General features: G+C 36.9%; 2 protein-coding genes across 9 annotated transcripts in view; both read left to right on the forward strand.

Annotated features, from left to right (window-relative positions):
• The window catches only part of ADGRG7 (adhesion G protein-coupled receptor G7), a 71,019-nt gene extending 51,990 nt beyond the window's left edge, over positions 1-19,029 (forward strand). For all 4 annotated transcript variants that reach the window (XM_002917089.4, XM_034657326.1, XM_034657332.1 and 1 more), the window contains 4 exons: positions 652-742; positions 4,102-4,257; positions 6,312-6,468; positions 15,192-19,029. In XM_002917089.4, the coding sequence (XP_002917135.1) occupies positions 652-742; positions 4,102-4,257; positions 6,312-6,468; positions 15,192-15,452 (665 nt within the window). In that variant the 3' untranslated portion in view covers positions 15,453-19,029. The remainder of the gene's footprint in view (positions 1-651; positions 743-4,101; positions 4,258-6,311; positions 6,469-15,191) is intronic.
• Positions 19,030-27,966: 8,937 nt separating this feature from the next.
• Positions 27,967-60,152, forward strand: TFG (trafficking from ER to golgi regulator). Of its 5 annotated transcripts, none has more exons than XM_034657605.1 (8): positions 27,969-28,215; positions 32,846-33,072; positions 35,816-35,899; positions 41,970-42,116; positions 46,235-46,402; positions 49,849-49,977; positions 55,832-55,930; positions 59,334-60,152. In XM_034657605.1, exons 2-8 carry the CDS (start codon positions 32,889-32,891, stop codon positions 59,711-59,713), a joined length of 1,191 nt encoding a protein of 396 aa, XP_034513496.1. In that variant the 5' UTR covers positions 27,969-28,215; positions 32,846-32,888; the 3' UTR covers positions 59,714-60,152. The 5 variants fall into 5 exon arrangements, with proteins under 5 accessions (XP_034513503.1, XP_034513496.1, XP_034513476.1 ...); XM_034657585.1 differs by having other exon boundaries at positions 27,970-28,215; positions 49,849-49,989; positions 59,331-60,152; XM_034657592.1 differs by having other exon boundaries at positions 27,970-28,215; positions 49,849-49,989.
• Positions 60,153-60,948: the final 796 nt, after the last annotated feature.

The following is a 60,948-nucleotide window of genomic DNA, read 5'->3' on the forward strand; positions in this document are numbered from 1 at the left end:
TTTTGTTGAAATAACTTAATTTTAGCAACCTAACAGTACAAGACCTTGAGGTAGGGGAGATGGAAGTCCATCCAGCGGTCACTAGGAGGGCGCCTTCTGCCTCGTTGCTCACACTTCTGGGAAGGAGGCAGATGTGATCAGACAGCCTCACTAGTCACATCCTAAGCTAACCTCAAGATGTTAATTTTCTTTGCCATCTCTATTAGTTTCATTAGAAGTTTAGACCACAAAGGATTAACTTCCTAGCTACTTTAAAAGAAATGTATCAAGAACATCAAAAGTGACTCTAAGAAAAATAATTTGAAAATTTACTGGGTTCCAGAAAAGAATTGTGTGAGCCATAACTAAATTTAAATTTATTCAAGGGGAAGAGGAATTAGGCCATTTAAGAATGGAATTGTGGTAAGAGTTACAAAGAAATCAGAAATGTATAAGATTAGTAGGTAGAGCCAACAATAAAAGAAAGAGGCAAGCAGTTACCAAAAATTATGTCCTCCATTGACCCACATCTGTAGATCATTTGGTATTGTCTACAGTGGAAGAACAGCACAGTCTTGAAAAGGGTCAGAGGTATAATTCATTCATATTCTTTTATAATTAATTCCAGTCTTTGGTAAATTATTAATTCATTGCCTCTCTTTTATCATATAGGAGTCCCAGCTGTAGTGGTGGTTGTGACAGTGGGAATTATTTTTTCTCAGAGTGGTTCACAATGGGAGTTAGACTACCGACAAGAAGAAATGTGAGTTTATATTTTTTTAAAAATGTCCATTTATTTGTTATAAGAGTGGAACTGTTCAGTGATATTGAGTCCAAGTGTTACTGTATATATGCATCTTCATTTATAAGTATCATAATGTATTGTAAGTGGGTATTTCAAATTCTCAAACAATACATTGTATTTTAAATGTAGTGGCATGAAAGCTTCCTGATAAATCCTTTTGTAAAGCAAGTTATTACCTTCTAAATTGATAATATAAACTTTGTTAGATTTGTTTTCTTTTATTAAGCCTAAAAATCATAGGACACAGTATGTGTGCTCCTTAGTAACCCTTTATCTTGGTTTTCTTATCTAGGAAATAGGAATAACAATGATAGTAATACCCACTCTGAGGTCACGGTGAGGGGTCAAGAAAGTGTGAAGATGTTTTATAGTTTGAAGAGCACTATCCATTCTTATGACCAGTTTTATGTTGATATGATTAGAATGAATATTTTATGATGATTTATCACACATGAAAAATTCTCCTGGAGATTACAGTGTGAATAGTTGTTACTAATGGAAATATCTGACTGTATGGTGTTTGTGTTCTCTGTGAGGTGGGAGAGAAGAAATCTGAGCTGAGGGGCACCTGGGTGGCTCAGTCAGTTAAGCGGCTGCCTTTGGCTCAGGTTATGATCTCAGGGTCCTGGGATCAAGCCCCTGTAGGGCTTCCCGCTCAGCCAGGAGCCTGCTTCTCCTTCTCCCTCTGCTCCTCCCCTCTGCTCGGGCTCTCTCTCTCTTTCTCAAATGAATAAATAAAAAATCTTAAAAAAAAAAAAGAGAAAACTGAGCTGAACTCTTTATGTGTATTTCTTTATTTTTAAAGATTTTATTTATTTGTTTATCAGAGAGAGAGCGAGCGAGCATGCACAAGCTGGGGGAGGGGCAGGCAGAGGGAGAAGCAGGCCTCCAGCTGAGCAAGGAACCCCATGTGGGGCTCAATCCCAGGACCCTGGGATCATGACCTGAGCCGAAGGCAGGCACTTAACCAACTGAGCCACCCAGGTGCCCCTTTACCTGTATTTCTGCTACCAAATGGCAATTGCTCCATAATTTATCCTCCCCCCTCCTTTTATAATTCAACCATGCTCACTCCCAGATTCCACCTTAAGTCCCAAAGCAACTAAAACAAAACAAAACTCTTGGAAATGTGCCAGTATAGCCAAGGGAAGGCTGTGGTGTTAGGGTGCACACCTATGTCGAAGGCTGACCATGCCCAACTGTAGAGTAGGAGGCTATCTGCCTGGCTTGATTTTAGGAGCCGAATACTCCAGGTACTATTTTTTCTGTTTAATTAGGGTTAAATATCTTTTAATGAATTTTAAAAATTTAATTCCACGATTACAGATCAGGAGTAAGATGCAGCTATGTCACAGGAGAGGCAATTCCTTTCAAACCGCATCACTGGTTTCCTACCCTAACCTTGGGACAGGGCTAGAGCTGCTCCTATAAAAGCCTTCAGGAGAAAGAAGCCTACCATCTTAAATATATTCACACTAAGCTATGAATAATTGAGAGCAGATTCTTTCCTGAGTACACTGTTAAATGTTAGGGAAAACATGAGGCAATGATAATAAGAGAAGCTGGGAAGAGAAGAAGGATGTTTAACATTAATATCTGCCTTATCTTGGACCCATAACCCCCACCTTTCACCCTATACACGTGCTTCAAGGGCCGCATTTCTTTGGGATGTATGTAGAAAGAGGAGGGAGTATTTTTGGTTTTCTTGAGTTATTCCCCCAGCAATTCCACCACTATATCCCATGCTCTCCCCCAACTGCTTCCAGCTCTGCCAGTCATACCTGAAACCCCTAACCCACTTCCTCTGAGATACTGCTTTCTCTGCAAGGACCCAGTTAAGGGGTGACTGCAGGGCAGGACACACTCTTCTTTAATGCCCCATCCCCTGATTGTTAGTGCCACCATCACATGGCCTGTTTCAGACTTTTCTGAAGGGTTGAGGTAACATGGGAAATTATAACACCTGAGGGGGAAATTCTTTGCAAGTATATGATAACACTGTCTTCGTGGTCTGTTTCACGGGACAAAATCACTGTGGAGTTAAATACTTCATCTGAGGTCCACTTGTGATGCTCTCTAGATGGGCAGAAGACATGAGTAGGCATTTTTCCAAAGAAGACATCCAGATGGAGCATAGACACATGAAAAGATGCTCAACATCACTCATCAGGGAAATGCAAATCAAAACCACAATGAGTATCACCTCACACCTGTCAGAATGGATAAACCAAAAACACAAGAAACAACAAGTGTTGGCAAGGATGCAGAGAAAAAAGAACCCTCTTGCATTGTTGGTGGGAATGCAAACTGGAGCAGCCACTGTGGAAAACAGTATGGAGGCCTTTGGGGTTTTCTATATATAGTATCATGTCACAAAGAAGAAATTTTTTTTATTGTTGTTGTTCACTGCTAATATCTGATATCTAGAACTAGATATCACATAGCATGTATCCTGTAAATACTTATTAAATAAATGAATTCATTCTTGCCACAATGCCAGGAAGTGATTACCATACCTCACAGATGAGAAAAAAAAAATGCACCAAAACCATTTGCAACAATAACAGCAACAAAAACCTCAAAACAGATGCAGTGAGGTTAAAAAACTATCAAAATATTTTTAAACATTAAACTTCTAAAAATGCCCATCAATAAATGACTATGTAAATAAACCTGTAACTGAATAATGGAGTAGTATACAGCTATAAAAAATATGACAGTCTTTATAATCTCATCTGGAGTGATCTCCAAGATATGTTGTTAAGTAAGTTATAGAAGTATCATGTTATTATTTGTTTAAAAATCAGAATAAATGTATTTGCTGGCATATGTATAACCTAAATCTGGAAGAATACACAAGAAACATTGATTAGCACTGGAGATAGAAACTAGGTGACTAAGGATAGTTGTAAGAGGGATAGTTGTAGGGACAGTTGTCTCTCTATGATGACTTGTACCTTTAAAATTTTGAGCCACCTAGATGTGCTCCATGTTAAAAAATGTACTAAAACAATAACTTGCCTAAAGTCAGACATCTAGTAAGTGATAGTGTGACATTTAAATTTAGGACTGCCTGATTTAAAAGCTATTTTTTTCCACTAGCCCATACATCAAGAAATACGGCAGAACTAATGTATTTCATTTTTTTCCCTAGCAGTTGAATTCTTGAAAGTCATTTCAAATATATAGAATGCAAAGGGATATTGGCTTTTGGCAGTTCTCTCAGTAAAGTGAATGTCAGTAATGTTAATAGCATAGAGAACCAGTATGTATAACTTTTTTAATCTATTAAAATCATTTTTTTTTCTTCCCCATAGCTGCTGGCTGGCAGTTTCAGGCAACAATGGTCTTATATCAAGTCCATTGTTGTGGTCATTCATGATACCTATCACCATTATCCTCATCAACAATATTGTTATATTTATTATCATTGTAGTCAAAGTGATATGGAAGACTAACCAGAATCTGACAAGGTAAGATTACCCCTTCATGAGATGCTTCCAGGCATGACTCATGTAGTACATAATACAGCACCACAATACATCGACAGATCCTAAAACAGCTTTCGGACTTCTGGAACAATGGCATAGATATATGATTTGCAGGCAAGATTTTCTTTTAAACTTTGTCTCAGAAAGTAAATCTTCCAACAATATGAAACTGCATTACATAACACACTTTCATGCTGTGTAAGCCCCACTAAAAACTAAACCCAAAGACTTCAAAAAAAGAAATTTTCTCCCCCAATCCCAAATATTCAAGAAATCAGATTTGAATCATTAAAGAAATGAGAAGATTGTGAGGAGATGCTGGTAACCGTATTATTTCATTTTACAAACTAGTAGCTGCAGGCTATATTTTACATGTGTTTCTTGAATCTGATAGTGACTTTAAGTTTTTGAAATTAGTTTAAAACATATAAAAATTGGGAGATTTCACTTAAAAGTTATATGTTCTCTTGAAAAATTGGAACATCTGGCAACATTGCGTCCACATTTCCTGCAGGTGGGACATGTGCACTCTGGTTCATCAGTTCCCACGTGTGCTGCTTCTCTCCTTTCTATAACCTTCCTGGCCTCAATAAGCATTTTCATTGTTGTCCCTGGTAAACAAAAAAGCTTTCAGTTGGAGAGGTAAAGAACAGAAATTATTAAAAGGATATATTCTCCTTAGCCACACCTCAAACATCACAACTGGTTAGAACGCAGTGCTAATGAGGCCATGAATCTAGTGAATCTAGATTTAATTTTTCAAGACTGTGTTTACCCCCAGTACATTTATTATAAGCACACCCATGAGCTCTGTTGGTCACCAAATGGATCCATTTGGTATGAAGATATGTGTGAAAACAACCGTCATTAGTGCGAATTTCATCTTAAATATGTGCTTTACTGATTGAGAGTAAGTTTCATCTTTCCTGTATGGATGATAATCCATACTGAGGGGAAATGTGCAGGAGAAGGCTATCATTACTAATCATTCAAACCTTTATTAGCAATGAAGAAACATCTTGGTAAAATCTTCTTAGCCTAATTGCAGAATAGGTTATATATCCTTTATACGAAACAGTATCATTTTGGTCACAGACAGCAACAAATTTGTATTTCTAGATTTTGACTGACAGCTCATGGTTCTTAAATTGGCTTAGTCACCGTGAAAAGCAGGTTACAATGTAGTTGTTTAACGAATTATCTTTCATGTATCAGCTAGCTTTTGCTGCATAACAAACCACCCCAAAACTTTGGCTTAGCGTGACAAATATTTATTATCATATGTCCTAAGTTTGAGTGTTGGTCAGGTGCTTGCTCTGGCCTTCGCTGACTTGAATATGGATGGATGGTCTGAGATGACTTATTTTTGTGCCTGGTGGCGGGTGGGTGGTGGTTTTGAGTGGGAGCTGCTCAGTTGGGAAGGCTAATCTCTGTTCTGTGTAGTTCTCTCATCATCAATTAGGCCAGTCCAGGCTTCTCAATATAGTGGTGTCAGGGCTCCAAAGAACAATAAAAAAAAAAGGCCAGCTCTACTGAGCAAAATGCTTTCAAGCTTCTGCTTTTGGGACAGTTGCCAGTATCCCCCTGGTAAGTCATATGGCTGAGTTCAGATTCCTAGATTTCTACATCTTACTAACCTTTCATTACCATATAAACCTACATCATGGGAAAGTACTGGATGCCCAGAAAAGGAATTTCTCACTGGCTGATCCACAAGATAATCACCAAGATAAAATTCCCTTCCAAAGAAAACATTGATTTTGTGTATGTGTGGTACTTGCCTGCAGTAGTATATGAAGGACTGTTTATGCCTGAGCTTTTCACAGATATCACTGTACTCCTTAATGAAGCTTGCTACATCAGATTTTATCCAGATGTAGGTCTAACATGGTTTTCCACCTAATGCATAATATTGTTAAACAGTATATATGGGCACCTGAATATGTATTCTCAATTGGAGGGTAACAGTGATATTAATAAGTAAAATGATATTAAGAAATAAAACCATGTTCTCTTTCTTGCTTTCTCTTACCTAGCACAAAAAAGGTTTCCTTCCTAAAGAAGATTCTTAGTACATTATCTATTACAGTTGTTTTTGGAGTTACCTGGATTCTGGCATACTTTATGCTAATTGGTAATGACAACGTCAGGCTTATCTTCAACTACATGTTCTGCCTTTTCAACACTACTCAGGTATGGTGTGGATTAGTCTGAAAGGAGCAGATCATGCAGTGGTGGGGATGATATCACCTTAGACTAAACTAAAGGTGACCTTGAAGGTCATTGCTTAGTTACCTTTAGGAGACACTATTTTCAGTACATTTCAAAGGAAGAGGAAAGAAAGCTCTTTATGACTTACCTACTATGTTCTTTCTTGGGCACAGTTCATAGAATATAATTGCAGTACAGTTAGACCATGTTAGTCCCCCTTCCCTTAGAAGAAGAGATTTTGTCCAGGGATTAGCTTAGAAAACACCTCCTGATTCCTTTTCTCCCATGTAATAAGTTCATGGCAGCTCCTCACCATGGTTGATATGGTTGATATAGACAATGTTACAGTTACTATTGGAGCCTAGACCCCCGTGGGATTAGCTGAATTTTTTTCTTTCTCTCTCTTTTTAAAATTTTATAAGGTTATGTAGCTTATCTTAAAAAACCTTTATTAAGGAATAATTGGGAATAATTGACAGATGCAATTGTATATATTTAAAGTGTATAACATGATGATTTGATATACATATATATTATGGAATAATTACCAAGATCAAAATAATAAACACATCCATCACCTCACATAGTTGTTGAAGATTTTGGCATCTATGTTTGTCAGGGATATTGGTCTGAAATTTTCTCTTCTGTAGTGTTCTTGTCTGGCTTGGTGTCAGGGTAATGCTGACCTTATAAAATGAGTTTGGAAGTGTTCTGTCCTCTTCAGTTTTTTTGAGAATTGGTATTATTTTTTAGATGTTTGGTGGTATTCACCTGTGAAGTAATCTGATCCTGGGCTTCTCTTTATCAGGAGGTTTTTGATTACCTATTCAATCTCCTTGCTTTTTATTGGTCTGTTTAGTTTTTCTGTTACTTCATTATTCAGTGTTGATAAGTTGTGTGTGAATTTTTTATTTCATTTCTTTTAAATTTATTGATAATAGTTTTATGGCCATGAATTGGTATATCTTGAGGAAACATTTATCCTTGAAAAGAATGTGCATTCTGCAATTGTTGTGTGTAGTGTTCTAAAAATATCAGTAGGGTCAAAGTGATTGTTGGTAATGTATAGATTTTCTATCTTCACCAATATTTTTGTCTGGTTCTCTCAATTGCTGAAAGAGGAATATTAAAATCTCCAACTGTGATTGTGAATATGTCTATTTTCCATTTAATTCTGTCAATTTTTGCTTCACGCATTTTGAAGTTCTGCAATTAGATGCATATACATTTGCGATTGTGATGTATTCTGGGTAAATTAACCATTTATCCTTTGGAACTGTCCCTCTTTAACTCTGATAGTACTTTTTGGCATGAAGTCTATTTTATCTGATCTCCAGCCTTCTTGTGTATATTGGTTGAATGGTATATATTTTTTAATACATTTACTTTCAACCTAGCCGTGCTTTTACACTTAATGTATCTTGTACATAGCAAATAGGCAGGTCTTATCCTTTTATTCATTCTGACAATCTCTGTCTTTAGAGTGTTTAGTCTGTTTAGAGCTGATGTAATTTAACATGGGTGAATTTATATCTACCATTTTACTATTTGTTTTCTGTGGCCATTCTAGTTTTTTATTCCTCTGTTTACTTTCATTTTTGAAGGGTATTATCACTGAATATGGAATAATGGGTTGATAGATTTTCCCCCCTTTTGGTATTATGAAAGAGTCATTTCACAAACTTGCTCCAGTTTCTAATGAGATATCCTCAGTGTTTCCATATTCTTTTTCCTCTGTATGTAATGCATTATTTCCTTTGGTTGCTTTCAGGATTTTCTCTTTATCTTTGATTTTCAGCATTTTCACTAAGATACACGCAGATATTATTTTATTTGCATTTATTCTGCTTGGGATTGCTGAGCTCCCAGAATCTGTTTATTTATATCTTTCACCAAATTTGAGGAATTTTTTATCTTTATTTTTTCAAATAGTTTTTCTATCCTGTTCTTTTATTTTTCTCTTTTTTGGGGTCTTCAATTATATGCATGTTGGACCATTTGCTGTTGTTCCACAGGTCCCTGAGCTGTTTATTCTTTCTCATTTCTTCTTACTATTCATCAGATTGGATTATCTTAGTGATCCATCTTCAGGGACATTGATTTTGCCTTTAATCATTTCCAGTCTGCTGTTAACTCTATCTAATGATTTTTATTCCAGATATCATACTTTTTTAGTTTCAGAGTTTTTATCTTAGTATTTTTCATAGATTTTATTTTGCTGATATTTCCTAATTTTTGGCTCATTATGAGTACATTTTATTTTACCACCCTCCACATATCATAATAACACTTTAAAATCCTTGTCTGCTAACTCTAACGCCTGGGTCTTTTAATCAATCCCCATTGGTTGCCTTTTTGTTTAGTGCGAGCCATGTTTTTCTGTTTCTTTATATGTCTAGTAATTTTGGTTATTTCCTGGGCATTATAAATAATATGCTCTAGCAACTCTTCATTCTGTTTTATTCCTACCAAGAATGGAGTTAGCATATAATTAACTTAGCTGGACTAAAACTGAAAACTATCTCCCCTAGGGAGGACAACAATGGAAATCTTTGTTTAGTCTTTTTAGACAGGCTTTTTAGAGTGCACTCCATGCATTTACAGTTCAGAGGTCAATTAGAGATTTGGGCAGAATTAATAAACAGAATCTGGAGCTCCCCTTCTCTGTTTCTTCCTGGATATTCTGAATATTACTTCTTATTTTTCAGATTCTGTAGTTGTCCCAAACCCCATCTTCCAGTTCTTCAAACTAGTAAGACTGCCTATTTTAATTCCGGGTTTAGTCACCCTGTGTGGGGTGATCAGACTGTGCCTTCTGGCTAAAAGATATTAAAACAAAACAAAACAGGAATCCTACCTAGTTACAGTTCCCTTTCTCCCAAATGTAGATTCTCCTTCCATTTTCAGACTGCTTTTACTTGTCCTTCATGTGTTCAGGTAGGTTTTAAAAAATATTTTGTCCAGAGATCATAGTTGTTATCTGCAAGAGGGTTGATTTGAAGAGCAGAAACTTATGGAGTTGTTTTTGTAACATAACTATACATAAGACTGAAGGTGCTTTTATTCCTTGAGTCTTATCTCAAGGATATTTAATTATAAATCTTTAAAAAATATTCCACTCATATTTTGTTTTAAAATAGGAAATGAAGATTTATATTCTTTTTCTTTTCTGTAACCCATTCTTTAATATATTGGGAGTATCTACTCTAAGAAGCAGAACATTTAGACTATGGATTATGGTCACCTTCTAATTTTTGTCATGGCAAAAATAGTGATTTGAATGAACAAAAATGTTAGATTAAAAATGAAGATAATTCCGTTTGGCCTTAGAGGATTTTTGTTTGCGTATTTGCATGGAGAATGTCAAATTCTGAGATAAAACAAGTATGCATTATTGAAAGACTTATCTTGAAATCAGAATTTCTCTCTGTGCTTCTTACCTCTGTGCCTCCTTTCATAGAGAACAATGGCTTTTACTCTGATGAAAAATACTAAAAAGACCTTTCTGTCTATATATGGAGTTTCACTGTTTGTCTTTATACAATTTAATGCTGTATTATCATGTTCCTAGAAATTTATGGATATTGTGTATTTCTGGTGCATTATATCTTTCATCATTATAGCAAGTCACTTTCAGTCCCATTTTGTCTTGAAATCTGATTTTCCATATATTAATGCAGCAACTTCTAATTTGCTTTTCTTTGATCTTATTTATTTATACTAGTTTTTTTAATCTTTAAGCTTTCTGTGTCACTTTGATTCTGACTTACCTCTTTTTAGATCCCATATTTTCAGATTTGTATTTTTTAAAAAAATCATTTTCTCATTGTTTTTCCATTTTTTTAAAAAAGTTAAACTTTTAGCTATTCAACTGAATGTTAACCATCAAAACTAATATATTTGATTTTGTTCTGTCATCTTATTTTATTTTTCATGTCAATCCATTTCTTCCTAAGTTTTATATATACTGTGCTACAAAAATTATGCATGTTTTTACTTAACCTTCTCTAATTATCAGGACACTTTCATTCTGTTAATTATTATCTTTGTTTATTAAACATTACTACAACTTAGTAAGATACAATTTTCAATTTCCAGAATAAAACAACAATATATTGATTCCTCCCTTTTTAAGTTAAAAACATTAACACAGTGTAGCTGCTTCCTGTCTCTCGGTTTTATTGGTACAACTTAAAATTTACTCTGCAATTATTGCTGTTAAATTAGAGTGTCTACATTATTTTCTTTCAAGAGATATTTGTAATACTTGGATTATATTTGATAATTATCTCAATGGCATTTTCTTTTCTTTAAATTTTTTTTAATTAAAGTATAGTTGAAACACTCAACTACAATTTCTTATGCTTAAATAGTCTCAATGCCTTTTGCTTGTCCTTTTATATTGGAATGACTTATTGTTTTGACTTTTTAATCTTAATGAATCTTTCATTGGTATATTTTTGAGTAATTGTTTAATAGGTACCTGGTAAATATTAATGAGGACTTTCCTACCTGGTAATTTTTCTTTAGGTACCATGACACATGAACCACAAATTAGCTTGGCATTTAATTCTTGGCAGTAATCTTTTTTTATTGAAATTCTATAGACTTACTGAGATTTTATGTTGTGCAAAAACGTCAAAATTCTTTTTGTTTTTTATTCTTCCCATTCTTATGCAATTCCTTAAAATCAAAAAAAAATAATTTTGGACTCCTAGGAAGTTGCAAAAATAGTACAGAGAGTTCTTATGTACCCTTCACCCAGCTATTTCAATGATAACATCTTATATAACTATAATACATTGTCAAACCCAGGAAACTGACATTGGTATAATCCACATAGATTATTTACTTATAGGCTTTAAACTCTTGAAGTGATGACTTTAATTCTAGCTTTATTAATTTTACTATGAATTAAATCAATAAATATAATTTATCAAATTAAATAGAATTATTGTAGTTTTGTAAGTTCGCTTGTCCTTTTTCTTCTTGTACTCAGAAATTAACTTTTTATGCATTCAAGTCTCATCTCCTTAACTAAATTTCCAGGTCTTTCATGCAAGAAACATGTTCATGTGTATCTTTCATTGTAGATAACATCTTGTGTGATATCAGGATGGGCCATAGTTATCTAATATTTTGTGAAACAACTTCAGCGTTTGATGATTGTCTTGTCACTGAGGTTGTTTCTGGCCCTGGTCAAGTATCACTGAGGAGCTAAGTCTTTGATACAAAATGGAAACTATTGGAGAGAGCATTAGATGAATTTGACTGGACAATGAATGTTGAGAAATCTGTATAGTGCAGCATGGGAGATGCTTGGCTGTAAATTATAACCACCATATTTAATGTTTCTAAGCACCTCACCCTCTTTTGAAAATTACTTTTTTTTTTTTTGCCATTTGAGAATTACCACCTCAAGCAATGGATATGTGCCTGCCACTAAATTTAAAGAAACATAAGGCAGTTTTTCACTGTTGTTAACACCCAATGGAAACTCCCCAGAAGGGAAATAAATAGGATGATCTTAGTCTAGATTGCCAGTTGACCCATGGTTTGTTTCCTAGAGTGATGAGGAATTTAGAAAAGTACCTGAAAGGAGGTATAATCAAGGATATTCTCTCCTCTGTGCATATGAAGGGCATGTTATAAAATAGAGGTTCATTACAAAATTTTTAAACTATCTGGTAAAATTGAGGGTGGCCATATGGCAAGAGCACTGGGCTAAAAGGAAAGTTAGGCTGTCTTCTAGCTTTACCATTAATGATCATATGATTTTAGGAAACTCATACAACCTCTCTGAGTGAGGTATGTAAAATATAAAATGGAGGGGGCATGTTAAAATTGGTGCTGTGTTTTTCAAAGTGGGTCTGAATATTATTGCCTATGTGAGAATTTACATAGTATGTTACAATGCTTATTCCTGGGCCTCACCCCTTACCTAGTCAGTCAGAATCTATGGGGTATTTGATTTTTATGTACACTAAAGTGACTAGTTTACATGTGAGTCTCCTTCTAGATTTAGAATGCTATAATTCTTTTTTTTTTAAAGATTTTATTTATTTATTTGACACAGAGAGAGACAGCCAGCGAGAGAGGGAACACAGGCAGGCGGAGTGGGAGAGGAAGAAGCAGACTCCCAGTGGAGGAGCCTGATGTGGGGCTCGATCCCAAGAACTCTGGGATCACGCCCTGAGCTGAAGGCAGACACTTAATGACTGAGCTACTCAGGCGCCCCAGAAGGCTATAATTCTAACAGACATTTACTAAGTGCCATAGATATTACTTAAAAAGCAAAATTTGATCTTTGTGCTAGTGAGAATTAGTCTGATCCATACATTTTGTGTTTTTCAATAACATCTTTGGGATTTTAAGGAGTATAGAAGTATTGGGATTCCACTTACACAGTTTCACAGGATGGTGTCTTTATGAATTCTCTGTAGTCTGGGTCTTTTCTTAACAGTTGCACAACCAGAAATTTCATCCAGTCTGTCTTTGCCTTAGAATTAAATATGAAAGGGTGTAATCCACAAAGGGGACCAGATTTCTCATGTCCTCAAAATAAATCTCTCTCCCTTGAACAATCAGAATGGCCAGTGACCACATTTTCCCTTCTGAAACCTATGTCCCTATGCATCCTTTCTTGTGTCATCAAGTCCTTCATCAGAAGAGTAAATAGCACCTGTTGGATAATGATCAAGTTAATCTTCCTGTTTTTGGTCAGAGAACTGGTCTGTCCTTGCCAATATGTATTGACTTTATTGGTTAAAGTCTCAGGGTCTTTGGGTTATCTTACCAGAGCACCAGAAGTCTCCTACAACAGTATTTATAGGATATGATTCTAGAAATAGATCCTTATTAAGGCTTGGGCCCTAGAGATGCTAATCTGGAGATATCATGGATTTTTTAAAGTAACTTTTTATTTCTAAATAGTTTAAAGCAAGAAGTTGCAGAAATAGTATAGAGTTCCCAGGTGCTCTTTTCCCCGCTTTCCCTAATGATAATATCTTATATAACCCTAGTACATCATCAAAATCTAGAAGTGAACATTGGCACAATACTGTTATTCAACTATAAATGTTATTTAGTCTGTTATTTCCAATGAAGGATATTAATGAGAAATTAAGGGTAGACACTTAGATGTTGTCATATACTTTATAATATCCTTCTATTGCAGTTCAAGCAAGAGACAGAATAGTATATTGGCTAGAAGAGTTGAGTCCAACTCCAGACTCCAGTGATTACTGGTTGGGTAACATTAATCAAGTTACTTAATTTACCTGAGCTATAGTTATCTCACCTGTAACATGGGGATAGTAAGGCTTATTTTATAGGATTAGTGTTAGGATTAAATGAGAAGGATTAAATGGTGAGAATTAAATGAAAAACGGTGTCTGATAACAATAGGACTTCATTAAGTGGTAGTTTTCATTTTAAAAGTCTACAGAAAATAGTATTCAGTCTTTTATGGATTAATTTCTTATGTACATCTGATCTTTGTATGTAAAGGACAGGAAAAACCACGAATAGAAGTGCTTAAAATTTTTTTTTGTTCTTAAATGCACCACATTTTTAGTTATGTTACTAAAATGCCAAGAACTGTACAATCATAGAATGTTAGAACTGGAAGAATTAAGTGACCCATAGTCAATCTGTCTCCTTCAGAAATTGAAAATAAAAGATTTAGGAAAAAAGTGAAGTTACTGTGGTATACTAAAACATCAAATATTTGGTCTTCGTCCTCAGTTCCTGGGACATAGCTCCTAAAATCCGTGGAATTTGTGGAGTGATATGAGTGTTTTCGTATGCTAATGAATGACTGGTGGCTGGGGTCCCTAGAAAGCTTCAGGCTGGGTCTTGTTGCCAGAAAAACCAAACCTGGATCAGAAGCTTGGAACTTTTGGCCCCACCTCCAGGAAGGGGAAAGGGGCAGGAGATTGAGTCAGTCACCAATGGCTAATGATAAAATTACCAAACCCATATAATGGAACCTCCGTAAAAACCCTTAAATGAAGGGGTTTGGAGAGCTTCCAGGTTGGTGGACATATTGAAGAGCCGGGAGGGTGGTACACCTGGAAGTTCCATGTCCCTTCCCCCATACCTTGTTCTAGGATCTCTTCCATTTGGCAGTCCCTGAGTTGTATCCTCTGTAATAAACAGGTAATAGTAGGTAAAGATCTTTCCTGAGTTCTGTTAGTAGTTCTAGCAAATTATCAAACCTGAAGCAAGGAGGTGGGTTGTGGGAACTCCCGACTTTGTAGTCAAGTCAGACAGAAGTGTGGGTAATGTGGGTACCCAATATTTCTGACTAGCATCTGAAGTGAAGGCAGGCTGAGGACTGAGACTTAACCCTTGAAATCTGACACTAACTCTGGGTTGTTAGTGTCAGAATTCACTTGGATTGTAGAGACTCCCGGTTGGTGTCAGGAAGAGAAAGAGCCTCTCAGTTATACAGCCAACATGTGGTGAACTGGGACCTGAATTCAGGTCTTCTAACTCGACAGCTTACATGTAGCACTTTCCATAAGAGAAGAACACCAACTCAGCCCTCTGAGATAACAAAGTACACAGCAGCTGCCGATGTAAACTCGAGGTGGGGAGCTGTGTGCATGATGAGAAGGGTGGTTGGAAAAGTAAAATGAGTCTTTTCCCCAATTTTGTATCTCAATGCTCATCTAACATTAAACTTTTATTCTATCTGCCAGGGATTGCAAATTTTTATCCTCTACACTGTCAAAACAAAAATCTTCCAGAGTGAAGCTTCCAAAGTGTTGAAGTCGCTGTCGCAGTCCACGGGGAGAGTGAAGGTGCTGCCGTCAGTGACCGTGCTGAGGCTGCGTGTGAGAATGTATAACATGCTCAGGTCATTTCCAGCCCTCAGCGGACACTTTAGGCTGCTGGAGCCGTCCGTGGTAGTAGAGGAAACGACACTCTGGGAAAGGGACCAAGAGGACACAAGCATCTAGACAGTGAAACTACTACCTTTTGGAACCCTCTTTTTGTACAACTTACATTAAGTTTTTGCTCATTCTGTTTCTTTCCTTTATTACTCAGTCCTCCCAGAAAGTCTCCCTCAATATACTTTGCTCAAGGCTAAAACCTGTTGTTTATTATCATCAGGGATAATGGATTTGGTAGTTTTTCTATTATTCGATAGATTCTCACCCAAACAAGGAAAAGAATGCCACCTAACAGTCAAGATAATTCAGAATATCATTGTTACTTATATCGTAAATGTGACAAATGTTGCTAAAACAAATTCTTTTACAATTTACTAAAAAGAACATGAGGAGAAAAATGTATCTTCCAGAACAAAATGATTCCTAATGAACACTGCAGGGAGTTGCTTATATATATAATACTTTTGATCTGTATATTTTAATTTGTATGTGCTTATATTTTTATTTCTACTTCAGGATTTTGTGCCAGTTTAACCTCTGGAAAGGGATATTTTTTTCTGTTCAAAAAAAGAGCATGTTGGTGACTGGAGGATTTAGCTCTATAAGGAATGGCAGTGAGACACAAAAAGATGAGCTAGTTACTAAAGCCTCTATATATTTCCTTCTGGTTCTTGATACATCGGTCCTTTTATTGAGGAAGTGACATTGAGACTCAAAAAACGAAAAGTTGGCACTACTTATGAGTTTAGAAAAATCTCACTGCTCATGGAATTTCAAACACTTGAATGGCTTATGAATGGCTTCCTGAAGAAAAAATGACCTCTACAGGAGTGGGGAGCTCTCCCACTGGACTTCGGACATACAATCTATGAATTGTGGTGTTCTGTTTTGTCATAAACTAGGCAAGTGCTATGAGTGCCCTGAACTAAGGGACTAACAAATGTCATGTGAGCTGTGCCATACCCTTCTCACCACACCCTAATGAACATGTGGTTTTTTATAGAAATGGTTGTAAATGACTGTTGGATTCCTAGACAAGCTGAGAGCCTATCTCATCTGCAGTATAACTGAGACCTTACAGGCTAATGGGAAAAAGTAAAGAGAAGAGAATAAAGACGAAAAGCAGTTCTCAGAGGTCTGTGTTTTTAGTAGTGGTAATATCCCTAGATAGGGGCTGGAAAAATTGTAAGATGTGGTTGACATATTCTATATCCCAAAATTTATATTCAGATGAAAGTAAACTTTAAATAAGAGCCACTTTAAAGTGAAAAGAAGATCACCAAAGAGCCTCCTTTAGCCTGAGAGTGGAGTATATGTGTTCCCTTGGTGATTTTAGTTTTCTTTGCACTTCTTCAGTCTTCTTGGGAGTAAAGCAACCAAAATTCCCTATAATTTTCCTGGAATGGCTATACCAAAAATGTGCAAACTTTACATACATATTGTGGGGGATAAGACAGCAGACATTGATGTTTACTTTCCTACCCTGAAATCCTACTACTTCGGGAGTCATTCTTATTTTTTTTTTTTAAAGATTTTATTTATTTATTTGACAGAGAGAGATAGGCAGCCAGCGAGAGAAGGAACACAAGCAGGGGGAGTGGGAGAGGAAGAAGCCGGCTCCCAGTGGAGGAGCCTGATGTGGGACTCGATCCCCGGACTCTGGGATCACGCCCTGGGCTGAAGGCAGACGCTTAACGACTGAGCCACCCAGGCGCCCCGGGAGTCATTCTTATTGATTTAAACCTTTGCCTCAGGCAGTGATCAGGAAGTTTAGTGATAGAGATCAACTGAAAGTAGGTTAAGGGTCAAAGAGAACTTAATGGCTCTGTTAAAATCCAAAGGCTGAGTTGGTTTTAGGTAGGGTAACTATATGTTCTAGTATGCCTGAACCTGTTCTAATTTGTACCTGTTATCCTGTTTTGTATTACTAGCAGCCCCTTTTACTCTCAAGGGTCCTGGTTCAGGACATAAAATATATGATAATACTAACTTTAGGTCTAGAATTCAAAAGCAAGGAGTTCAAAGAATGTGTTAGGATTCTGTTCCTCTCCCTGTTTCTTGGGTCTTTGTCCTTCTGTGTTTGGCTCCATCTTCAAATTGGATTACATGGCTGAACATTGGCCATTGGCATCCCCTTTCTCCTGCCCTGCAACCTCCTTTCAGGGAAGGCCAGCTGAACCCAGAACCTGTGGGGCTCAGTTCCTTGTGATACAGAGTAAAGCAGGGGCAGGAAGAGCAAAGGACCAAAGAACTGGCACAACTTCCTTGGTCATGTGCCCACATGTGCCCACAGGAATTGTGTTCAGGGAATATTGGGCCAGCCTGAGTGTCATGCCTACTGTGAAGTGGAGGGATGGGGGATGACCTTGCTGACAGGATATCTTGGAGTGGAGCTTAGGCAGTTAGTTACATTGAGGATGAGCTCATCAATCATTTCCCTTACTCCGAATAAGCCTGTTTGATCCTTTTCTGAGCAGAGTTTGAATGGGGTGGGTAAGGAAAGCAATAATTAATTATTTGGTGCTTTGCAATTTGAAGAGCAAATACAGGGGCCATAGGAGCCAAATGGTGACTTAACTTAAAAAGAAAATTTCAGGAAAGGGAGACTCAGAGTACTGGTTCCCATGATATGACATGGAGCCCATTTTCCATGTTTCTGATTGATTCTGTGTGATAACAGTGCCCTGTAGCCTTTCTGCTCGTGGCAGCACATGTAGTTTCTTTGGGGGAACAAACTATCCTGACCTTTAGATTTTCTTTTCTGGGTCTAAACTGACAGTTCAGTGCTGCTTGTTTAATTGTTGGAGTTTTGGTTGCTTTTTCTCTTACTCTTCCCATTTTGAAGTTTACCTTACCTCTTTTTTTTCTGTTACCAACCAAAGGAGATTATTCTCAAAATCATTGTCTCATTCAAAAGAACTTGGCATTCTTTGCAAATGTTTGGGAAACCAGGACCAAAAGTGCCAATTGTATCATACCCACCTGGCAGCCCCTGGAGCTCTCTGGCTCTGTGGAACCCCCCTAATATGTCTCCCTGGGACCTCTGGTACCTGGCTCCTTGGATGAGGTCCAAGACAGATACCAGGATTAGGTTCCATTCCTGGGACAAGCATGAGGGGTGCAGGGACAGTTACTAAGAGAAGAAATGGCTTCCTACTTGCATTTTTAAAATACTGCTGATTATGTTATGACAATTTTGGAAGATATCTACAAAGTATATTTTTCAAAAAAGCAAAATTCATAATTCCTTAACCTATCAAAGATGGCTGTTTTTCCATGTTGTCTTATGCTCTTTGAATACATAAGGATTTAAATAACTGTAATTACAGTAAATGAAATTTTATCCTGATTTTCATTTAAATTACCCAGTAATGCAGTCCTTACAATAATTGATTGCATAATATAGCATAAGTTACTAAGTTCTATTGGATTTCCAGCTTATTTAAATTTTTATATTGTAGTGACACATGATTAATAAACTGGTATATATATACTTTTTTTTCCCTTTCTTTTTAATTATTTCCTTAAGGTAAACTCTAAGGATTAAGATAAACGTGTCAAAAGTTATGGAAATTTGTTTACACTCCTTGTATATATTATTATATTGCCTTGAAAACATTGCACTAATTTGTAATGTCACCATTTGGAGTACCATAAACGTTTTTTATATACTTGTTTACTTTGGTATTTTATTTTTTAGTTATTTGTGTTGTCCATTTATCAATTGAGCTATTATTTTTTCTCATAAATTTGTATGAATTCCTTTTATTATAGTTATTAACCTTTTAATGATGCATTTGGTAAAAATATTTTCCTCGTTTATCGTTGTCCTCCCTTTTTAATATAATGAAATGCTCACTCTGCATTTGATTCAAAATATGCAAAAGATTTATGGAGCATTTAGCATTTTTTTGAGTTTATATGTCCTCATACAGGCAGCATATTTTTCATTTTGTGTTAAGGAATATGTTAGGAACAATGCAGAAACTTCTAAAATGAAGAACAGGGACATAAATATGCCAACCAAGGTCAAATGAATCATATATGACAGACTCATGACATCTTTAACTCTTCATTATTTTGTACAGCGGGCAGGTGGCCTTCCATGATGTTATTTTTTCCTCTCAAATACATTTTCTGTGTGTGTGTCCATCCACCTTTTCTTAAAAATAAAACACTGAATCTTGAGAGAGGAGATGAGAAGTTTTATTAGCAATTATTTATTAAAACACACATACAGAACTCAGATTGAAAGTAGTGTTACATATGCATCATCCATTACTTCGTTTATATGTATGTAATTTGCTAAATGTACATTTGGAAAAAATATACAAAAGCTGCTGAAAAACTGACTAAGTAAGGAAATCAGAGGAAGGGAAAATAATTGTAGGAGCAAAGAAGGTAGTACCCAAGAAACATGTCAGATGGTCTTTTATTTTTGCTAGGAGTGGGTCTCAGATTAGACCATATGCTTCCTGATGCCCAACATAACCAGGTAAACATGATCACACAAGTCACATATCTCTTAACAATTAAACAACCCAATAACCCCATCTTGGCCAAAACATAGCTATTCCAACGCTACTTGAAATTGGCTTTGCATTTTCTTCAAAGTGTCCCCATGGGTATGTTACCAAATGAGAGGACATACTATTTGGAATAAACAGAAAGGCTGTTGCAGTTGGAAATGCAGCGTGTTCACATCCATGCCAGTCACGTGTAACGCTCCGTGTTGCTCCACTGTCTACAATGCTGTGTGTATACAAAGACACGTACTGCACCACAGGAAACTTCAGTATCACAAGTGGGTCACTAAAGACAGTATTTTTTTTTAAGACTTTATTTATTTATGTGACAGAGAGACAGCCAGCGAGAGAGGGAACACAGCAGGGGGAGTGGGAGAGGAAGAAGCAGGCTCCCAGAAGAGGAGCTCGATGCGGGACTCGATCCCGGGATGCCGGGATCACGCCCCGAGCCGAAGGCAGACACTTAATGACTGCGCTACCCAGGCGCCCCAAGTATTTTGTTTTTTAAAAAACATTTAACAAATGTATACACCTGTGAAACCACTAACCTAAGGAAGATTAAGCACTTTTTCATCACCCTGTACCATTCCCTCATGCTCCACCCCAGTTAAATCCTCTGCCATCCCCAACCCCAAGTAATACCGATGTGCTTTCTACTACCAGACATCACTCTTGCATGTTCTAGAATGCCATAAATGGAATCATGTCCTCTTCTGATCCTGGCTTCTTTCAGGCACCATAGTATTTTTGAGATTCATTCATGCTGTATCAGTGGTTTGCTTCTTTTTATTGCAGTAGGGTTCAGTGTTTTGGGTAAATCACATTTTGTTTATGCTTTCACCAGTTGATGGGCACTTGGTCATTTATAAGTTTTGAAAACTAGGAATAAAACTTATATAAATATTCTTTTTTTTAAAGGATTTATTTATTTACTTGAGAGAGAGAGAGAGAGGGAAAGAAAGAGCATGAACCAGAGGGGCAGAGGGAGAGGGAGAGAGAATCTCCATGCTGAGCCCAGAGCCAAAAGTGGGCCCAATCCCAGGACCCTGACTGACATCAGGACCAGAGCTGAAACCAAGATTCGGTCGCTTAACTGACTGCATCACCCAGGCATCCCAAAAACTGATATAAATATTCTTATTTAAGTCTCTATGTTTTCTCTTGAAATACCTGGTACTGGAATTGCTGAGTCATAGATGAAGTGTATATTTAACAGTATAAGAAACCGGTAAACAGTTTTCCTCAGTGGTTGTACCATTTTATAGCCCCCAAAGTAATATATGAACTTGGAAATTAGTTTTTAAAGTCCTTATTTGTGAAATACTTCAAAAGTAGAAATAGGATGTAAATCTTTTTTGCAAGCTACTGATCATGTTTCTGAGAAGTCCCATTGCTTAATATGCTAACCCCCTATTTTACCAAAGAAGAAAAAAATAAAAGCAAAGCAGAGTGGTATGATTTAAGGGTGTTATTGCTTACAAACTACATTTCCCAGAGAACTGCAGTCCAATTCTTATCTTCTTCCAGTACAGCTCTTGTTACACGTGGAAGTATGACATTGATAATTTGCTGAACTTTGATAGAAGCTGCTATGCAACCATGTTGTAACAATTGAGACCTTCTGGACCTTTGCAATAACAAAAAAAAAGAAGACTGGTTCTTCTGACTACAGTACTTACCCAGCAGTTGCAGATTAGGGGAGCATCCTGGACTGGGAGTTGTGGTCCCAACTCCAAGCCATGTGACTCAAGGCCATACTTGACTCTCAGGGCAGAAGCCTGAGGTTCTACCTTTTTAAAGGTACGGGCAGGACCAGGGGAATTCTAAATTCCCCACCAGCTCTAAAATTTTGTGACTCAACATGCAGGCTGAAATTATTTTTATTTTTTATTTTTTTATTTTTATTTTTTATTTTTTTTAAAAGATTTTATGTATTTATTCGACAGAGATAGAGACAGCCAGCGAGAGAGGGAACACAAGCAGGGGGAGTGGCAGAGGAAGAAGCAAGCTCATAGCGGAGGAGCCTGACGTGGGGCTCGATCCCAGAACGCCGGGATCATGCCCTGAGCTGAAGGCAGATGCTTAACCGCTGTGCCACCCAGGCTGAAATTATTTTTAAATTAACTTAAAAATATTTTCCCACCTAGGTATTACATGAGTATATTTTTCTTTAAAAAAGGAAATAAAGTACAGCATGACGGATGGAGCCAAAATGCCCTTTGACTAATTTCTACCAAACCCAGGCCCCTCTTCTCTTCCTTCCCTGTCTCCTCACAGTTAACCACTATACTAAGTTTGGTGTGTACCTTCCAGATTTCAAGAAATATGTATACATAAAATTATATACCCACTGAAATTCATAGTCTTGTGCTTCTTTTTCCTTTTTTTTTTAAATATAAATGGTTTAGGGAACTAATTCAGTAGTCCCCAAGACCACCCCAAAGTTCAGTTATTCACTAGGAGCACTCATAGGATTCAGCATAGAACTGTATTCATCACTATGACTTATTATAGCAGAACATTATACAGCAAAATTAGCAAAGAAAATAGTCACATGAACTGAAATCAGGAGGACATCAGGCACAAGCTCCCAAAAGATCTCTTCCAGTGCAATCACACGGGATGTGCTTAATTCCTCCATGATGAATTGGGACACTTGTGAAATGTTGTCTGCTGTAGCCCATTAGAGACTCAGTGCCCAGGATTTTTATTCGGAGCTGGTCACAAAGGCACCCTCTAGCTGGCATATCCCCAAATTCCACACTCCCAGAAAGCAAGCAGGGTTCAGCATAAACCTCATTGGTTTTACAGTTTAGGTTCAATGCACCATTCTTATCAAAGAATAGTGGGACTGCTCCTGAAATCCAAGTTCCTAGTCACTAGCCATAGGCTGACCATGCAAGCAGTTCTTTCTAACCATAGCACTTTCATTTTGTATGTTAACTCTTTCCTGCACATTAACATAACTTTCTGAAACTTGCTTTTTTCATCTAATAAAATGTTTTTGAGATCTAACTGTATGTGTATGTTTCTTTTTATTGCTGTATAGTTTTTTATCTGAAAATAACACAGTAGGGGATATCTGTGCTCTCACATCTACAGGTTTCTCTGGTACCCTAGAAATAGACTTGCTGGATCATATAGGGTTGGCTGTTTTGGATGTTGTTAAAAGTTACCATACCACTCTTTAAATAGTTTGTATCAATTTATGCCCTGACAACAAAGTGTAAATGTCTACATTGCTATACCCTTTTCTGTAAAGTATTATGAAACTTCTTTTAATCAAACTAATATGTGAAAATTGTCATCTCATTGTTTTACTTTGCGCCTTTTATAATAAGTTGGTTTTCACAGAAATGACTTTTTAAAAAGGCCCTGTTTAATCATGCATTTATATGGAGGGACTAAAAGCAAGATCGTTGGCATAAATGTTAAACTAGAGATGTGAGAGCCTTTCAGTACCCAGACTATGATTTGACATGCATGATTTCTAGAATCTGACATCTGGGTTTCTTAAAAGAGCTGAAAAAAACCAAACCAAAACAAAAAAACCCACCTTACTCTTAGTCAAATGAAAAGCTGTGAGATCTCCATGTAGGTATTTTGGCATTAGTCTTTGAACCAAAGCTCTGACAGAATGCACAGATGTAACTCAGCACTGTCTCCGGGAGACATAAATGAAGAAAAGTGAACACTTCCAGATTGCTCAGAGATAAAATCCTATACTCCTAGGGAGCTAGGAACTCACCAGTGATGGCTGCTCTGTGTTTTGGAAGCTTACCCTATAGAATGGTGGGGAACTTAGTATTCTTTTATTCAATAATGCATATTGAATACCTAGGAGGTGCCAGTTTCTAGGTATATAAAATCTAGGAAGAACTGCCTACAAGGAAGCAATTTCTCTAAGTAGGGGCTGGATGCAGAGCCCCATGGTAAGGACAAACATTTTAGAGTCTCAACGGCTCCGCAGCTGGTAGGACAGACCGAGGTATTTTCCTTTAGCTAGTGCTAAGAAGACTTCCTCAAAGTTACAGAGTAAAACTATCATTCTTTTCTCCTTTATTATCTCTGCGTGGAGTGGTAGCTTCATTTGTTTACACAAACAGATCTTTATGTTTGGCCAATGGAAGGGAGGCTGACCTGACCAACTGGCTGCCATTTGGTTGTCACGAGTTTCCCCTTCCGTTTGGAGTTCTCTTTATTTAGCGACTGCTGCCACAACACTGCTGATTCTCAGGGGGGGACATAACTTCTCTTTTGAAATTCTCACCCAAGGAGGAACTTACATCCTTTCTTTTGTTCCCCTGAGGGTAGCAGAGATGATTGAAACTTTCAAAATGGTTTATACTAACTACTAAAGGACAACATGACGAAACAGGTTTTATCCAACTTGCTATAAGGCTCATAGTCTTTGTCCCATTTCCCGTCCAGTCTGAGAATCTACTTTTTTCATTCTTGGGATCTTCCCCGTCCAGTTGAAGAGTTCTAGCCACATAGACTTAAAGGGAGAAAGAGTAGGTGGTACATACATGAATTGACTGTCTCTCTCAAAACCACAGTTCAAATCTAACCCTTCTTCAGAAGTGCACCAACAAGGAAAGTAACCTTTGAACTGATGCCTCAATTCTCCCCTTGCTACAGGTGGGCATTTCCTTACACTGCTTCGCCTTTCTTCACATTTCCAACATTTCTGATTCAAGACTATTCTTGGTATTCTTTTAAGACCAGATTCATCTGCACATAGGACAGCTGGCCAGGTGAGCATAAAGTACAATTTTCTCTGACTCAGAACCTTTCTAAACTCTGCACAAAAGAAGAGGGTAAGATGTTTCCTAATAGCATTTTAAAGGTGTAATCACTTACAGAATCCCCAGAAGAATCTTCTTAATGATTTGATTAATGCTTACCCCAATAAATGTGACCATAAGTGTTTAAAACGTGATAATTCTATGATAACAGCCTTTTTGGCTTCACTAATGAAAGACAGCAGTAACTAAAACCCACGTCTACACATACAGTGGGAGAAACCATGTTCTTGGTAAATGTGGTAACTAGTTTAATTTAGGTTATCACTCCTTGGCCAGTTATCACCTGCATTTATTGGGAGCCTAAGTACACAGAACTGTATCATCAGCAACTGTGGGCACATTACAGAAACAGTAATAACTATTTCACTGACTCAACAGTTACTCATTGAGTGCCTATTATTCACTCAGGCAGTCAATGCCAGATGCTGGGAAGGATAGAGAAAATACAATCACAGCCTTCAATTTGGGTGGGGGGAGGTGAGGATGGTGGTGAACAATATACTCAAAGATAGAATTATAAGTAAGGATACAGAACAATCAAATGAATTTCATAAGGGACCAAAAGTCTAATTGTTAAATGTTTGGTACAAAAACTCAGGGTTATAATGTAATCCTTATGGTCTTTAATAAGACCACAAAAAGATACTATTTACACTCCCTCCCCCCAAAAACGTCTTAGTGATACCAAGAATTGGCATTATTTATACAGCTAAATATTTGCATAATCTGCCATTCAGTAATCCATGTATTAGCATGTAACAAGAGATACTCTTTTACAAGAGACACACTAAAGGATGTTTATGCAGGCACACAGCAGAAACCAAAAACAATCTAAATACACTTTGATAGAACAGATTTTAAAAATTTGTGGTACTCTCCCAAAGGAATATTATTCAGCAATAAAATAAATGAATTCCAGCTACATGTAGCAATATAGTATCTTAGTAACATAATATCGAGTGCAAAAATTGTTCCAGAAAACCACAGAGATGATACTCTATATAATGCGTATAAACAAGTAAGACTGACAACACATCCCATAGGCACACATATATATGATTAAACTATATAGCAGATTTAAAAACAAGGCAATGTTAACAAAATTCAGGAGAGAGGCACAAGGATCACCTCGGGGAGAAGCACACAGGGAGACATAATTTATTGGTAATGTTTAATACTTGGGTTAGGTAATGAGTTCCAGCTGTTCATTATGATCTTGTTTTTAAAAATGTAATTGTTCTATAGGACCAGGAAGAGGAAAGGTTACTGAAGTTTTTGTGGACAATTTAGTATTAAGCTGAAACAAGAAAATGAACAGGATATGGTTTTGGTTATTAAGGTGTTTATAACCTAAAGGGGTAATCTGACACACTCAGCTGATAATTTTGTGTGCTTCTCTAAACCTCCTCTATGACATATAAATAAACCCAAATGTCCTTAATTTCATGCTTAATCACATTGTAAGTCTGTCTGCATCCAGGATGGCAGGAGGTGAAATCTCTCATAAAGTTCTTCATTAAAAATTTTACAATGTATATTTCTGGAGAATCTTGGGTAAACATTTTAATGTTGCACAGACATCCTTCTTGCCTCATGTCACCTGAGTTTCTGATCTGGCTTCCAAATGATGCTTTACTCTCTCATATCTCACTTCTTGCCTTGTGCAGCTCCTACTGTTGCTTTGATCTGAGGAATCATCACTACACCATCGCAGTTTTCACAGTAGCTGGGAATAGGTTTTCGCATTAAAAAAAGACTTCTCATTGTTTGGGGATGAAGCATGAAGGAATTATAACATAAAGAACCTCAAGCTGCTTTCAGAGTCCAAATGCACCAACCCCTCCACAAGACCACACTATGGGCGCCTCTTTTCCTAGCTTCTAGCTGGTCCCAGTGCTATAAGGATCCGTGTATTTCTCCTCAATGACAGGACTCAAGTGAGTGTCCCTTTCCTGGGAGCCTAAAGAGAGGAAATTATCTCCCCTTATTCCAGGCTCAGGTTCATCTCCTTATCTCCTGCCCCAGGATCTATTCTTCTTTTAGGAAAATTGACAGAAATATAATTCATTTTCTTTAAGGAATATTTTACCTCTGATCATGTTTGTGTGGTTTTACCCATCTCAAGGACATTAGAATATTATTACTGGACAGCAGTGCATTTCCCCAAATCTGGAGTACTCAGTTCTAAATAACAAGTAATGAAGAGAAAGTCAGGGACTTTTTTCATTCTTTTATTCCGCTGTTCCTCAATCTCTGCAAGCAATTCTTCAAAGAGCAATACATGCAGTGTTGGAAAATACAACTTAGAGGCAAAAAGCCTTCTAAAGTCACATATTTCACTCTCAAACGGAATTTTTCAGACTTCTAACTGCAAAAAGATCACACTATGTATCGTACTAAAAGAACATACCTTCTCACCCTGAATTCACCTTACCCCAGGTCCTTCAGGAATATCTGGTGAATAACTGGGGACCACGTGGGTTCGACTTGCTTTTTGCTTAGTCTCCGTCATGTAAGGCAAAAGTTGTTTGCAACTTTTAAAATAGCACTCCCTCATCCCTAGATTTCAACACTGCCCTCCGCAAAATGTAGAGTTCAGTCTGAGCCCGGGCACTTATTACATAAAAACGCGTATTTATTGCTTTAGGTAAGAGAGAAGGAAAGAGTATAGAGGTCAACGCTGCCTTATCCCCCAAAAAGGCTTCCGGAATTCTTAGTGGGCTTAATTTTCCAGCCTTTTCCTTTTACACATTCACAGGTTTGTCCTGTCTCGTAAATGCTATTTAAAACTCCTTGCTCACAAACGGATTCATCCCCCTTCACAGCACAGTGCTGGAAGAAGCGTAGGCGCCCAATAATGAATGAATGAGTTTGTGGAAGGAAGGCGGGAAAAAAGGATTAGTTTTTTCGAGACAAGACGAGAATCACAATGGTCACAAAAAACACCCAACTTGGACAAATGCCCACGTTCGACCAGCACTCAGAGACCAGAACAGCAAACCACGCCCCACCCACCCGCAGCAGACCCGAAACTCAAGCTTTCAGGAAAGCCGGAAGTGCTTGGTCACGCCTTGCGCATGCGTGCATCCGTTCGGCTCACACCGCTACACTCCATCATCCAGTGAGAAAGCAGAGACTCCGGCCCACGCAGGCTCTGGCGCAGCCAGCCGCGTGCCCCTGCCGCTGCGCATGCGTTCTGGGTTGGCCTCGTGCTGTGAGGCGGAGCGAAAGGACGGATTTTTTTTCTTGTTCCCGCCCCTCTTCTTCCCCCACCTGCCACGTACTGGGCCCGAGATCGCGCTAGGCTTGGTGGGTTCGTGCTATTGGCCGGGGCCCGCGCGAGCCTGCTAGCGAGGTGCGGCGGCGCCGCGGAGGGCACCGGAGTGGGCCGTGACCGTAGCCTCCCCACGACGTCCCAGAGCCCGGCGTCGGCCTCGCACGGGTCGGGTCAGCGGAGATCCGCGGGGAGGCGGCCGCGGCAACCTCGGCCAGCCGGTATGGCCGCTGGGGACGGGGGCGCGGCCGCTCTCTCGACAAGGCGGGCCGGGAGACGAGGAAGCGTTTTGAGGGCCCCGCTCGAACCGGCGGGTGCCGGACGGGGGGCGTGCGGAGGGGAGCCTTGGGAAGGGGCTGGGGCCCGGGAAGGCGGTCGCGGGGTGGGGGGAGGGGAAGCGGTGGAGGGGGAGGGGATGGGAGTCCCGCAGGCCACGGTGGCAGGGAGGCGGGCCTCGGGTCTCGGGGTTGTTTGGGCCAGCAAGTGCTCTCGCTCCGAGTCCGCCTGGCTCCTTGGGGTTGGACTGCCAGTTGGAAAGGGGAGGAGAGGTGCTTCGTGAGGCCTGGGGTGGTCTAGCACTTAACCCCCAGAGGGGCTTGGAAAGGTGAGAAAGGTGAAGAATAGCGGCCTATGGGAATAAGTTTATTGGGGTCACCTAAGAGGAACCTTGTTCCTTAGCTGTGTCAGGGCTTAATCAAGCGCCGTCTGGAGGCCCAACCTAGTTTTATAGTGATGATGATAGCGAACTTCTAAGTTTACTTTACTATGAACTATACTGAGTATTTAAGATGCATGATATTTAATCATCACAAAGAGTCTTTAAATTTAGATATTCTTTTTTTGTATATGATGAAAGTGAGGCTTGGAGAGGTACTTGTCTAAAGTCACAGGGCTGGTAGTGGGAATCTTTACCATCTTACTGGTCAGGCAGGATTTGTGACTCCTTGGATTCTTTGGAATAATCAAGGGTAGATTTTGCTTGAATCTCTTAGAATTGCTGTGCTGTGGAGGTGCCTAAGCAGGTCCCTCTGAATTCGACCAGGGCTACCCACAGGGTTAGTGGAACTGGAGGTTTGGCCACTGAACCTAGATTCTGGTTCAGGAGGCAGGCTTTTTATGTGCCTTTGGGCATGTCATTTTATTCTTCAGTGCTAAAAACAGTGTTCCTGTTGGAGGGTGTGGTAAATTAGTGGCTGTGTCATTTCTGGACTTCAGAGGGAGTGGGATATGGACAAGATGGGAGAAGAAATTGCTGTAAGGATCTCACCAGCAGTCCTGGCAACTAGTAGTTCTAGTAGTTCTTACAAGTCTCTACTTGGTGACTGGAGTTAGAGAAAAAGGGGACCTGAATTCTGGTACATAAGCAAGTGTGGGAATGGGATTTCCCCAGAAAGGGAAAATTTTGTGGTGCCCTTAGTTTTGTGATGATTGTATGCATGTCATGAGGAGATGGCTGCACAAACTGGAGACAGCCTTATGAAAGAAGCCCTGGTTCCTAGCCACAGGAGTTTACAGTGCATGGGCAACACCAAGGAATAAGTGAATTTGCAGGCTAATGTGGCAGATACAAAGTAAAACACACTAATATTTTCAGACCCATTGCAACCGAGCATTGAATAATCTTCCCACAATCAAAAAGGACTGACTATTCATTACATTTGATGTTGGAAATTTCTCGTAATTAGGAGTATGTTTGCTGTGGGAAATCACTTCTAGCTACATAAAAAAAGTACGGTGTGAAGGTCTGACTTAGGAACTAACCCTACCAGTACAGCTTTCTTCTCCCAATCCCTTATCAGAACTTTATTATTTCTCATTCATCTCTTGTTTAGGGAATAAAAACAAGTCTTTAAATACCTACGATATGTCAGGCACTATTCTAGGTACTTTTAAGAGTTGGTAATAACATCTTGCTGAAGCTAAGCCCTGGTCCTTAACTATGTTATTGCTGGTTTACACATCCTGTGAGTAGGAGGAAGTAACATACATGGATTTACTGAAGTTCTTTATTTCTTTCAGACTGTAAGGTAAACAAGGTGGAATCTTTACCAGTTTGTTGAAGTGATTATACTTCAGAGCTTGGCACATAGTAGCTATTAAGCAAATGTTTCCTGAATGAATAGGGTAGTTTGACTAACAGGTGAAGAGGTTTTATGGAGGTTTCAGTTAATCACAGTGTTCATGAGAAGTCCATTGTGAGCATTGGCAGATAAAAAACTATTGTATTTTACATTAAGACAAGCTTAACATCCATATGTAGGAGCACAATCCACTCTGTTCTGAACTGACCTTAGAGTGTTAGATTCAGTATTTAATGCCCCATTTTAAAATACATTGTTACTATAAGCTCTAAAATACAGACAATACAAGTATTAAAAAAAAAAAAAAGGAAGAGTAGAAAGAAACAAGAGGAAGGGCAAACTGTGGAGGGTAATTAATGTTAGGCTAAAGGGAGCTTGAATTTCAGCCTGCTGAAAAAGGGGGAAATCTGAGGATATAGGCCTTCAAGTCTGACTTTGGGTCCTCACTAAATGGCAAAATTTTTAAAAATCTGTTATAACAACCGGGAAGTTTATTTACAAGCTATCAGTATGTGATTTGTGGGTCAGCGCATCATGGAAAAAGAGTATTTCTAAAATTAAAAAGAAGGAAAGAAAAATACTATTAATAAATGTAATCTCTTCAGAATATGGCAAGGAGGACTAGAGATATTCATTTAAGGAATAATTGGAAGGACATAGGGCGTTTATATTACGAATATTAGGGCATTTATATATAACATTGATGGAATGAATTAGGATTCATGAAAACTTCAAGTATTTGAAGGGTCGCTATGTTAGAAGGTAGATGGGGTGCTTTCACACACAACAGAAATAATTGTAGAGAAGCATGAAAACCCAGTATGATGTTAACAGATTAATAGGAGAAAACAGAAAGCTGCCAATAGTGAAGTATGAGGTTGAAACCAGAGTGTGGCCAGTAGGGGATTGTAGGGCACTTTAAACAGTTTGAGAGATCATTTCCTTGGGGCAGGAGGAGCTAGTAGTTGAAACTAGGGAAATGCTCCCTTGAGGGGCGCCTGGGTGGCACAGCGGTTAAGCGTCTGCCTTTAGCTCAGGGCATGATCCCGGCGTTATGGGATCGAGCCCCACATCAGGTTCCTCCGCTATGAGCCTGCTTCTTCCTCTCCCACTCCCGCTGCTTGTGTTCCCTCTCTCGCTGGCTGTCTTTATCTCTGTCAAATAAATAAATCTTTAAAAAAAAAAAAAGAGGCCTTGAGAGGAAGAGCTACTACACATTATTTAATTCTAAGTGTATTTTCTATAACTCTATAGCAACCATGTAAATTACTAGAGACCTCAGACTATATTTTGAGTCTAGAATTACAATGTCATTACAGAATAATCACCTTGAAATAATAACCTGAAATTAGGATTAAAGTAAAACCCAAGAAAGAAAAATTCTATAGCAAATTAATATTTAGTGGCTAGTTCTGTGACATCTTCTTTCTTAAAATATGGAATCTAATCCTACACACCCACTAAGGTTTGGGGAGGTGTGAGTTACAGAATATTAAGAGACAATGGTGCACAGTCTTATAAGAAAGCTCAGGAGGATATCATTCATTTGCCTTTTCTCGTTAAGTTCCCCAAATAGGAAAGCTAGAGAAAATATTAGTGAAGTCTTTCTTACTTTAGAGAGAAAAATTTGAGACTGTTTTAGTGTTCACGTATGCTTTTCAGGGTTATCATTTAGATACAGGCTAATAGGGTGTGGAAGCCAGTATTTATTTGTCCTTCATGTAACAAAATTGAATGAGTACCATGTGCTAGGCACTGTTCTAGTCTCAAGAATACAATGAACAAAACCATTTACTTCTTTATTTTTTAGTAGGAAAGACAATACAAAATTAATAAATTCTTAATGTCTGATAGTGATAAGTGCTTTGAAGAAAATTGAAGCAGGGTAAGAAAGTGAAAGAGGATCCATTTTAGTTTAGCTGGTCAGGACAAACCTCTGATAAGTGAGCATTTGATCAGAGATAATGAATCCTATGGGAGTTGTGAAAAGGGCTCGTGACAAAGGGAACAGCAACTGCAAAGCCTTGAGTTGAGAAGAACTTAAAAGTCTGGGTGCAGCAGTGTAACCAGGGAAAAAAGTAGGAAATGAGGTCAAATACTTGGCTAGGGGCTAGAGGCCAGATCATGACCTTGTAGTTCTGTCCTTTACTAAAAGTGAGCTGTGAATCTATTAAGAGATTTTAAGCAGAGTGACGTTAGATTTTATTGAACAGGATAAGTCTGATGTTGAGAATAGATTAAAAGCAGGGAAAGATAAAAAGTGGGCGGACCAGTTAGGAGTCTTTTGTGGTGAGGCACGCAAAAAGTGGTAGTGGCTTGGATCAGGTTGGTAGAGGCAAAGGTACTGAAGGTATTGGAATATAGAAATAGTTTAGAAGTAGTGGCAACTAGTTTTTTGGCTATTTGATGGACTTTTTTAAAAATCATGAACAGCTAGAAGGAAGTAATTGTCACTAACTGAGATAGGGAAGACTATAGGAGAAGCAGATTTTGGGAAGATCTGGAGTTTTTTAGACAGCGTAAGTTAGAAGTCTAAATGGTAATGTCAGATAAGCGGTTAGGTATGTGGGTAAAATATAATAGACATAAAATAATAAAACTTGTTTTTTTAGGCACGTAATAAAGTTATCTCCAGACCATTTTAACCTTAACATTGGAACAGTGAATCTCTTTTGAAGGCCAGAATTTCTTAGATTCTAATAGTGGTTTTGCTTTTCAACTATTAAGATAAGTTTTTATAGCTGTTTAATCATCAAAACCGTTTTATCAGTCTTTCCTTAGAGCTGTATATACGCAACATCCTGGAGTCCACCATGAATGGACAGTTGGACCTAAGTGGGAAGCTAATCATCAAAGCTCAACTTGGGGAGGATATTCGACGAATTCCCATTCATAATGAAGATATTACTTATGATGAATTAGTGCTAATGATGCAGCGAGTTTTCAGAGGAAAACTCCTCAGTAATGATGAAGTTACAATAAAGTATAAAGATGAAGGTAAGATTGTTTCTGAAGTTAGTCATTAAAACTCAGGTTTTATATGTGTTTTTTTCCTATCTTTTATTGAACTATCTCAGTAAAAATTTTGTTCCCTTCTGTGGTAGTTGAGTACCCACTTAATTTTATTGGATGTTCATGTAGTTAATTATAGTTCTTTTGTAAGTTAAATAGCTAAGTGATTTATTATTAGAAATGGGGTTTTAAGTGATAGAACTTTCATATATATATTTTACAAGCATCTTTTTTCTCTTTTGCTCATGCAGTTCTGGCTTTCTTTTTGCTTTTAAAACCAAATTTTCACTCCTCAGTAGGTATTGAATGAAAAAGATTTTCATGGCCAACTAAGTGTGGGAAAGCTGGTTGAAACAGAAATATGTTTCTTTACTGTAGGAATTTTCAGAACATGTAATATGCTGATGTACATTGTCAATTTATAGTATGCAGTGTCCCTAGACTCATCTGACCACAAAACCATTTTTATGGCAATGGGTTTTACATGACAAATGTTGCATCAAACACATAGTGGAATTATAATAGTAGATTATCTTTATTTCATTTTCTTTAAACCTGTCTTCTTTGTAAACATCTCTATTGAAATGTGCTTAGGTGATTACTAGTTTCTGTCTTACCACTGAATTTATTTTCAGTCTATTTCACCTTGATCTCAATACTTGGCACTGCTACCCATACCATCTTTTAAAAAAATACTCTTATCCCTTAATATCTCTGCCACTGCTGTCCTAGTTTTCTTATCACTGACAGCTACTTCTCTGTGCCTCTGTGTGCTGACTTAAAGTAATGCCAGCTGTCGATAATAGAAATCGTAAAATTTCAGTGGTTTAACACTCAAGGAATCATTTAGAGACCCAGGTTGACAGAAGCTCTGTTGTGTTCAGTGCATGGCTTACAAGCTCACCTTGAGCATTAACATCCAGCAAGCAGTTGAAGGAAGACAGAGTGTAGAGGATTACATGGGGGATTGTAGTCTCTAGGCCTTGAGGTAATGTATATCATTTCTGCTGACATCACATTGACCAAACCCTAGTCACATGACTTTGCTGAGATGTCAGTGGCTTGGGGTATGTCCCTGGTTGGCCCACTTTCCAACAACCTACACTGTGGACAGAGAGTATAAACCACTGATGATCAGCTAAGCTGGCCATTTAGCTACAGGTGTAATTCTTTCTTTTTTTATAAAGTATGATCTAACGGTACCCAAAAGTAATGTTGAGAGTTACCTGTTCCATAGGACAGTGAAGGAGAGCAGTTTCTTCCTTTTCTCTTCCCTAATATAATCTCATCTACTTACAATACATTGGCTTCCACCTCTTTGACTTCCACATGTGTGGCTTAGTTTACCTCAAACTTGGTATAATTTAAACTGACCTCATTATTTATTTGGCTTTCTCTTAACTCCCTTATTTTTGTTTAGGGTAAGGGTTGGCAAACTTTCTTTAAAAGATCAGATAATATCTTAGCATTGTGAGTCATTTAAGGCCTCTATTTCATCTATTTTTCTTTAAAACCTTTTTAAAAAATGTAAAAACCATACTTGGTTCACAATCCCTATAGACAAGGATTTTGACCATGGGTCTGTTTTTGGACCCCTTGCTTAGGGTGTCCTCATTGTCGAAAGTTTGTCCTCCACATCCAGTTACCATATTGAATTTCTTTTTCATGGTGTTTCTAAGTGTTTTGAATTGTACAGATTTGTGTTCCATAGACTGTTGGGTACTAGGGTGGAAGACTGGCTTAGGTAAGGTTTTTACTATCATACATATTCTATTTCTCTTGTGAAATTCAAAAAATAAAAAGTTGTTAGAGAAGGTTTCCTTTTACATATATACTTTATTAAAAATATGTTTAGATATTGAAGTTGAACATTAGATATGTTGTAAGAAGTGCGTCTGGTTATAAAGTTCTAAAAACATGACAGAATTCTCAGTTATGGCTTTTGTTCCCACCTTTGTTCAAAATAGATATGTCTAATCAATGTTAAAATTGGTTTAGCAGAGCAGCCTGTCCAGGACAAAACTATGATCCTCACGCTGCCACCCCACCGTGTCTGTGAAGATACCTGGCAGAGGCCCCTGATCAGCTCTTGCTGTGGCTGCTTTTCTGTTCTTCTCTCTAGAGAACATTTTTCCCCTAGCCCTTTGAAAGCTTTTGAAACAGGCAGCTGATTATAATATTCTTTAACCTTGAGATCCAGGAGATTACAGAATTTTGTGTATTTGAATATTTTTTTCTAAGGGGAGTTAATAGTTTTCATCTTAGTATCAAAATGGCCAGTGATCCTATTATAGCTTCCCATCCCTTTGTATCAGTGGTGTTTTACTGTACTTAGGATTAAAATTTGAACCTTGAGAATCTGTATTTCTTTAACTTTTGATAAATATATTTAAATTTTTTGGAATGGAAAGATTTTAGTCTAAACCATGTTATATTGCTACCATGAATATCCTGGTGACTTGTAAAATATCACTTAATACATTAATCTTAGTTATGTTTTGGCTTTTATGAGGATGATATGATAAACTTGCTATAAAAGTAATAAGTAAAATTGATATAGTATTTTGAGTAAATACATCTTTCCTAGATCCTTTAATGTTTGTTTAAGGTTTTTATGGGAGATTCTAATTATGCTCCGTGATCTACGTTTAGATTTTAATTTAATGTATGTTCTGGTTTACTACTGACACACAAATCTGAAACTTTTTTTTTTTTTTTTTAATTCCAGATGGAGATCTTATAACAATTTTTGATAGTTCTGACCTTTCTTTTGCAATTCAGTGTAGTAGGATACTGAAACTGACATTATTTGGTAAGTGGTAAACCTTCTAATAAATTTACTATATTGTCCATTGTATTTTTGTTGAAGACTTTTTAGCTTTTCTCCTTTTATTTTTTTGAAGATTTTATTTATTTATTTGAGAGAGAGCGCACGAGTGGTGGGGAGGAGCAGAGGGAGAGGGAGAAGCAGACTTTAATGAGCAGGGAGCCTGATCCGGGGCTCTGTCTCTGGACTCGGGGATCATGACCTGAGCTGAAGGCAGACACTTAACTGGCTGAGCCACCCGGGCACCCAGCTTTATTTCTTTTAAAGCCTCAGAATTAAGTGATAACTTTTTCAGCTGTATCTGAATTTTTGATTTATTAGACCTTACTCTATACGTATATATATTTTTTGAGGATTAATAGAGAGTAGGTATGTTTAAATTCTCCATCTGCTCAGTACCTTACGTACCAATGGATGCCACTTATAGAAGTATTTCTAGGATTGAAAATAATTACAGGGTTAAAACTACTTTTATTAAGTTTTAGTTTTATTAAGTTTATTCATTTTATTAAGTTCTTAGTATATATAATTCTTCTATAATTTGTTTTTACTTCTCAGGGCTTAACATATAGGCCTCATACTGTAGGCATTATTTTGGGGAGTACTTAAAGATTAAATTAGAAGTAGTTTTGATTAAAAAGAACCAAAAGATTAATTATAATCTTTAGATTTTATTTCTTATTGACATAAACAAATTTGTGAGGCGTAACTCTTAAGGGATAAAATAGAAATGATTACAAAGTTAAAGTGGTAGTATGATTATGTGAAAAATAAAATCTGGGCTTTTCTTCTGGGTGTTTTGTTTAGCATTTTTAAAAAGTTACGTGTCACTGAACCTTACAATTCCATGAAACATGATGTTGGCCAATTGATTTAATTTGTATTTATATCATCTCCATCTAGGAAGGATGAATGTGAATCAGATTTTAGAATGCTAATAACAAATAAAAACTGCTGAAAATTTTTTTAGATAAATGGTATCGTTTTACAATATTGAATCTAATATACTTAACCACTATTGCCCTGCTGTCAGGAAGATTTGATAAACTGAAAACCTTCCTTCCAGAAATACTGAGGACATGCTAGATCAACTATTATAAGTGTGTTTTTTGAAATATATACCTGAACTTGCTCAGGAGAGTAAAAGAAATGTCCAGGGACCAAAAGATAGATGGAATTAAAAACCAGGACCAGAAGGACCAAAGGCTGAGACTAGGTGTGCTTTTGGTGGTGATGGTCAAGGTTTTATTCTGCATAATGTAAGGACTAAGGATTTGGTGTTTATATGGTCAAGACCTTGGGTCCTAGACCCTCAGTGAACTATACTCTAAAAAAGAATATTGTAAAAGAAAAATACCTCTTCATTGATACTGGGAAAGTCAAGGAATTGATATGGGAACCTCTTGTACCTTAGAGCTGTTGGGTTTGTGAAGGCTCTCTTAAGAATTTATAACTGTGGCCCCTAGGTGGGCTGGGTTTAAGTTTAAACTATCTGCATAGTATCTGCATGCCCAGATACTACCATAAAAAAATGGTAAGAAGCAAAGGCGGAAATCTCTTAGAAGGAGTATGTTCTCAGTCCAGGTTACAGGCTTCTCCTAGACAGGATCCTGTTGATAAATTTAGAGTTCAAGCAAGACGTGAAATAGTCCATGTAAGCAAGAAACAATGGGCACGACTAGTAGTAGGAGGAGACTTCTAATAAATTTAGTTAATAGAAATGTTTATCTATAAAGTATGCGCTTAAACTTACTAGATGTAAAAGAAGAAAAAAATGTAAGAAAAAGGCACTATGAAGAAAGAATAAACAGATTTTTAACAAATCAAGGTAACTTTTGGAAATGAAAAATATAATCATTAAAATTAAATACAAAGTAGAGAGGTAGAACAACAGATTAGTCACATTTGAAGAAAGAATTAGTGAACTGGAAGGTAGTCTAAAGAAATTACAGAATCAAGCACAAAAACAGAGATGAAGAATATGAGAGAGAATTTGAGAATGAGAAAGTCCAGCCTATTTCCATTTAGACTTTAAAGGACATAATAGGGAATGGAAATATTTGAGGAGGTAATGGCTAAAGAAATTTTCAGAATTAAAGAAATAAACTATCAAATTCAGGAGGCACAGTGAGTCCTGAGCAGGATAAATAAAGATAAAATTCCACTGGGCATACTATCATGAAACTGGGAAACATGTAAGGCAAAGAGATCTTAAAAAGTAGCCTGAGAGAATAAGACTGATCCACCTACAAAGCAATTAGACTGTTGGTAGACTTCATCATAGTAATAATAGAAGCTAGAGACAGTAAAGTAACATTTTCAGACTGCTCAGAAAAAAAATAACTGGTAAAGTAGCTTTCTGTAGTCTCATAAGCTTGAGGAATAAGGGGAGATTAAAACATTTTCCGGATACCTGGGTGTCTCAGTTGATTAAGCGTCTGACTCTTGATTTTGGCTCAGGTCATGATCTCAGGGTCATGAGATCCAGCCCTACATTGGGCTCTGTGCTGGGTGTGGAGCCTGCTTAAGATTCTCTCTTTTCCTCTCCCCTCTTTTCTCTCTTTTCCTCTCCCCCTCTCCCCTCCCCTTCGTGTGCTCTCTCTCAAAAAAATAAAAATAAATAAAAATTTTAAAAAATTTTAAATAAAGACTGAGAATTTGCCACTCATGGGCCCCGTTAAAAGAATTTTAAAAATAGTTCTTAAGCAAGAAGGAAATTGAGTCTAGAAGAATGGTGAAACATGCAAGGGATTGTGAGCAAATAAAGTTGTTTTTTTTTTTTTAAGATTTTTTATTTTTTTTATTTGACAGAGATAGCCAGCGAGAGAGGGAACACAAGCAGGGGGAGTGGGAGAGGAAGAAGCAGGCTCATAGCGGAGGAGCCTGATGTGGGGGGCTCGATCCCATAACGCCGGGATCACGCCCTGAGCCGAAGGCAGACGCCTAGACTGTGCTACCCAGGCGTCCTGCAAATAAGTCATTAACACGAAATTTAAATGAGCACTGATTATAAAAAAAAGTAATACTTTTAGGAATATAAAAACAAAATGGGACAAAAATGCTGATTATATGCAAGACAGGAGGGGATGATAGGAATTAAAATATTTTAAAAACTTGTTTGGGAAGAGGATACCAATTAACTTTAGATTTTTAAAAATTGAAGTATACGTGTCTGAAATGTAACAGTGATTTGAGAAAGACTAAAAATAACCAGTAGAGGGAAAACGGGGAGACAGAGTACCTACGTGGTTCACTAGATGATGAGGAAAAGAAGCAAAGAGAAAGCTTGATAAGTAGAAAGGCACAAAATAACTAACTACAATACACATAAATGGACTAAATGTACATGTTAAAAGATAGCCTCTAACAGGAGTTAAAAATCTAGTTACACGTTGATTATAACTGGGTGATGGGCATTAAAGACGGCATGTGATATGATGAGCACTGGGTATTACATGCAGTTGATGAATTACTGAACGCTACATCTGAAACTAATGATGTGCTATATGTTGGCTAATTGAATTTAAATATAAAAAAGAAAAAATAAATATAAAAAAGAGACATAGTAACATATTATTACGCAAAGTTTGAAAGTAGAGAGCTAAAAAATATACTATACAAACTCAAAGCTAGCTGGTAATACTAATAGAATGGACTCTAAGTGAAAAATTCGTTAGTAGTAGTCACTTCATAATGATAAAATATAGTTCACTGGGAATATAAAACAATTCGGAACATTATCACAATATATCGTTAGATTTTTCCCTAAGGAAAAATAAATTCACAATCATGGGAGAGCTTTTAATACTCTTTTCTTAGAAATTGGTAGATCAAGCAGCCTCCAAATTAGAGGGATAGAGAAAATTTGAACAAATCAAATACAGGCTTGGTCTTATGCATCTAGCAATCAGGAAGGAGTATAATTTTTTTGAGTACGTGTGGGCATTTATAAAAGTTGACCATATAGTGGTTTTTCCAACAAATTTCAATAAATACCAGAGAAGAGATGTCCTAGAGGTTATATTCTCTGGCCTCATTAGAAACCACTGGACAAAAAAGGTAACACGAACTATGGGACTTTTTAACATAAAAATACGCTTAAGTAACAAGTCAAAGAAGCAATTATAATGGGACTTAGAAGTAATTAGTTATGACTTCTACATAACAAAATTTTTAGTGTGTGCAAAGGTAACCTTGAAGGGATATTTGTAGCATTCAGTATAAGAAGGACAAATAAATAACTTCAGAGGAAAAAATAATAAAGAGCAGAAGTGAGCTAGAAGTCAGGGAATTGATAGGATCAGCAGTTTTGAGAAGATACAAAGTGGCAAACCTGTTAAGATGAAAGTTAAGAAAAAAGGCACAAGTAAGCAATGTGAGGGGTAAAAAGGGGCATACTACAAATACATTGCAGTGAGGGAGAATGAACACCATGAACAATGGGATGTCTCAGTAAAAGTATTAGGATTTTTCATAGGCTTGGGCTTATGTTAGATGATTTTGGATAAGGTTCAAGGAAGTGGGACTTGCCCTAAATTGGATGCTGTTGGGAGGTGGGGATAGTCCTATGATTGGGTGTCTTACTAAGTCTTATGCATAAGGTGGAGGAATTAATTGAGGCTAAAACTTCAATGGGTAAAACAGCAGCAGTCACTCATTTTAGCCAGGGATATTGGTCGTTTTTGTGGTTTGGTCGTTGTTCTTGTTTTGTCTGAGTTCTCACATGATTATGTAGTGGCTCGGTTTTTGTCTTCACCTTTCGCAGTCACGGAGTGATCTTCTCTGATTGTTGCTGTTCTTTGAAATTGTTCGTGTTCACCAAGAGAACACTGCAGCTTACCTGGTTGAGAGCCAGCCAGGCCAGCTTCCGGCAGCACTAAGGCCTGTCTTACAGGACTAGGCCAGTTCCTGCTTGTCAGACGGAACTGCTTTTCTCCTTTTAAGATAATAGAGAAAACCCAGGAGTACCCTAAAAAGCAAGTAATTAATTGATGTAGGTAGGAGATGGTATTGAACTTCCTCATAACCATGTAGGGAGTGCATAAAATAGGGTCCTCTTCAAAAAACTTGTATTGATGGTTTGATGTTTGCAAGTACTTAACAAAGAATCCCTGAACCCTTATTTTCAAACGGCTTTTCTTTTTTAATTTGTTGCCTTGGGAATTTATATATATATGTGTACCGATGATGCATAATAAAGCCTTTTAGTTTAGTTTAATTTCTGAACTCCTGTCTTGAAGCTTGCACTCAGAGCCTTGTCTTACTTTTTTTTTTTTTTTTAAAGTAACCTTAGTGGTGGTAGTCTTTGTTGCTGGATGAAGGATTCATTTTTTTCCTTTTTTTATTTTTGAGTCAGCTGAAGGTCATTTTGACAAAATGTTTAAATGAGGTAATGTTGCCTTCATTTAAAAAAAACCCAATGATTATTAAATAATCTTTGACTTCTTGTGTATACTGCTATTGGAAGTAACTACTTTGAAAGGACAGTGGTGATTTGGACTCATGAATTCTGCATTTTTTTTAATAGGTTACTTTTTAGGTCAGTTATTTTAGGTGGCTATTTTTTTCTTTTTTTAGTCAAAAGTAGGCAAGAGGGATAACAGACCTGTCAGTCGTGTTGTACCTTTTAACATATGTATAGAATAAGGTGTTTAGGTGTTTATAATATTACATCAAGAATATAAAAGAATAGTGTGGGAAAAAATGACCTTTTGAAGGTACATAATTTCTGTTAAAAATACATTAAACCTTAATTTAGTTTACTGTAGTTTATCCTAATAAAACTTGTTTTTTTTAACCAATCTGACCATGGGCCATGGATGTACGTCAACAAAGACTGATGAATATTTATTTTTTCCAAAAAATAAATTATTAGTAATAAAAAATCCTTTCCTTAAAAAGAGTTATCATTTAAATGACATCATTAGGTATACTGTTTAATTTTATTTCACTTTTTAAAGAAATTACATTTATTTTTCCTTATTTCTGTTATTGTGTTGATATATTATTTAAGAACATTGCCTAATTTTAAGCAAATTAATGGCATTTATTCCAGTTAATGGCCAACCAAGACCCCTTGAATCGAGTCAAGTGAAGTATCTCCGTCGAGAGCTGATAGAACTGCGAAATAAAGTGAATCGCTTGTTGGATAGCTTGGAACCACCTGGAGAACCAGGACCTTCCACCAATATTCCTGAAAATGGTAGACTGTGAATCTATTTTATTCTGCTTTATTCTTCTTATGTTTTTAAAAAATATTTTATTAGTATTTTAATTCCAGTATAATTTACAGTATTATATTAGTTTTAAGTGTACAATATAGTGATTCAGCAATTCCATATATCACCCAGTGCTCATCATGACAAGTACACTCCTTAATCTCCCATCATCTGTTTAATCCACCTCCCCTTTGGTAATCATCAGTTCTCTATAGTTAAGAATCTTTTTTTTTTCCTTTGCTTATTTGTGTTCTTTTTTAAATTCCACATATAAGTGAAATCACATGGTATTTGTCTTAGACTTTTTTTGCCTAGCATTATACTCTCTGTATACTCATATCTTTCTTGCAGATTTTTTTTTTTTCTAACGTTTCAAGTAGGAGTAGGTTGGCACCCTTGTTGTTACCTTTTCTTATTCTTGCCTCTGTGTTAGTATTCAAATCTGCCGTCCTTTAGGATTACCAGGAGATTTTATTTTACCAGTTTCTGGATCTCATTTTAGACCTACTAGGGGCAGGGCCTGGGAATCCCATTTTTAAAGTGCTCTCTGGTTGATTCTTTACAGCTAGTCTTAAACCCCTGGATTAATGAATAGGTCAGTTTTCAAACCCCTTTGACTTTTTTTTTTTAAGATTTTATTTATTTGACAGAGATAGAGACAGCCAGCGAGAGAGGGAACACAAGCAGGGGCAGTGGAAGAGGGAGAAGCAGGATCCTAGTGGAGGAGCCTGATGTGGGGCTCGATCCCAGAACACTGGGATCACGCCCTGAGCCGAAGGCAGACGCTTAACTGCTGTGCCACCCAGGCGCCCCCCCCTTTGACTCTTTTGAACCCTTTTTATTATAATAATTAATGCACCTTAGGAATTGCAATCATTTCATGAGTTTTATGTGGCATATGAAGTAATTTTAAATAAAAAATAAGATTACTACATTCAAGTGGTATATTGTAAAGTTTATCTTAAACACAATTTTTAATCATATGCAAAGAGAAGCTTATTTTTTTTCCATTTTACAGATGACATGTACTGTTTATATTAAAGATTTATTGACAAATTTGGAACTAACAAAAGTTTTTGGACCAAATTATATTTAACAGTGTAGACTGAGGTTTATGTATTAGGGCTTGAAAGTAGATTTAAAAAACTGCCTTCTTCAACTTTTTTTTGTTTGTTTTTAAAGATTTTATTTATTTGTCAGAGAGTGCAAGCCCATGCACACACAAGCAAGGGGAGGGGCAGGCAGAGGAAGAAGCAGGCTCCCCACGGAGCAAGGAGCCCAATGCAGGACTTGATCCCAGGACGCTGGGATCATGACCTGAGCTGAAGGCAGACACTTACCAACTGAGCCACCCAGGTGTCCCAAGCTTTCTTGAGCTTTTAATATTCTTAGATGTTGCACTTAAAAAACTTATATGTTTTTGTTTTTTACTGTTTTTTGTGTTTGCATTTAAATTACATGCTTAAAACTGTTTATATTATGAAATAGTAATTTTTTTATAGAGTCTGGCTGACTGTGTATAAGGCGCTTAATAGAAGACGATTTTGTGGGAAAGTGGCATTTTATGATCCCTTGCGGCCATTAGATTCTCAGAGATTGTATATTTGGCTCCATTTAAATTTTGGATTTTTTTTCTTTAGTAGTTTAGATACAGTGTAAATAAAAGTTGCATTTTCTGAAATTTTCCTCTTCCTCTCTTCCTTCAGCTATGTGGAATTAATAGTAGGTTCTCAATAAATATTTGGTGATTAGTAACTTCTGGTTCCACTTCTGTGTTTTAGAACATATTGGAGATTTGCTGAAATACTATAAGATCTAATTGGCCTTTTTATGATGAAACTTTTTATATTTCAGGTCAAAGCAAATGGCCTGACAAAAAGCTCTAACTTTAGGTCAAGAAATCTGAAGAAAACTTTTAACCATTTGTCAGCAGAAGAATTCATGGATGCTGACACAACAACATTCACTGATAATTTCAGGGGTTTTAAGCATCTGTAGAATCTTCCGAAACTTAGATGAAAATTCAACAAGTATAGCCAGTACTGTGCAGAAATTACCTATGGTAGCCTGTGTGCTGCTGTAAGGAATGGAAGTAAGCTTTTAGGTTTGGTGAAACAACCTTTCTGTTCTCACATATTTCTTGCCATTGTATTTACTACTTCTCTTTATTAACCCTTTATTTTCATATGTTTTATTATTAACTTCTTACTTATGTTAATGTAAAAGATGTTAAAACTGGTTTCTTCTCTGCATCTTGGAAATTATATCATATATTGTTTCTTTGTGTGGCCTCCCTTCTTGTCAGGGTATCCTATCCCAGTTATCTAAAGAGTTGAATAATACATTTTGTGCTTTAGTTTTACAGATGGTTGTAATTTATTTTTTGTTTCCTCTCCTGTACTTAACAAGATCACTTACCTCTTGACCACCTGCCTTCTATGAAATTTTTAAGCTTCTAAGCTTTTAGAACATATCCTGACCTAATAATCAGAATAATAGTGTAAAATAAACCAAAAAAATCCTACACCAGAAACTGAAAGTCTAGGCTACAAAACAGTGTTGCCAGTCAGCTGTCAGTACTCTTTAGAACAATGTGGCTTGCCCTCACCCAAGAATACGTGGTTACCTATGTTCTTCAGTGGTCTACCTCTGCAGTGGCCTTTGGACACTTGCTTCCTCTTGGAGGAACATGATGTAGGCTACTTTGGGTACTGCATTGACCTGTCGCAGTAGCCGTAGCAGCTAATAGGCTAGTAGGAGCAACTAGTAGGCTCGTGGGCATATGGTATTGTGCTTCCTGATGGATTTAGTTTGTAATAAGTGGAAGGATGATGCAAAGGTAGTGGAAGGTAGTAGTGTGAGAGGGAATAACTTATAAGATTGGTGTGATATGCTTTTGGGGTGTAGCCTTGAAATTAGGAATTAGGAAGAAAATTGGTGGGGAAGATGAATAATTTATTTTAAAGGAGTACTTACAGGAGTTTTCTTCCAGAAATGGAGGAAATATTAGTGTAACCAGTGGAATGATAGGAATGAGTATGAGCTGCAAGCCCATGTGTGCTTATATTCTACTTAGTACATACAGTTTTTCACAAGATAAATTTTGTCTTGATCACAGAGATTATCTAATAATTGATGTTCATTTACTTGTTTGGTAACCAAAAAATTGATAATTGTTAATTGAGTAAACGGTTAGCAGTATTCTTTTTTGTTTACTTGTTTTGTTTTTGGTATCTTTTTTTTAATTTTTGGTATCTTTTTGGTTTCGGGTACCTATTTGTAAAATGTGGGTTATTCTTGAATCCCTTTTCTTTCACATTACAGTGGTATAAATGCCTGTTGAGTACTTTAGTATGCTTAGAAGAAAAGCATGGTTTTAAATTTATCATGCTCATGTTTAAAATTTTATTTTTCTATTTTAAAAAATAATTCATTATGGAAAGATATACAAAAGTAGACACAGTACTCTAATGAATCTTGTGAACCCACCCCCAACTTCAGTAATTATCAACTCATAGTACATGTCATCTAGACTCCCGTATATTTCCACCCCTATTATTTTGAGCAAATCTCAGATACATCATTTCAGCTGTAAAGTATTGTAAGGGAGACATAGCAAATTAAAAGGATGTGTTTAATGTATTGGTTGACTTGAGATTTCCATGTAATTAACGCATAGACAAGTAGAAATAAAACATAAGAGTTGGCATCATAACTTGAGTTAAGCTTCTTTATCCTTTTGCAACATATGAAGCATTAGTGTTCATTATATATCTGATTGTAGATCATGGGGCTCCAAAAAAAGGGGCAAAATGTTTTTCTCTGTTAAGGAGCTTGTATTTTTTTTTTTTCTCATCTAATAATTCTTAAGGAAGGAGGTAGATAAAATTTTTTGTTTTTAAAATTTCTTTTTGATCCTTTTTTTCTGATTTAAAAAATCCAAGTATAAAGAGGAAAGTAAAATTAACAATTATCCTATATTCAGAGATACTTTTGAACATTTCAGACTATGTGCACATACATTTTTCCCTATTTTGTATTTTTTTAGGCCTCACTAAGTATAGATAAGATGGAAACAAGTTTTTGTTTATTCCTCTCATAGATACTGTCGATGGTAGGGATGAAAAGCCTGCTGCTTCTGATTCTTCTGGAAAACAGTCTACTCAGGTTATGGCAGCAAGTATGTCAGCTTTTGATCCTTTAAAAAACCAAGATGAAATCAATAAAAATGTCATGTCAGCGTTTGGCTTAACAGATGATCAGGTTTCAGGTAAGTTAGTTCCTCCCCCCATCCTTCATTTCCTCTCTCCTTCCTTCCTTCTCCTTTCCTTCATTAATAGAAGGATAACAGATACAGTGATGTGCACAAATCTTAAAGGTTCAGCTCAGTAAATTTTTACTTTTGTTATATACCTATATAAAACACCAAGTGAGATAAAGATCTAGATTTCCAGCACCTGGAAAGCTTTCTTATGTGCTCTCCCTGCTGTAGAACCCTACCCTTTAAAGAATAAGCACTGTTTGGTGTTGGTAAATTTTATCAAAAGTAGAATTCAGAAAGTTTATATTTTTTTTTCAGAAGTAGAATTCAGAAAGTTTATATTTTTCAAAAAATCTGAAACATTTTATAATCTTATTTCAGATTTGTTGTAGGATTTAAATTATATTTGATGTCTTCTCTCTTTGGATGTTAAACTAGAGAAATTGAAACTTAAATGTAGATTTTTGGTTAAAGTGCTTTTGTGTGGAAAGTGCTCTTATATGAATGGTTTTAACCTTAAAACAGCACCGATACTATGATTTCTTCTTTTTATTTTTGGCTATCATTTCTTCAGTATTATTTCTGCTTTCTCTCCAGATTCTGATTACACATATAGCTCTAGAATTTTCATTTGATTCTTTGTGTAGTTTATTTTTTTTGTTTGAGATTCCTTACCTTTGCATTAAGACTATATTTCCCTTTAACTCGATGCATTTTTAATTCTTTAAAAATATTTATAGTTTTTAAAAATATAATAGCTGCCCAGTGTTTGTCTGCTTCATCCAACATCTGGGCCTATTTGGAGCCACTTTCTTTTGCCTGCCTTTTTTCTCTGAGTATGGGTCACATTTTCCTGTTTCTTTGCATATCTGATAATTTTTTATTGAAAACTGGACATTATGGTTAATATGTTATAGTGACTGATTTTTTGTTACTGTTGCTCTGGCAAGGAGTTAACTTGTTTGGATTCAGACTACAGTTTTTGTCCCCATGGAATATAGCAGCTAATATCTCTGCTCAGCCCTTTCAATTCTTGGTGCTGCTTTTTTTCCTGAGCCCTTTTATGTGCCTCCCTTTTATGTGAGGCCCGCTGAGGATTTTAGGCAGAGCTTACAGTTTATAGGTCTCACTGCTTCGGTAGCTCTCTTAATCCAGGGTTTTTTTCCCTCAGATTTCCAGCTAGTTGGCCAGCCATGAAGTTCACGCTATGGTTTTCTGCTGTTAGGGCTACAGAGGTCAGGGCTTGTAATTCTTAGCCACTGTAATTCCATTGAGGGTAAACTTTTCTGGTTTCTACTGACATTTGGTTGACTTCCAGTGATTTCAAGTAGTTGTTTTCTGCTATTTTGTCCAGGTTTTTAGTTGTTACCTCTGACCCTTTACTTTGCCATTATTATTAGTAACTGGAAATATAGGATTCAGTCTATTAATTTTATTTTTCATTGAGACTTTTATGGGACTGTTCACTAAAGAGAATTGTGTGAAATTCTGGAAAGACAAAAATGTGTGTATAATGTATGTTTCTTGGCAAATGAAGACATCAGGCAAATGAAGACATCACACAAGTGATAACATCTGAAAAACTTTTTAGAGCAACTGAAATTTGAGTTTAACAGAATGGATGCTTAATATTTAAGATGTCAAGAAATGGCAGATAGAGGAGTCAGTAGGTATATATAAGGTCAGGCTTAAAATTTTGATTAGAATATAGTGTATGCCACACCAGAATAACATGATTAATATGATTCACATTATTTGAAGGCCATTTTTCTGGTAGTCTTGTATGTTGAAGTAAGAAAACTGTGCACATAGAAAATACCAGGATACTTTGTAATTATTCAGGTCTGCTGTTGTGAAAAGCTTGACTGCAATAGTGAATGTGGATATGGGAAGGAGGAATAGAGTATTAAAAAGACAGGATGGGCAACATTAACTAATAGGTTACTACATACAAGAGAGAAAAGAGGGATCAAAATAATGTACTGTTTTAGGTCAGTGATACAGTGTCTTTTGTAGGAGAGTAGATGTATTTCTACATGTATGTAAATATCAGTAACATGAGCACTTGTCCATTTTACTCTGGTAACCATCAGTTTCTCTTGCATTACCAACCACTGTTATCCTAGTTGAGTTCTCATCCGTACGTGGACTGCCGTTGGCCAGCTACACAGTTGCCTAATACAATGCTAAGTTCTGGGATGCACCAGTGCAGAGGATAGAGGTTTGCCTTCAGGGGACTTAGCTAGTAATAGCAAGTCCCTCTGTGGAACTTTCTAAATAGTTACCACTTTCATAAGCTCTTATGATATAACCATTTCTATAAATATTTGCTGTAAGCTCTCATTAACTCCTGATCCTTACAGTAATATAAATGAAGTGGAAGTTATTTCTTTTGTACAGATGCGGAAACTGAGGCACAGAAAGAGATGAGATAGTGTGTCAAGAATTAGCTATTAAGTGGCAACACTGGCGTTTGAACCGAGGCAGTCTGGCTCCACAGTCTGTGCTTTTAACCACTGTTCTGTATGGCCCATCAGAAAGAACTGAAAGGAATAAATATATCTACACTTGTCTTCAGAGTGTCTTTTTTGACTGTCACAGGATTGGAACTGTAGCACATTTTCTCCATTTACTTCTTTGTTCATTACTTTAGAAGAATTTGAGTGGCTCCAAGAATTTGAGAGGTAGTCTTTGAAAGGCAGACAAAAAGAATCAGAAAGGAGCCTGGCCTGAAGAGCTTGTATAACCTAAGAGGAAGATGGGAACGGTTCAGAAATGCAAAGTAGAAGTTGGTAAGGGTCATAATAAAAGTATACTTTATAGAAGCTCATAAGTGGACAAAGTATTCATGGGTGAAGGCTTACTGGAAGTGTGGAGTTACTAGTACCTGGGATTTAAAGAACATCATATTTCAATACATGAAAATAGGACTGGAGGGAACAGTGATACATGGAGGGAGAAGAAAAATATTAGATGTATTGTGGGACTAGGGAATAGATTAGTTTCAGCTGAAAAGGGCTTGTGGGAGAAGGAATTGTGAGATGTAAAGTTTGGACCCTTGAATACCAAACTAGAGGGTTGAACTTAATTTATGGGCAGTGGAGACGCGTTGAAGAATGAAGTGCTTTTGGTTGATCTACAGAATAAATTAGATAGCATGAGGTAGAGGATAGTGGAACTGCACAAGTGAGTTTTGATTTTTGCAGGGGGAGGTTAGAAATAGAACACTCTACACTACATAGGGAAGGATTTCTAGTTGTAGCTTTGGATTCTAAAGAGAGTGGAGCAAAGGAAAAAATGAAATACATTCATTCAACTGTAAAAGGCTGCATTTGTGGTTATGTTTATTCTATAGTACGTTTCGTTTTTAGTATCTTTTAACCAAACTTATTAACTGAGCTTGCTGGGGAAAGGTCTCGTATTAGAAGCTGACCTGACTTGTCCTGACCGTTTAGGGCCACCCAGTGCTCCTGCAGAAGACCGTTCAGGAACACCCGACAGCATTGCTTCCTCCTCCTCTGCTGCTCATCCACCAGGAGTTCAGCCCCAGCAGCCACCCTATACAGGAGCTCAGACACAAGCAGGTCAGAGTGAAGGTAAAATAGAAATAAGAGCACCTATTTGGGGAGGTGAATGTGCAGAGATGTTATCGCAGCATTGTTGGTGATGGTAAAGAGCTTACATAAGCATTCATGCTATGAATACAGTTGTAAAAATTTTGATTTACTGATACGGTATGCTTTCGGGTTAGAAGTCAGGTATGCTTCTGATTATTGAAAAGAAAAAAAAAACCTGAAAAAGTGCTTATGTGAATATAAATACATGGCAAAAGATCAGGAAGGATTCATACCAGTCACCAGTCAGTGGTAACCAGGGGGTCAGAGGTAACCCGCTGAGGGGTCACTTCATTTTGCATAATACTTACGTTGCTGTTTTATTTCCTTCTCCCTTCCCTTCTTGCATCTGTGTATTATTTTTGTTATTGGAAAGATTTTTAAAATAGAGGTAAAGCATAACTTAAGTGTATTTTTTTTGAAAGATAAATAGCCTTTTAAATTTTTGTGCAGTTAGCAATATGTCTTTCGTGGAAAAAAGCAGTGTATTTTAAATCAAACTTGTCTTCTCTAAATGATGTGTCCTTGGTCGAGCAATTTAATCTCTCTGGGTTTTAATATTCTCTCACTGTAAATTATGAAAATTGGACAAAACTAGTGGTATTAAAACAAAATCTGTAGGCCAAATGAAGTATAACTTGAAAGCTCAGTATTTAAACAGATAAAAGGCTCATTATTATGGTTGAAGGGGTTTGAGAGGCCACAAGCTCAGGACAGCGAGCACTGAAGTTTAAAACTGTACACATTCCACTTTAAAACAAACACCAGGTGGTGCTCTAACTATTTTTATAAAGGGGCCAAGTGGTGATGTGTATTTTCAGCACCAGAAGGAAGTGACTGCGTTTATCAATCCTGTTAAAAAAATCATAGCCTAAGATGGAACGGAACATTTAGTAATAGAGTCCTTGTCATCCTGTGGCTCTGTTTTAGAGCGGTCCTGTTGGATGAATTCTAGGCTTAGGGTTGAGCAGGTGGCAGTTTGCTGATGAGTGGGTAGTTTGGGAAGAATTTCTTACTGCTTCAGCCTCTTCTCAACCAACTTGGTAGTCTTTGATTTGTATTAAGATGAAACTGCTCAAACTGGAACAGACTAGAACTAAAGCTGATGTGGGTTGAAACTGGGAGGCAAAAGCAGAGTTTGGATACGATGGGAGTTTAGTGGTTAAATTCCATAAGAGGGGCCTTGGAATTGTAAATATTTTTCCTAAGGATTTTAGTTTTAATATGTTCTTCAGGCAAACTGACATCATTTTTTTTGTTTTGTTTTGTTCTGTTTTTAAATCCCATCTTAAGCAGTGTATACTGTTGTAGAATGACAGTTGGAAGTATAATTGTACCAAATAATGTTTGCTTGTTCACTTACAAAGGAATGAGATTTAATCCCCTCTTAATGTCTCATTTTATTTTATTGTGTTTATTTTAACTGAAAAATTATTTTCAAGTAGGTAAAAATTTTAAAACATAAAAGGATAAACAGTGAATATTCAAATATTGTCTCTCCCACCTCTGACCCCTAGCAACCATGTTCTTTTTTCCAAAGGCATCAGAGTAACACTGTTTAAAATGCACTGAATTCCTTTGGGGTGGCATTAACTGTGTGCCTTGCTGAAACTTTTTTTGTTTGTTTTGGTTTTTTTTAGTTTCCATTAAAACACGCACTATAAAAATCGTGCAGTTATTAATGTGTGATGTCAATCAGTAGCATTCTGGAGGTGAATCTCTAGATGAGTGCTGTCCAGAAGAAATACAGTGGAACTAATGTTAATTATACGTTTTACTTAATGCAGTATCTGGTGTATCAACATGAAGTTATTATTAAGGAGTATTTATTAATGTTTTACATTATGTTTTTTTGTACTGCACATTGGAAAACTAGGGCATGACACCACTTTGAAACACTTCAAAAATACATGCAGTATGTTTATTTAAGACTAGCTGCATTTCAGGTGCTTGATCGCCGTATGTGGCTACTGCCCATTGTATTGGATAGCACGGCTTTAGGTTAAGATGTCAGTTATTTATAGGATAAATTATAGGCTATTTTAATGAATACTTTTTGATATATGATGTAAAATGAGTCCCTGACATCACCAGTAAGATCAGCTGTGGGTTAGAATTTGATTAGAATAATCACCAAAAATCTATTACTAATAATAGGTTAACATAGCAATCTCTTACAAGAGAAAATGAAATAATCTAAAAACAAATCTGAGTTGTTTTATTTAAATACCATAAAAGGGCTCTTGGAATTGTAACTTTTCCCCCCAAGGATTTCAGTCTTAATATGTTTGATTAAAAAGATCAGCAAAATGTCGAGCATCATGAAAAGAAACGAACTGGACAGTTTTATCCTTTTTCGTATAAAGCAGGTACCTCTGTTACTGGAAAACTATATGCAGTTGAGTAGTTGCCAAAGACATGGAAGTAAGTGGTGAGGGCACAGAGAAGAACATTAAAAATCATCAGAGACCAGGAGGTATTGCTGTTTGACAAAGCAAAAAGGTGAAAAGGATATAATTAAAATATGTAAAGTCCTATGACAAGATAATATGACCTGAACAGTCTTTTGAAATCACTTTTGTTATATAAATTTTGAAACCTAAACAAAAGTAGAGCTAGAATAATGAACTCCTCATGGATCCATCACGCATCCTCAGCACTTACCAATGTTTTGGATTTCCTTTTTCACCCTTCCTGCCCCTCCCTCCTTTTTTAATTTGCTGGGGTATTTTAAAGCAAATCCTGCACGTTATTTCACTCAACTATTTCAGTACGCATGTCTACTGATAAGCTTTTCTTTTAACGTAACAGCTGTGCTATTACACCTAACAAAATTAAGTGATTCTTTTAATGTCATTACATACTAGTCTATATTTGAATTTCCTTAATTGCCTCATAATTATTACAGCAGTGGCTTGTTCAAATCAGGAGTGTAACTAGATTCACATTTTTCATTTGAGTATGTGTCTTCTTTTATTTTTCAATAGCTGCCACCCCTATTTGTTTCCAGAGTTAAAAAACTCTGTATTTTAATTACCTGTTGCTATGTAACAATTTATCCCAAAACATAGATGCTTAAACTACAAACGTTTATTATCATGCAGTTTGAAGTCAGGGATCTGGGAGCGGCTTAGGCAGGTGGTTTGTCTCAGAGTCCCTCGTGAGGTTGCAGTCCTCAGCAGCTTACTCTGAGCCAGAGGATCCGCTTCTAAGAGGGCTCTCTCACATAGTTGTCAGGAGGCTTCAGTTCCTCACATGGACCGCTCCTAGGCTGCTTAGGTGACCTCATGCCACAGCAGCTTCCAGCAGAGAGTGAACAAATAAATGATCAAGAGAGAGTTAAGGGAGAAGGTGGCTGTCTTTTGTGACCTGTCCTCAGAAATGTCATGATTTCTACAATATTCTCTTGGTATACAGGCTAGCCCTATTGAGTGTGAGAAGCGGACTGCACAAGAGCGTGAATACTCTTGTGTTTATGGCTTATTCTTTGCTCTTTTTGTATTGTGAAGTTAATCTTTCTTATTTCTAAAAATGGAAAGGATATGAGGAGCACTTGGGCAGGAGTCCTGTGGGAGTGCTCTAATGGGCAGGGGCTAATCCCGGAGGCTGGCTACCACTCTGTGCCACAAAGTGACTCTCTGCTTCATCCTAGTCTCTGTCTTCCTTTAGGTAGTAGTTTTTATTATGTTTATTCTAGTGATTCTTCCTGAAGATATAATACACAAAACATAGCATATATGTTTTACTCAAAACTCAGCTTACTGTAAACAATGTCTCTACCTTGCTTTTTCACTTAATAATATATCCTGTAGCTCTCTTCTTACAAGTATGTGACGGTATTCCTCCTTTTTTACAACTAGACACAGACTTCTTAATTACATTTTTAGTATGTTGTGACAGAGTCTGGTTTGGACTTGAACAAAGTAAGTAAAAGGAATACCTTGTGTGGAGATAAACCTCTACCTCTGAACTTTTAAACCTCTGAAACTTTTAACCCCAGAGGTGACATTTTCATAATGGGTTTATAGCAGCTTAGGAAAAAAATAGAATATGTGCTTGCTTTAAGAATAGTTATTATACCTGTGAGATTTTATTGAGGAAAGCAATTATGCTTTAAAATCACTGATGGCGACAGACTGTTACATGGAGCCTTAATCTCAGTTTTTTTTGATGATACCTAAGCTAATATTTATATTAAATGAGATAATGTATACAGAACTTCTACGAAAGCTCTAGAGTTTTGCCTGTATTCCAATGATGGTTCATATTTGCTGTATTGACCCCAGGTAAATTGCTTAATTTTTCCGTATCTGAAATAGGAATTGCTAATAAGGTTTATCCCCCCCCCCCCCCCCCCCCCCCCNCATTCTAATTTCTCAGAATTAGAACCTATTATGATGCTGTAAATATTTTTCCCTTTTGATTATATTTCTGTATCAGATTCTGGTCACTTCTGTTCTAAAATTTAGTTAACGAAATACAATCTAGGATTAAGGTGGTATCTTCCAAGGTAGTTAACTCCTGTACTACCTTTTGTGCTATCTGTAAGTCTTAAACCGTTAGGAAAGCATTCAAGAAACTTTTGTCAGTTTTTTTGTTGTTGTATTTGGAAAGAGGATTAGTAGTTTAAAAATAGTTAAGTGGATTTTATTTCTCCCATAAAAAGCAGACAACTTCTTGCTAGGAAATAAGCTGGCTATAAATACAAGCATATAGCATTCAGTGCGGCAGTACATAGGGTTGAGTGGGGAGCCCAGTGGAGTGGGCTCTGTCCCTTGATTTCAGACTGTGAGTGTTAGCTGCTTGTTGGACCTCAGTTTGAGTGGTGGCACTAAGGATAATGTGACTTTTTTCCACTTGTCCCTTTCTGCCAGAAATATGCTATTTACTCATAATCTTTAGATTAATAACAGGTAGTTTGAATATTTTTTAAAGAATTAGCCAGTATATAATTAAAGATTTAAATATTAGCTAGATAGTAAAATGCAAGTTTTGTTGCTACTCTAGATATTAGCTCTAGCTGAATCCACCATTAGAACAAGAATAAAATAGTAGAGGGAGGAGAAAGATGTGAACCAATAAATCCTTGCTTGTTTAGAAATCACAAGTAGTAACAGTGTCCAAAAGGTTTTTCCATAGGAACTGTGATCTCCTGACCCCAAACAGGACTCTTATTTCCCAGTATAGCTCCCCAGTGTTAAACAGGTCTGCCATTTTCAAAAAGTGCACAGTGAAGGACCATTTAGGCTTTTATCAGATTCTGCAGGATGGGCGAGGATATTCCGATGATGGAAAAGCAAACTGTTGTCAAATGCCGCAGGTGTCTTTGAGGCCTGCCATGAAAGATGTCACCTAGTTCCTTGTTACCAGAGAGTCTATTCATATGGTAACAAAGGTTCAAACCTTTAGAATAAATACAATGTTTTGAGAGAGATTTAGGAGCTGTCAGTTGTATTTGTTCCTTTTCTCAGATTTTTATTTCTTGATTTTTGACTCGGTTGATTTTTTACTGAATTTTAGCAATCCCTGTCTGTTGGCAGTTGGGTTTTTCGAAAACGTGGTTTTCTGGAATTTATGAAGTGACCACACTAGTGTTAATTGCTGCTGCTGAGAGTTCTCTGCCGTTAATCCAGAGCAGAGCAGCTGCGTTTGTTCAGTTGTTCAGTCTTCTCTATTTCGCAGCACTTAAAGGGGAACAAACACATTCTTGTGTCTTGTTCCTACATGTATTTATGTTTGGGTGGGGAGAGAATTAAATGTGCTTTAAAAATATTTCTCTCTGCCAAATTAAACCTGCCTCTTTGCCTTGTCTTGTCTATTTTAGGTCAGATGTACCAGCAGTACCCGCAACAGGCCGGCTACGGTGCCCAGCAGCCACAGGCGCCCCCTCAGCCACCCCAGCAGTACGGTATTCAGTATTCAGGTGAGCGTGTGTCCAGAGGGAGGTGACTCATTGATTGTGAGCTATTTCTATACTCATTAAACTTGAATCTTTTCCCCTTAACTCCTTGATTTGTAATACTTACATTGTCATAGGAGGTGTTAAGTATTTACTTATGGGAGAAAATAACATCTGTTTATTTTTAAATATTTTGCATAAATATTTTATTGTAAATCAACATTTCAGTCAACAGTCATAGTAAATTGTGTAATAACTTGTAGCTTGAACATTTTTAACACAAGCTATCTCATACTGGTATGATCTCCTTTTCTCTTGGGTGACTTAAAACAGCAGAAATGCAAGATTTTTTCACCCATTATATGTCACATACAATCCAGCATACTGTAAAAATATTAACATTTTCCTCATACATGAAAAAGGCGGTCTTAGTAAAATAGAACCAATTAAGCTACTTATGTTTTTAAATCTCCCAGAGTATGCAGGAATACCAAAAATAGGCCAAAAAATTAGACTTGTGTCAAATGTAATCTGGGCAGCTAAGAACGTTGAATATAGTTGTTTTTAAATAGGCATTCTGGGTATTTTCTTTTACCTTCTGTCCACTGATGATTATCCATATTTAATATGAAATCTGTTTAGTGTAGTTTTGACCATGATTATTATAAATCAGGTAATTTTACCTTTGTTATATCAGAGAATTTAACTCATGTTTCACAGCCAAAGATTTAAGTATCGAAAGTTCATGTAGTTAAAAATAATTTATCTAAGTTGAATCTTGTCTAAAATTCTATTTTATGGAGTTTTAGAGTTCAAGTAGAGCAGGAATTAGCACACTGTAGCCATGGGCCAAATACGGCATGTCACCAGTTTTTGTGAATTAAGTTCTGTTGGAACACATCTGCACCCGCTCATTTCTGTGCTGTCTGTCGCTGTGTCAGGCCAGAGCTGAGTGCTTGCAGCAGAGACTGTGTGGCCCACAAAACCTGGTGTATTTACTCTCAGGCTGTTCAAAAAAAGTATGTCATGACTCCTGCACTAGACCATAAAATTCTATCTTTAATTGGAGTTTTGACATACTTTAATGCATATAGCAATTTTTATTTGTATTGTATTTGCTATAGAGTGATTTAACCTATAGCTGCTAGTTTTTAATTAAGTAGGTGGGATGAATTTAAGCTTGGATTATGATATTAGGATTATTTTAGGTTTGCAGTCCTTTAGAGTGTTATAAGTTATATAATTTGTAGAAATAGCAGATATCAGAGCTGAAAAGACCTAGTCATCATTCTAATCCAGGGGATTTTGACTCCCTCTGTGCTTCAGAATCACCCGGAGAGCTTTTTTTTTTTTTTTTTAAAGTTACAGGTGCCTAGGCTGTACTCCCAGATATTTTGTTTCATTTGGTTAGGAGTGGGACTCAGGCTTTGGTGTTTCAAAAGCATTGCAGGTCATTCTAAAGTGCAGGCAGGGTTGGAAACCATTTGTCCTTGTCTTACCCGCTCATTTTATAAATGAGGCAGTTAGGGTTCAAAGAGGTTGTGACACATGGAAGGACACACAAGCATTCAATGGGGGAGCTCTGTCACAGGCAGTGTACTTTGCTGTTAATTATTTATATCATCCTGCATTGTCCAACCTAGGCCAGTGGTAGCAGTCTTATCTGCCATAAAAGGCTAGATAGTAAATATTTTAGACTTTGTGGATCATATGATCCCTTGTCCTACACTAATTAATTTTTTTAAAAAATCACATAATTTCCATTTCTTGAGATTTTTGTTCTTCACCAAAGTTGTTTCTCAAGGGAGAGAGGGTGGGGCTAGGAGGGAAACTATACACATAACAGAAGCATTGCCACATTATGATCAAAGACTAATAGGTTGCTAATGAAATGGCATTAGGCCTATAGGAGTTATTCCCTCTGTTGAGAAATAATTAAGGATCTGGTTGTTCCCTGACTTACTTAAAAAGCCAGTCTAGATTTCAGCTGCCAGGATGAAAAGGCAGCAGTATTTTGCTCATAGACATTTTCAGTAAAAGCTGAGTCCTTCTGTTTCTCCATAAACTTACAGTAAAAAAATTAAGCAAATTTTATAGAGGATAGGAGAAGTTGTATGACATTCAAGATTTTATCATGAATTGACTTTAGTATTTGGATGCTACCATTAAGTAAAATGCCTTAGATACTTGATTTTCAACTTATTAAAAGTTAAGCTTGCTCTTAATGATTTTAGTCAGGGTCTTCACTCGAGTAAAATTTAGTTTTCAAATCATCATCTTTGTATTTCTGATCCTACTAGTCCTAGTAACTTGAATTTGATTGGGAGATGTGGAAATTGTCAACTAAATACTCTGCTTGGAGACTGTAAGTGGTGGTGGTAATATTGGACCATTTTTGACACTGTTGGTTTGGCAGTTTCCCTCTGACCTTTTCCAGTTTTACTCATGGACTATGTCAAAAAGGTTTCTTTCATGAGTAAATTTTGAACCCAGGTTCAAGGTGAGTTCAGAATATACTCAAATTCATTCAATCCTTTTTTTTTTTTTTTTTAAATGCAGGGTTGTACATATTTTAATTATTTTCTTATGTATCTGGTATTTAATGCTGACAGGATTCCAGTCATTGGAGAGGTTTCATTGCAAGTAGCTGCAGGTGTGTTTCATGGTAGAGATAAAAGTTTTTAGTGAAGCAGACTTGTTCTTTAAAAAAAAATTTTTTTTTAAAATCCTAGTAAATAATGAATATAGATGTTGATATTGTGGGGCAATATCGTATGTTTTTTATGTGTTATGCTGTTACTACTAAGTCAGAATTCTGAGTTGTAAAGGCGAAACATCAGATGCCAAATCTAAAAGATTTTAAGGATTGTGAAAATGGTACTTAATGTTTATTCTTAAATGGCTTAGTTTTTATAGTGTGTGAACCTTAAAGCATCTCAGTAGCACAGTAAGATATATTTGTAGCACCACTGCTTCATTTAAAAATATTCATTGTCTCGATATGTTTTTACTTGGTGCAGTTGTTAGATAGGCCTCCCCTCCACACCAGGTTAATGACTAGCTTTATGTTAATTCCTGCATTTATCATTTGAGCATCTATTCTGTACTAGGAATTATGCTAGAACAGGTATTTGCTCTTAGGGATTATATAGTATAGAAACATTTGTAATGAAGAGATATATAGTGGTTTCAATTTAGATTAGAGGGTTTAAAAAAATTTGTTTAGAAAATATTTTTTTGATACTACTTGGTTTTGAAGTAACATTATATGATGGACTGTACTACTCTACTTGTTATATAAATACTTAGGAATAAGTTTAAATTTCTCATCTTTTTTTGGTTCATAACAGTAAGACTAATTCTCTGGAAAACCTTTCACCAAAAGAAAAATAAGATCTATATGTACTTTATTTTGCCTTTTCAGCAGGCTATAGTCAGCAGACTGGACCCCAACAACCTCAGCAGTTCCAGGGATATGGCCAGCAACCAGCTTCCCAGGCACCGGCTCCTGCCTTTGCTGGCCAGCCTCAGCAGCTGCCTGCTCAACCAGCACAGCAGTACCAGGCGAGCAGTTACCCTCCACAAACTTACACTACCCAGACTTCTCAGCCTACCAATTATACTGTGGCTCCTGCCTCACAACCTGGAATGGCTCCAAGCCAACCCGGGGCCTATCAACCAAGACCAGGTTTTACTCCACCTCCTGGAAGTACTATGACTCCGCCTCCTAGTGGGCCTAACCCTTATGCTCGCACTCGCCCTCCCTTTGGTCAGGGCTATACCCAACCTGGACCTGGCTATCGATAAGAGGCTCAGCTACGGTGATGAATGTAGCTGATAGCTATTTGCCTCCTAAAAGACTCCAATACTACTATTTTAATTTGTATTGAAGTTCAGAAATTTAAAAAGCAGAGCATTTTTTATGATATCATTGTTGCTGTTAATTGAAAGTATAATTTGCTGGAACACAAAAAGACCAAAATGAAAGTTTTTTTCTTCCCTTGCTTAAAAGTGTAGCAGCTGCCTAGTTATTTTGGAACACTACTCTGATGTGTGTAAAGTGATTGACTTTCTAGCTTGCCTGGAGGATATTAAAATGCTAGGTTGAAGTTTAGCCATCTTAACTTGGCTTTTTATTATTAACATGATGTACTAAAATAGATCCCTTTCTTTGAGAAGACAACTAGGTATTATGATGTATAAAATGTAACATTGATAGGTTAATAAAGATAATTGAATCCATTAATGGTCTTGTATATGTTAATGACTAAATTAAATTAACATGAGAAAAAAATTATTCTTGCTGCTTGGTCTCAAAATGAAGTATAGGCATTTTAACTTACAGTTTTCTGTTCCAAGAAACACGGTGCCATTTGATTTTTGCCCTGACGTTGAAAGAAATGCATTTAATAATCATTGGTTTAAAACAATGAAACTTCTTTAAAATAGATTTCAGAGAAGTTAAATTAAAATGACATATAAACACAACAGATACGAGGGGGGTTTGGGTAGATCCTGAATAACTTTGTAATGTTCCTTATAGAGTGAATCATTCAGAAATGAGGAAGTCAGTCTTAAAAAAACTACATCTCTTTATTGCAGAGTTTATACTTGCTTGAAAAATACAAAATGTAGCATCGATAAACTTGAAGCATGTTGAAGGGTAAGCAGAGGAAAGGTCCTTTCAGAAAGAGGGCAGCAGTGCAGTATTCCCATGTCCCTCCCCGAATGAAGGACTTTTTTAAAATAAAAAAGATTTTCATTACAGGTTGAGTTAGACAAAATTACGAAAACATTCATTCCTAGAGGTCTAAAAACAGAGTACCTAGCCTGTAAAATGATAGGGATGGCATGCATTACTTTTGTGCTTGGACTTCACATTCAGTCTCTACTTAGAGCTTCACTAGAATTATAGTAACAACAGTATCAAGACAAATCCTGCTTAAAGGGATAGTTTGACAAAGTACATTCAGACATTGTAACATATTTATGGGCAGAGAAAGAACAAAATGTATATTTTGAAATTGAATAGGTCAGATATT

The sequence above is a fragment of the Ailuropoda melanoleuca genome, chromosome 1 (genome assembly GCF_002007445.2).
Source record: "Ailuropoda melanoleuca isolate Jingjing chromosome 1, ASM200744v2, whole genome shotgun sequence".
Lineage (NCBI taxonomy): Eukaryota > Metazoa > Chordata > Mammalia > Carnivora > Ursidae > Ailuropoda > Ailuropoda melanoleuca.

Bases quoted from the DNA above. Each gene is read 5' to 3' on its own strand.
- TFG (XM_034657585.1), top strand. From the start codon at position 32,889: ATGAATGGACAGTTGGACCTAAGTGGGAAGCTAATCATCAAAGCTCAA. The intron at 33,073-35,815 runs GTAAGATTGTTT...TTTTAATTCCAG, and splicing joins AATAAAGTATAAAGATGAAG to ATGGAGATCTTATAACAATT. The intron at 55,931-59,330 runs GTGAGCGTGTGT...TTGCCTTTTCAG, and splicing joins GTACGGTATTCAGTATTCAG to CAGGCTATAGTCAGCAGACT.